General features: G+C 37.7%; 1 protein-coding gene across 3 annotated transcripts; it reads left to right on the plus strand.

Moving 5' to 3' along the window:
* The first annotated feature begins 7,158 nt into the window (after positions 1-7,158).
* LOC127431847 (V-type proton ATPase 116 kDa subunit a 1) lies at positions 7,159-52,747 on the plus strand. 3 transcript variants are annotated; one of them, XM_051682451.1, is made up of 22 exons: positions 7,159-7,221; positions 8,662-8,836; positions 8,932-9,010; positions 14,044-14,141; positions 15,213-15,341; positions 17,473-17,555; positions 18,160-18,286; positions 18,578-18,660; positions 18,762-18,855; positions 20,583-20,795; positions 21,259-21,409; positions 21,587-21,726; positions 23,971-24,134; positions 24,296-24,386; positions 25,948-26,066; positions 26,589-26,805; positions 28,128-28,235; positions 30,016-30,210; positions 35,410-35,427; positions 39,442-39,559; positions 41,440-41,611; positions 51,398-52,747. In XM_051682451.1, the coding sequence occupies exons 2-22, from the start codon at positions 8,720-8,722 to the stop codon at positions 51,489-51,491; spliced, it is 2,610 nt and encodes an 869-aa protein (XP_051538411.1). In that variant the 5' UTR covers positions 7,159-7,221; positions 8,662-8,719; the 3' UTR covers positions 51,492-52,747. The 3 variants fall into 3 exon arrangements, with proteins under 3 accessions (XP_051538411.1, XP_051538413.1, XP_051538412.1); XM_051682453.1 differs by having other exon boundaries at positions 30,103-30,210; XM_051682452.1 differs by lacking the exon at positions 7,159-7,221 and adding an exon at positions 8,445-8,497.
* The last annotated feature ends 19,342 nt before the right edge of the window (positions 52,748-72,089 follow it).

Consider the following 72,089-nt stretch of genomic DNA (forward strand, 5'->3'; position numbering starts at 1 on the left):
ATATTCAGTGTAGGGATGCCACGGTGTGAGTTTTTGACGATTAGATAACCGTCTGAGAAAAAAGTTGCGGTTAACCGGTTTTACAATTATTTGCACATTTTCTTATTATGCAACAGCACTGGGCAAAAAATGCATTTCATATAACAACTGTCTAAACGTCTAATTAGACGTATTTCTGGAGGATATGCATACACTAAGGGAAGCCCTATAATAAAAAAAATGATAAATGCACACACACAAAATAAAAAGGAGGTAATAAGAGACACTCCAATCTAGGGCACAACACTGATTATGTGCACAGTGATGTGCTTAAGTGTAAACAGAGTGCTTTAAAATGTGTAAATAAGGTTCATGTGGGTGCACAACATGTAGTTCATTGCATTAAACAGTTTTTTCTTCTGCAACAGTTTATTAAAGCAATCCGTTGTTCTGTCAGACACCCCAACTTAAAGAATCAGCAACAGACGATACATTAGAAAAATACTGTCCACAACACCTTACAAATAAACCTTTGGACTATTCATAATAACTGGAATGGGAACATTGCTTACAGCAGTCAATTTAAAGTCCGATCATGACAAAAATGGACATTTATTGTTGAATATGGTGTATTTGTACAGAAGCAATATTTTAAATATTGAGGATGATTGGGGGCCTGGGTAGCTCAGTGGTAAAAGACGCTGGCTACCACCCCTGGAGTTCGCTAGTTCGCTAGATTGAATCCCAGGGCATGCTGAGTGACTCCAGCCAGGTCTCCTAAGCAACCAAACTGGCCCGGTTGCTAGGGAGGGTAGAGTCACATGGGGTAACCTCCTCGTGGTCACTATAATGTGGTTCGTTCTCGATGGGGCACGGAGTGAGTTGAGCGTGGATGCCGTGGTGGGTGGCGTGAAGCCTCCACATGCGCTGTCTCCGTGGCGACGTGCTCAACAAGCCACATGATAAGATACAGGTTGACGGTCTCAGATGCGGAGGCAGCTGGGATTCGTCCTCCACCACCTGGATTGAAGCGAATCACTACGCCACTACGAGGACTTAAAAAAGCACAGTGGGTATTGGGCATTCCAAATTGGGTGAAAATGGGAAAAAATCCCCCAAAAAATAAAAAATAAAAATTAATAAATAAATAATGAGGATTATTTAAGACACAACTTTTCAAAGTTCTTTCGCTGATAGTAACTACACGCAATGCACCAAGCGCTGTCATCGGGCTGATTCAGTATCAGAATGAGCTTTATCGCCAAATATGCTTACACATACAAGGAATTTGTCATGGTGACAAAAGCTTCCAGTGCACCGGCAATTTCACAACAAGATATAGATAATAAAAAAATTGAATAAAAAGCGAATAGAAAATGTAAGTATACTGTATACAGAAATACACGATAATAAAAAAAAAATATATATATATATATATATATATATATATATATATATATATATATATATATATATATACACACACATATGTACAAATACAAATCTGTTATATACAGATGCAAGGGAATGTAATGGCAGAAGAGGTATTGTATTACACATAATTATTGCTCAATGGGCAGATTTAACTGTTCATGAGATGGATAGCCTGAGGGAAAAAACTGTTCTTGTGCCTGACGGTTCTGGTGCTCAGTGCTCTGTAGTGCTGGCCAGAAGGCAACAGTCCAAAAAGGGAGTGTGCTGGGTGAGTGGGGTCCAGAGTGATTTTTCCAGCCCTTTTCCTTACTCTGGAAGTGTACAGTTCTTGAAGGGAGGGCAGGGGGCAACCAATAATCCTCTCAGCACTCCGAATTGTCCTTTGTAGTCTTCTGATGTCTGATTTCGTAGCTGAACCAAACCAGACAGTTATTGAAGTGCAGAGGACAGACTTAATGACCGCTGAGTAGAACTGTATCAGCAGCGCCTGTGGCAGATTGAACGTCCTCAACTGGAAGTACAACCTCTGCTGGGCCTTTTTCATATTGGAGTCAATGTGGGTCTCTCACTTCAGGTCCTGTGAGATGGTTGTGCCCAGGAACCTGAATGACTCTGTATTCTGACTGTTTAGAATGGTGAGCGGGGTCAATGTGGGGGTGTTCCTCCTAAAGTCCACTATCATCTCCACTGTTTTGAGCATGTTCAGCTCCAGGTTGTTTTGACTGCACCAGACAGCCAGCTGTTCAACCTCCCTTCTGTATGCAGACTCATCGCCATCCTGGATGAGGCCGATGACATTAGTGTCGTCTGCAAACTTCAGGAGCTTCACAGAGGGGTCCTTGGCGGTGCAGTTGTTGGTATACAGGGAGAAGAGTAGTGGGGACGGCACACATCCCTGGGGGGCACCAGTGCTGATCGTACATGTGCTGGAAGTGAATTTCCCCTGTCTCACTAACTGCTGCCTGTCCATCAGAAAGCTGGTGATCCACTGATAGATAGACGTGGGAACAGAGAGTTGGCTTAATTTAGTCCAGAGAATAGATGGGATGATGATGTTGAAAGCCGAACTGAAGTCCACAAAAAGGATCCTTGCATATGTCCCTGGTCTGTCCAGATGTTGCAGGATATGATGCAATTCATCACTTTAAAATCACCACAGCTAAAAATATGAAACTTACTAGTTTGTTGTTGGATGACTAGTGGAGCATCCTGTCCCATTTGTAGAATGTTTATCTTTCTATGACTTCTGTCTGCTTGTTTTACCTCCGTCATCTTCAGCGAGTCATTTAAATGCTGCCAATTTAAGTCACTTTTTGATGGATATGAGTTTGGTAGTTTGAATTCCTGTTATATTTTGGAATTTGTGTGTTTAAGCTTCAGTTTCACGTGAATTGAAAGTTCACATTCAGTTCGCGACACCTGGCCATTAAAGCACTTCGTAACCATAGCACCAGCTACAGTACCCACACAGGCACAATAGTTTCTACACACATACGACTTCTCTAAATTTGGTTAATTTGTATGATATCATACGACTGCACTCGTATGAATTTGTACGACTTTCACTACAACCAATGACGTCGCTGGACATCATCTCCATCTAATACGCGACAGTTACTTGCTTCTGTCCCATACAACAGCTTCCTATCATGTTTACACACTCTACTGATCGGTTAGGTTTAGATAAGGGGTTTGGGTAAGGTCATAATATTAATAAGCATGTCCTTAACGCCTCGTGCGCGACACTTGCGCTTACTTCCGCGTTACACATCCAGGCATTTGCACATGATGAAATCGTACAAATTCATACGAACGAACTCGTACGAAATCATACGAAATAACTCGTAAAATATGTATGAATTTTCATGAGACTGGGTTGAGAGTTTTCACATTTAGGCTTACAAAATCTCACGAAATCGCTTTTATATTATACTGTATATTTATACATTATATATAATATTTTTGCCACATGTAAACAAAGCAAATTCTAAATTCTAACTGTGATATTTTTAATCACGGTTAATAGTAATAATCGCTTCATCACTAATTCAATGCATGCTCTTAAATATTTTTACACAGTATCATATCAAACATTCAGAAAAAGCATTAGGGTTAATGTTTCATAAAAAATTTACCCTTTCAGAAAATTACAATCCTTACCTGTACATCTGAAATGCCTGTCTGTTTTCCTAACCATGAAAAACAACTGATCATTTCTGTGGATGCCTTTAACATCTTCATTGACACCACAAATGACTCATGTGATATATTTCATGTTTTCTAAATTCATGCAGAGGTTTTGTGTGGGTAACAGACTTACAGACCGAAATTGCACGTTGTCAGCCACTGACTGTCTTGTGAGTTTTATTCCTGCAGGGGGCGCTTGACGCTCTGAAAACCGAATCCTCCATGCATCCGCATTTAAATCTAAGAAATCTCCACCAATAGCTGGTGTGTGGTGAGCTACTGGCGCACTATGGCTGCCGTCGCATCATCCAGGTGGATGCTGCACACTGGTGGTGGTTGAGGAGTCCCCTGTTCACTGTGTAAAGCACTTTGAGTGTAGTGTCAGAAAAGCGCTATATAAATGTAACGTTCATTCATTCATTCATTCATTCAAGAATGCTTTATATCCATTTGGAGACATTTTACACTGGACAGTTATTAATATTCATACCTGTGAATGAAAATCCGACTCAGTATTATCTATAAAAGCATTTTTAAAAATCCTCATCCAGTAATAATAAACAACTGCAAGTTCATGCATCCTGGCCAGTGCTGAGAAAAGTAACATGCACCACGTGACACCACTGTCTAGTTGGGCGATACCAACTCATACAACGGAGGGGGGACTTCAGTTTTTGTCTCAATATGACAGACTCACAGCCACGCAATTGCAAGGTATCTCATACAAAATATTTTTTTTAGCGTTGATAAAAATATATAAACAAGGACAGATGCATGATTGGGGGTGGGGAGGGGGGACAAATCACCACCTTCACAGCATTGGGGGGGACATGTGCCCCCCGTCTCCCTCAATTCTACACCAGTGCGCACAGGAGATCAATGGTCACTGAACATTTTCACTAAATAATACATTAGATTTTAGTTTGTTTCTCACCAAACCTTATCGTATAACCATCATGAGTCTCATGGAATCATTTATTAAACTTCTGAATTATACTTTTGTGTACTTTTGAAGCTTGAAGAGGTGGTCACCATAAACTATCACTGTATGCCATCACTGAGAACAACATTTTTTCACAATTTCTCCCTTTGTGTTAAGAAAGAGAAAAAAAGTCATATAGGGTTATAACAACATAGGGCTGAGAAAACAATGACTGAATTTTCCTTTTTGGGTGAACTAATCCTTTAACTAAGATTAATAACTGCTGTAAAAATATTGTTCATTGTTAGTTAATGTTAACTAATGACGTTAACAAATGTTTACAAATACAACCTTATTGTACCGTTTTCACTCTTTTCTATAACCTGTCAGTGGCGGGCCGTGCATTTACAGTCTAGGCCAGTGTGATTCATGCCATTAAGAAAACACAGTTTCACAATGAATAAGACACCCTATGCCTTTGGGCATCATACATTATGCCGCAGCTAACAAATAATACCAATTGACATTTTAAAAACACGTCCACGCATGAAAGCCAAAACTTGAAACGACACTTAATGCTCAAGCAAGCCTAATTTTAACTGCAGCATGACTGTTTATGAAATGAACGTCTCCCAAACAGACATTCAAAAATCATAATTTTTCATATGAATCTACCAAGGAGGTCTATAATACCTGGAAAAATCTATCTAATAATATTTGCGATTTAAATGTTGCATGCAATAAATTTCGTTTCGTCAGGGTACACAGTTATGCTGCGTTCCATTCAAGTTGGATGTGGGATATTCCTACTTTATATCTCCGACCATAAATGCATTCCATTCCCCGATATTCAGAAGATGACGTGTAAGGAAACAAAACTGCAATGCTCCCGTTAGCTTAGCATGGGTTTGACTCTCATTAGAGATGTCTCCTAGCAACCCAACTGATAAACAATGCTGCAGCACTAGCATTTGTGCTTCAGGTGTACGATTATCAAAAGAGATTATAATGTTTTATACACCTGTTTCTGCAGGCATTTGTTAAACAAGCTTTAATTAATTAATTAATTAATTTAATATCATGTAATGTGGAAACAAACTCATTTATCAATATTACTTAATAAAGTGAATGTTTATCACTTACTTTGTATATCTCCCTGAGTGTCGACATGTTTGTGTGACATCATGCCCCTGCATCTCAGTGAAATCGGAGTTAAGAATTTCTGCACGAGCCTACAAGTTGTAATTCTGACTTCAAGATGCATTCCATTGCACTATTCCTAGTAGGAAGTTGCAGCACTACTTTACAGAACTTGATCTGACACTGAAAGCTCAAGCAGCCTAATTTACATTTGGAAAACTCCTGATGTTGCTATAACAATGCAAAAAGCACTTACCAATTTACTTGAAATGAAAATCAGTCCTCCTTTCCTGTTTAATAAATTAAGCAATCACACGGTCATGCAAAACATCTTGTGTTTTTAAATCCATAAGGATCTCTTTCTCAACGGCAATACCAGCAGTGATGACAACCAACTCGTCAGCAAGATCTCACGCTCTTCGCTTTCAAATTACATCACTTAAAGCGTGATTGCGTCACTCAAGGCCAGCTAGAAGGCCTCGACCAGGACATATCCTAAAGATCACACCACCAAGAACAAGTAAATAAATCTGATTGGCTGATGAATCTGACAATCTGACTTTAGATGCCTGTTCACTTACACTGTTGAGGGATTCTGAAGAAATTCTGAAGGCCTGACGGGATGGAGCTCAAACTTTTGTGCTGCTTCGGGCATGTGATTTGTGAAACAGTTGTCACACTTTTCTTGTAAGCATCAGGGAATAAATTCTGACTGGATAAACTTTACGTTTTTCTCTATTTGTTTGTAGATTAATTAAGAGTGGAAGGCGATTAAAAATACATAGGCAAAAAGGTGACTGAGAATGATAGGATGAAAAATATTTATTTATTTGGCATGTTAGGCCAGCAGAGAAGGCTTTGCTGGCCCTGAGGATTCACCACTGTAACCTGTTAAAATGTATGGCTGAGTTAGGAATAGCATACTACTATGTAGTATGGTAGTAGCCTATGCCATTCCGTACACGGCCTATGTCAACCATCAATAATAAAGAAATTCATAGAAGAGGAACTTTTTTTCCTTGTGTAAGATATCAAATAATGTTCCTAAATAATTTCTGTAACTTTGAAATGATTGAAACCCACTTATTTGACACATATAATTTACTACAGAATTAAGTGAAAAAAAAAAAAAAAATCATTAAAAACTCACAGTCTCACCATGTTAAATTGCAGACAAAACAAGAACAGCCTAGATCATACAGTATGTACAGACAGTAAATCGTATTCATCTGAATATCTTTCACATATATAAAACTTGATTAATGTCAAATCAGCTAATTTACAAACAACAAATTGGCCTAAACATGTTTTAAACAAAAAACATTATTATAAATATAATATTATCCATTTAAATATTGTATGGAATCAAAAATAACAATACATAAATAAATGAACATTTTCACATACAGTAACGTATGTCATACACAACAAAGACACTTTAACAATCTATTTAAGCAGTTTTGATGTTTGACTCTGGGTCAATCTCGTCACGTGACCATGAAGCTGCCGCAACAGTGACGTCACAGCAGATCTGTTCTATTACTGAAGACATCGAGGCGGTGAGAACATTTAATATTTTCCTATTCAGTTTTTGTCTACACATCTTTAACACTAAACTATTTGAATGGCGGTATAAATGAGCGGATGAATCATTTCATTTGTGGATGCTATGATAATGCGGTGTAGATACAGGTTTTTCCAGTCTGTTTCCGGCATTAGCGTTTTATATATATATATATATATATATATATATATATATATATATATATATATATATATATATATACCTGCTTTAATGATGACTTGAATATTATGTTGTGTTTCAAAGTAAGTGAATGAGAAATCTGCGTATATCAGTCGAGCTCATTCACAGTTTCGATCATTTATTCAGTCATACTTTAATTTATTAATTTAATGATGCTCTGCAGCCATATTAAAACAAATTAATATCGCATACATTAATAGGTTAGATGTTTCACAAAGAGGAGCGCGTAATGGCGTCCTTTAGAGCTGAAGGACAGTGCGTCAGGGATGCGTGGGATGCAGAGCTCAAAAGCCAATCAGCTCTGAGAGATGCGGGGCTGTTGAGTTCATCAGCCAATCAGCTCTCAGAGATGCGGGGCTGTTGAGTTCATCAGCCAATCAGTTCTCAGGGCTGTGAGAGATGCTGAGTTCATTGGCCAATCCGCAATCAGAGATGCGAGGGTTGCTGATGCTGCCTTCAAGTGGACCGAGTTGGGCATTTGTCACAACGACATACTGTATCACGCATTCAAGTGGGAAACAAAATACGTAAGAAAGGAAATACTCAATGAATGATGGCAAAAGATATTTTTCTGTTTTACCAGTGAATAAGCATACATAAATACAGTTGCATCACTTATTCACGACATATATGATTTATAAATGCATAGGATCTAACAGATTATTTATTAATATGCTTAAAACAAACCGTGAAAGGTGATTCAATAGTTGGCAGTCATATATAACAAATTAATATTATTAAAATAACGTACAGAAGTTGAATTATTTTGCAAAATCATTCGTTTGCATCATCTTTGCTGTCGACACGCCCCTTCCAACATCCCATCTCGGCAACTCGTGTATCATCTATAATTCCGAGTTTTCCACTTGTAAGTACGACTTCGCTTGATCGTTCATGTGCTCGGAACTCATAAGTACGATATTTCCGACTCCACTTGCAGGGCACGAGTCCACCCTGTTAACACGAGTCCAACAGCTGTCGGTGCGTCAGCGGGATCATAGAAGCAAATAACAGTTGGACTTTTAGAGAAAATATTCAATTCAGTCTGTTGAAGTCTACTTTTGTACAATGTAAATATCTTATATTAAATACATAAACTTTTATTTTATGGACCATGGTGGAAGAACACTTCATCTATCTATGTTATGAGTTTAAGAAAGCATATATATATATATATATATATATATATATATATATATATATATATATACATACATCTTTCTTACCCCTTCAGGCTGATCCTCTGAGACTGAGTTTTGATCTGTGGGTGAGTAACTGTGCTCGGCAGTATCATGGGGGAGTTGTTTCGAAGTGAGGAGATGACTCTGGCCCAGCTTTTCCTCCAGTCTGAAGCAGCCTACTGCTGTGTCAGTGAACTGGGGGAGCTGGGAATGGTCCAGTTCAGAGATGTGAGTAGAGATAACTTGCTTTCGCATATTAACTTATCAACAAAGATATAATAGAGGATATAATGAGTACTAATCTCTCTCTCTCTCTCTTGCAGCTCAACCCTGATGTGAACGTGTTTCAGAGGAAGTTTGTGAATGAAGTGAGACGCTGTGAGGAGATGGACAGGAAGCTCAGTGAGTGGATAATCAACATGCACACACAAGTTTGTTTTTTTATCACTTTCCATTGCTTTATACTGATGTTTTCAATTACAATAAAAAATGTTTTATAATTATAACATTATTTTCTGTTTACGACACTTAAAAAAATAGGATTTGTACTGCTTGTTCAATTAATTAAAATGAACTAAAGCCAGGGTTTCCACACATCCTGGAAAATCTGGAATTTTACAATGCAGTTTTCCAGTCATGAAAAAGTAATGGAAAATAAGAAAAATACCTAAATGTCCTGGAAAATAATTATTTGTCCTGGAAAATATTTCAGTAGAATAAAACGGTTTGACTGTGTTGCTAGCAAGGTTAAATGTACGAAAACATGGTAACGATCTGGAATAAGAGTCAAATACACAAATTCGTATCGTTTTGTCTCTGCCAGCGGCTGTGCATTGTGAAACAACATTAACAGTTAAGGGCACTTACACTCTCGTGATTGATTACAACAGCGGCCAATCGTGTGCTTGGCCATTGCGGTCCAACCGAGGCAGATCGCTTGATTGGTTACAGCAGCGCGTGCACAGTGAGAAGCGGCACTTTTGAAACTTTTCATTCATAAACAAACTGAGTGACCTGGTACATGTACCGACCAACTGAATGAGAGGGGAATGTTGTTTTCAACGTTTATTGTGCACATCTCCCGCTTTCTTGTGTGGCAAGCTTGAAATTCGCCCCTCTGTGACGCTTTCTGCAATGCTTGTCATGTAGAAGGGCAAAGTGCCGCTTGACACTGGCTTTGAACAGAGCATTGACGCCTCGACTCAACTCATGTGAAATGCGCTTTACAATGACAAAAGGACATTATTGAAACTCAAAATTATTATTATTAGGCTATTATTGTTGTCTTTTCTTTTTTGTGAACAATTGTTTTTGAGTGCTCAATTCAGTACAAATACAAACAGTACAAAATAGAATTTACTATTATAAACCAGCCTATTACTAAACTATTACTGAACCAGCCCAGCCAGGTAGACTATTACAATAATAAGTAGTTGTAGAGCATTGCAAAGGCAGAGAGAGAGAGAGAGAGAGAGAGAGAGAGAGAGGGAGAGAAAAAAAAACATGGAATCAACAAGAGGAAACATGATTTGACATTTTCAAAAGCAACACCCCAAGTTTCTAATGTCTTTGGTGTTGCTCCATGTATACGAGCTGTAGATAGCTCCAATTAAATTATATCTAGCAGAGATAGGGCTCATATGTGTCTGCTCATTGTGTGTGGAGGGTTCCAATGACTAACTAAAAATTTTTTTTGCCGCTGTAAAAGCCGCTAACAATAATTTCTTCTGGTGTGACAACAGTTCCAGTTCAGAAAAATTATATATAAATAAAAAAGAAAGCTCTGGAGTCAAAACTATGTCTCTGTCTAATAGGTGAGATATGTCCTGAGCAAATTGAGACCAGAAGGAAAAGAGTGAAGGGCATTCCCAAAAGAAATGTAGATATGTGCCAAGGGCTCCTTGCGGACATAAATTTCAATTTGGGGAGTGCGACACACGCATATGAAACCGTTTTTAGGGAGTCAAATAAATCCTGTGAAGTAATTTCCAATGGATCATCTGATTGTTTGGATTTTTGAATCCTGTTTGGTCATGATGAATCAGCTTAGTCATAAAGCCTTCTAAACGTTGGGCTAAAACTTTTGCATATATATTCACATCTGTGCCTATCAAAGAAAGTGGTCGATAGCTAGAACATGATGTAGGGTCCTTGTCGTTTTTTAAGAGTAGGGATAAAATAGTATCACAGTGTTTGTCTAATATAGAGATGTTTAAATTTCTCTGTATTATTATGAAAACACCTTTAGTTTTGTTATCTGCAGCAGCATAAGTAATCACCTCATAAAACGTATTGTTGCATCTGTGGCATCTTCTTTCCGCAAATGGGATTCCTGGATTAACTTTCCTCCTTCTTAGTAACTCCATAAAACTTGTACATTTATGGGGGCCATTTAAACCATTTATATTGCAACTTAATATGTTCAATTCAGTCATTGGTGTCAAACGAATAAATAACTTCAGTAAAAGAGTCAAAGTAATACCCCTGCAAATGTTTTGTCATAAGTCTACCATTAAGCCACCCCTCGCCCTCAGAACAACCCCATAACAGCCAACAGACCCACTCTACTGACTTTATGCAGGCTGGGGTAAGAACAAGCCCCAGTCTGCCAACCTCCCCTATCATAATCTATGACGTCAGCATCAGTCTGTACAACATTAATGCAATAAGTGACTTAACCTTAAATCACATCAGTGTTAAAACGGGGATAAAGAAAATATAAATTAAACCTGTTGATCTCCTTGTAGTGAGAGAACAAATACAGTAAATTGTATATTAATCCTATAAATCTTCAGGTTAGTATGAGGTTGGGCAGTCGAATTTAGGAATTTCTGCGCTTCCTCCAGCTTGGGCTCGCCGCGTTTCGTGACAACCTTCAGCGTGGCTGGGTATAGGAGAAAGTTCTGCATCCCTGCTCTCTCATTTCTTTCCTTATCAAAGCAAAGGAGCTCCATTTCTTTGCCGTCACCGGAGAGAAGTCGGGCCGTGCTGTCTTGCTTCTTATAGAATAACATCTCTTTTATCTCTTTGCTCGTTAAATCTCGGAATCAAAATGGGCAATGATCTCTTTATGAAGCCGATTGAATCATCTTTCACGACCCTTTCAGGTAGCCCTATCAGCCAAAGTTTGCTGCGCCTGCTGCAGTCTTGTAGATCTACCATCTGTTGTTCGAGCGCGTCTATACGTCTAGCGTATTCGTTGATCACTTATTTCTGCTCCCTCTGTTGCCCGGTAAGAAAGTCAGTTTTGGAGCACATGGTTTGGATTGCGTTCATGTGCAAGGAAAATACCAGTTCTGTTGTATTTTACCAGGTATTCCAAACAATTTCTTCTAATAATCCCAGATGCAGACGAGCTACTTCTCCAATTCTACGTTCTTCTGATATTTCCTACTATTGCAATTATGTGAAATTAAACAGTAAGCTGGCCAATTTCAATAAATTGTCTCAATACTCTCTACATTTTACACAAATGTGGGGACATCTGGGACACGAAAGGTCAGCTACAGTTTGCGATATACACAAAATTCTGTATGGAAATGGCTCAAGGGCAGATTTATTTTGCGCTAAACCAAAACTCATGCGACAAAGTGGTTTTTTTTAGAATGACGTCATGACGCACACCATTTTATCATTAAAAGGCCATTTAAATGGAAACGAGCAGGAGGCAGCAATTTTCACAAACTTTTTTTTTTCACTTTGCATTTTCACTTTGTCGGTAACAGAACAGCGCAAAAAATGGATGGAAACTTAGTTAGTGACTCACACAAAGTCATTGCACATAAGGGGCTCATTTGTCGCCACCTAGTGGCAGAAGTTGTCACTAAACTAATCAATTAATGAAACGGAACAAATTTGTGAAACAGAAGCCAGCCACACCAAAGTACCCTTTATTTTTGCAGCTAATTCTGCACAATAGTGCAGATCATTTTCTATACTTGAATCATTAAAATAGCTTAAGTTGGCACTTTTAGCTTATTCTTTAAAAAAAAATAACCCCGGAAAATATGTTCGTGGATCATGATTGTCTCAAATTTTTCAACCCTCATGAGTTTGCATCCCTTGGAGTCATAAACTTAGATAGCGATGACAGTTGGACCACTGATTTAAAAAAAAATAATTATTCACACTGGGTTGGTACCGTGGTGATTCAGCCTTAATACCTCGGGATGTAAATTCATTTCCAATAACTGAACGATCGGAGTCATCTTATACCATGGTTACCACATGTAGTATGTGGAAAACACAAAATCTAGTCATAAAAATGGCATTAGCAATAAAACGCAGAATGTCGTGGAATATGACATATTTGGATGAAAATTAATGTTTGAATGTACAATTAATCAAATTAAAATTGTGATATGTCCTAGTGTGATAATTAAACTTAAAATGTATTTGATTTAACTGAATAAATAAATAATCTGCAAGTGATGCGCACTTCAAAATGAATGTGTAGAGATGGCTGCTCATACAATAAAAACACCTCATCTTGATCGTCACGCACATGCTTGTGTGTGAGATGACAGAGACAGAGAGCACTCTGCAGTGCAAAGCACATACAGACTATGTAGTTATTTAATTAAATAGCAGCTTTACAGGGATTAATAATCACACTGGGCCATGGAGCAAACTGCTTATCTGGAGGTGAGAAACTACCGTCAAAAACTCACAGAAACGGCAAAATAAAAGCTCTATTTAAATGGACGCATGTATTTTTGCTTAAATATTACACTTGTTGGGTGCATAAAATGTCCTGGAAATTTGTGCCTTGAAAAGAGTGGGAACCCTGAAAGCAGTACCATTCTAGAACATTTTGTCACAATTTGATTTGATTGCGTTCTATCCATTTAAATTTGTAAAATGGAAGTTTAATTAATCCATTTGAGTTGAGACTACATGAATACTTTTTGTGGTGTTAATGTAGCATTGATGAAACTGAGCAGATTTCTATTTCCTAGCATGCTTTGCATGGGACTCGAAAGGGAGTGTAAATTTTAAAATTAAGTGTTATTTTATGTGTTTTTGTGTTAGTCATAGTTACTAAACTACACTCCATAGTGCTTCCAACCAGCATGTATTTTGCATGTTAGCATTAACTTTTGCTAGTTAGTACATAAAGAAATAAGAGATTTATTTGAGTTACATTGACACTTCTAATTTTGTTGGGTTTACCCAATTCAACTAGGTTCTTTCTACACAAATTATTGAGATTACATAGTCATTTTAAGTTAAGAAAACTCTTTACTAACAAGTGGAACCACTGTTTTCCTAGTGGGGACCATTGACTGGTACCCACAACATAGGCAAAACGTTATAGGTTTTATAGACACAATTTCTAACAGGGAAGTATGAGCTTTTGAGTCGTGATGTGTTTATCACAGAGAATAAATCATTGATTGTTATATTCAAGTTGCTGCTGGTGTCATGTTCTACAGAGTTTGTAGAGAAGGAGATTAAGAAAGCTAACATTCCACCTATGGACACTGGTGAGAATCCTGAAGTCCCATTCCCACGAGACATGATTGACCTTGAGGTAATTTCACTCTCTGGTGCTATGTCGATCTTATATGAGCTTTACTATGCTACCTTTTCTTAAACCGAAGTGTGTAATCATTTCTGTGCCACTAGCATGACCAAACGTAAATGAAAGTATAACTGAGTTTTCAAACATTTCAGTTCTATTAAAACCAGGGCTTGACATTAACTTTTTGGCTCACTAACCACTGTGGCTAGTGGTATTCTAAAGTCACTAGCCCCTCAGCATTTTCACTAGCCAAAATCCCCCATCCCACAAAAAGTGATGAAACTAATTAGAGACTGTAACCGCATGCATTTGTTTTGGACATTTTATTTGAACAAGAATTATATGAGTTAAGCAGGACGCAAGCCTAATGATTTAAGTCATCTCTTAGAATATCTGAAGGAAAACAGGGCCAGTTATAACAGGAGTAGAATAGAACAGGAGGAATACTTTGTCAATAATTTGTAAAGCAGATAGAACCTCCCCAAACTCACATCATTGGTTGAGCCATTGTTGGGCCACTTAAACAGCCATGCATATTTAGCTGGTATAGCTTTTAAGACACTTCACATTAGGTGTCTTTAACTACTATGTTCTAACATTAAAATACATACAATACAATACAATGTACTTATTGTGTAACTACATGTTGTTCTGCAAAATTCTCACAAGATTCACATTCGCTGCTACTGAGGTTGAGATACAGGTAGGTTTAGGAGTAGGGTTAGGGTTTATGGTAAGGATTGGGGTAGGGATAGGTTAAGGTTTAAAGTGTAACTACAGATGTAATTAATGATGCAGGTACTTTAAATGTAAGTACAATGCAACAACACGTATGTACAAAATAAGTACACTGTAGCTTAAGTACATAGTAGCTAAAGACACCTAATATAAATTGGGTATGAAAGTATTTACATTATATTAAAAAAATTATACACTAAAGCCATTAGATCAGTTGTAGATCTTTGCTTTTGTCGTCTTCAGTGAGTAGTAAGGTGTCACCATTTTCTAGCCTCAAAACTCTTGGTTTCATTAGTCTGAAACCCATTTTCATCTTTTTTTTTCTTCATCTCTGATTGGAAGGCAACTTTTGAGAAACTGGAGAATGAACTGAAGGAGATCAACACAAACCAGGAAGCCCTGAAGAAGAACTTTCTGGAGTTGACAGAACTCAAGCATATCCTCAGACGGACACAGCAGTTCTTTGATGAGGTCTGAGCATCCTCTTTAGTCACGTGAAAGCAAAACACTGAGAGTTTCAACTAAAGAACCTTAGATTTTACCTATTAAAAAGGTCTTATTAAATTCAACATTCTGTTATAATGGGTGTTTTGATTATAGTAAGTCATATTTCTGTATTTTTGTCTTCAGTCATTATGTGCTATGTACTGTTGGGCTTTACTGGTTGTTTAGATCAGTGTTACTATCAGAAATAATTAATTATTTCTGTAGTTATTAATTAATTTTTTTTGAGGAAATTTAAATTAATTAATTGGATCTAACTCATTAAAACCTCATATGGGGCTCCAGTAAATGTAGTATGCTATGTTTAGGAGCAAGTTTGGTTATTAGCAATAATTAATAATTATCAAAGATAGTTAATTAATTATTAAAATCAACAGAACATTGAGAATCAATGTTAGCTTTTTTAAATCCTTTAAATCAACAATTATCAAAGATAATCATTAATTCTTAACATCGATGAAACATTAATTAAAATTAACACTAGCTTATTGATCATTCAAATTCAATCATCAAAGATAATTAGCAATTATCAAAAATCAATAGAATATTAATAAGGATTAACATTGACGGGGCACCACCCTGAAATCAGGGACTAATAACCGAATAGTAAAACAGTCTCAATATTAGATTGTTTTCTTAGGAAAAACGACATCCGAAGAATATCGATTTTCGGGGGAAAAACAATGAATGAAGGTTTGAATCCGAGCACTGACATCCCGTCAGCATGACACAGGCGTATGCAAAACAAACCAAAACACTTCTCTTTGTAATATAAACAAAGTTTATTTATGCAGTAATATCAATTAATAATTAATACAATGCAGTCAATAAACTTCCGACTTACAACTACAAACTAAACAGTGACATGATTAGATATGGAAATAAAAATAATCCTATAACACATAAGGTGTGTGTGTGTGACAGTGTGTGTGTGTGTGTCAGTGTGGTTAGTGAGTGAGAGAGAGAGAGAGAGAGAGAGAGATGATTAAGTGACAGCCCGAAAGCTGATTTCGCGATAGCTGGAGAGAAAGCAGCTGTGTTCATCACTCAGAGACGCGGTTTTACGAGCGGGGCTCGTAAAAGTCCTGCGTTATTTGACTCTTTAATGGATGAACTCAGTTTCTGTCTCACCCGCGATGGCAAAAATGCACAACAATCCAATCTGGTTGGACCACAATACAGCAAAACAAATTTGTGATAATTAATACCCTGAGTATTAATAATGAGCGGACATGGCGGTCCGTAAACTGTACAAGCAAAAACCTTGAAACACAAGAATAACACGCTATAATATTCTATCTCTGCCCAGACGTAACCTCTTACTTGAATCGCATGAGGACACAGGTAGAATGTGTTTTCCTCCGTCCTTTAGCTTTGACACGGTTCCTTGAGGCTCGGGTGATGACGGGAGGCCGTTTCCTCGCGCTGTCGGCGGGCGGTACGGCTGTTGATTGTCAGCGGGCGGTACGGCTGTTGATTCTCGGCGGGCTGGCGGAGAACTCAGAAATGTCGACTTGATTGAAGATGGAAGAGAAATCTTTAATCTCTTCACTTCTATAGTCAAACGGGTGAAGATGCAGATTGCTCGGCGGTCTCCTTCGGATCCGTTAGAGTGTTCGGTTGAACACAGAGTAATCTCAACTCGTCCAGTGAGATGGAGATTGTATGGCTACAGTTTCAAGTTGGACATGACTTCCTTATGCCACGAGGTTGCACCGGAGAGCAGCAAAAAGCTACGTCCGTATTCGGTGAACGAAGTCGCTGGAAGCAACTCTGGAAGCATTTCAGAATTATTTGAACTCCTGATGATGTCATGTTTGAGGGACGTTCTGTTGTGTGCCTCATCTAATAGGAGTTGAGAGATCGATCCTTTAGTGAGCAAGGCTTCATGGATTTGTATTCTGTTTTGGACTCTCTTTGTTTGATTTTGGCGCGATTTTTATCAGTAAAATTTATGACATGGAATGTGTGGGGGCTGACTTAGGTTTTACGACTGTTAGGCCTGCCTTTGTCTTCTATCTGAATACATGAGGCCCAACAGTACTTAGTATAAAATGTATGGTTAATGTGCAAACTCAGGCATGTTCTCTATATGCAGATGGAGGATCCGAACCTGTTGGAGGAATCTTCATCTCTGTTAGACCCAAGTGAGGCTGGCCGTGGAGCTCCACTTCGACTGGGGTGAGAAGAGTTTCTGGGGGGCACAACATAAAATGTAAAAAAAAAAAAAAAAAAAAAAGAATTTGTGCTTATCCAAATTTTTGAGACAACATCAAACCATGCATGGCTTTTAGGCATAGACTTCCAAAATACTAAAGTATTTCAAATGAATATACTCAATTGTAAATAAGTGCTGCACTATTGCAGCAATGCGAGAATTTACAGTCAACACTAAAAACAGTGAAATTGCAAAATAAAAATACATCCCTTAAAATAAGCATTCAGCGAAGATTTCTAGGTTATGTGTTTGTTTGTTTTTTAATTTTTTACATAAATTTTCAGAGGATTTTAAGAGAATTACAATGTATATGGCCATCATATGAGTTGACTATATTACTGTTCTGAACACAACTCTGTCCTGTTGATTTGTTCATCTAAACCTGTTTCTATACACCAAGATCATGCTATATAGACATTAAGCCAATGCAACAGCCATTGTATTAATTCTTTTTGTTACTAAGAAGAGGAAATTCAGGATCATGGTAAATAATTCTGTTGCACTGACTTTGGTCAGTGGTGAGCACATGTGTACTTAGGTAATGATACCTTTTTATTTACCCTCTAGGTTTGTTGCTGGGGTTATTAACCGCGAGAGAATCCCCACGTTTGAGAGGATGCTGTGGAGAGTGTGCCGTGGAAATGTCTTTTTACGACAGGCAGAGATTGAAGACCCTCTTGAAGACCCCACAACAGTCTGTGTCACTTTTTATTTCACATTCTTTGAATTATTCTATTATTAAATCAATTAAGTTTAATGTATTTGGCTAGTTAATAATTATACAAGAATGAACAAAATGCGGTTAGAAATAGTTCTAGTTGGAGTAACACTGCAGGACATGTCAGCTTTCTTCCCTTTTTCTTTTTTTAATTTATACTGAAAAACATTTTTTTTAATTCTATGTATTGACCATTTTATATACCAAAGATTACACCAACCTGATAAATCACTGATGCTAATGAAGGTCTGGTTCTTCATTTGACAGGGAGATCAGGTACACAAATCTGTGTTTATCATCTTCTTCCAAGGAGACCAGCTGAAGAACAGAGTGAAGAAGATCTGTGAAGGGTATGCACATGATATATAAAACTGAAGTTGATCTTGTTTTACCCTTGATAATTCTTATATTTTTATCCAGTGGCAATCTATAACTTGAAACTGCTGTCCAGGTTTCGTGCATCTCTGTACCCATGCCCTGAAACCCCTCAGGAGAGGAAGGAAATGGCAGCGGGCGTCAACACCCGAATTGATGACCTCCAGATGGTACATTATGTCCTAATACTGTCTCATTAAAGTTTTAATAATAGTCTGCAGGACTTGACAATAAGGAAACAGCTTTGGGCTAGGCGCCACTTGCCCAATTGGGTTGCATTTATGCTGTCAATTCAGTTGGTGTGTGTTTAAAGCTATTATTGGGCGAGCATTCAACAACTGAATAAGCAGAGGTGAAAAAGAGTGAGGGGGCATTCACACAGGATGTATTGTTGGGTTAAAAATCAGCTACAGCGTGCAATGGAATGGAACTAAATACATAATTATGATTTATATAAAACTGTTTTTAACTTGACATGCCATTTTAAAAACGAAACACTTATGAGATACAAAGTGAAAAGCACCACAAAGACATCGGTCTGACTCATGGTCAACATAGACTAACAGTTAAAAAATTGCATAGAAATGCAGGAGTGAATCCTGTATGCCATTGTCTGACAACCAGTGCACGTTTTTTTCTGTCATCCGTTTCAGTTTGCAGCTATTACTGCAATTTGTCTTGTTAAGAAATGGTAATGTTTAATAAAACATATTCTTCTAAAACTTTATTTTAATATATGTTGCCAAAAACAGTCCCGGTCTGTTGTTTTTCTTTATAGGACCATGATATTTGGTTGAGTGGCTGCTCAACCCTTTAAGCTTGGATGGAGAAACATCAAACTCATCAAATAGCCATGTGTCATATGTCGTTGGAAAGCTCTCAAAGAAAAGAATACAACCTATTTGTTTTACTCACAGACAGAAATATAGCAAGTAATAAATAAGTATATGTCTTTGACAATTATGTTGGTGTTGCTTATATGCTGTGCTTTCGCTTATAACTTCACGAAAAAAACATACAGTAAAATATCACATACCATTATTTAGAGGAGATTATCTTTCAAATGAGCCCACACACAAGGTAATCAGATGCACAGATCATTAGATAATCCACACGAAGCACAATGTTACATATGGCCACCAGGAGATGGCGCCAAGCACATGACAAACTCATTGATGCAGACTCATTACTAAAATCATGCCTCCATGCTATGCAAACCTTTAGTCATTGTTGAGTTTTCATGTGTAATTACTTTTTATGTACAATAATTATGTTTTATTTGTTTTGAGAGGCTTTTGGACACATTGAGACATTTTTGGATACTCTGATAAATTATTTTTGTAATGCTATAACTTTTGATTGTTTTGTCGTATCAGCACAAACATTTTCTCAGATACAGTTGACATGATTGGGAACAAAACAAAAGCAAGGCTTTTTTTTAGATTTTTCAGCAGTTTCTTAGCCTGAGAGTCTCAGAGTGTATCATAATCTATATAATAAAAAAAAAAAAAAGGAAACGTTTTCTTTACAATGATACCTTCCTTGTTTTTTTTTTGTCGATAAAGGTTCTAAACCGTTAATTTTGGGTGTGCCACTGAAACAGGAAATCTTTAAAAAAAACACCTTCAGAGCTTAAAGGGTACATAAATGTTTTCTGTTATACAAATGTAATTACATTTTTTATTGATTGATTATCTTTATCTTTTAACTCTACTTGTCTATTTTTATTTAATTATTTTATTTATTTATTTATTTTTTTTGAGGAAAGACATCATAATGCTGTCTGGTTCCATGTCAGACAGGACATCTTGTCTGATTCTAGACTCCAGGGAAAATGCATTTTGAATGCTAATATATTTCAAATGTTATCCAAATATGTTTGCTGTGTTTCGTATAGGTGTTGAATCAAACAGAGGATCACCGACAGAGAGTATTGCAGGCAGCTGCTAAAACCATACGAGTGTGGTTCATTAAAGTGAGGAAGATGAAGGCCATTTATCACACTCTAAACCTCTGCAACATCGATGTTACACAGAAATGTTTGATCGCTGAAGTCTGGTGCCCTGTATCTGACCTCGATTCCATTCAGTTCGCTCTGCGCAGGGGAACGGTGAGGAATATTCATCCATCTTCATTACAGATTGTTTCAGTGACGTGTGATTTGATAGTTATTTACACGAAACAAGGAATTTGCTTTGAAAACTGACATTTTGGAACAGGAAATAATAATGTTACTTGAACTAGCAGTCACTCAAGTTTCAAACTTAAGTTCGGGAGGAGCTTGTTCTTCTAGGCCTGCCAATCATATCCCAAGGATATAATAGCGGCTGCTTCCCTCAGAGCGCATGCCCAGTCCTGTGCCCCTCAGCATTTCTGGCATAATGTTGATTACCACAAAAATTCATTTTGACTCGTAATTTGCTAATCATATTTCTTATATGTGTAATGATTACAAAAGATCCATAATTCAGTGTACCTCAGGGGTGTGTCACAAAAATAAAGTAATATAACATAAAATGTTACTGTCCTCTTACATTTTGTATTTTAAATGTAATCATATTTTATTCGTGTAGGAACGGAGTGGGTCAACAGTTCCCTCCATCCTAAACCGAATGCAAACAAAGCAGACTCCACCTACTTACAACAAAACCAACAAGTTCACGTCAGGATTCCAGAACATTGTGGATGCTTACGGGATTGGAACCTACCGAGAGATCAACCCAGGTACCACAAAAACAAATGTATTTATATAGGAGTTGACAGAGTTTACAAAAACAACATTTAAATATTTAAAAAATTATCGTACTTTACCATTTGGTTCAGCAGTCAACTTTTTCTAACTCAAAACATGATAGATGTGTCTTTTAACACATGTATGATTGAATGTTTTGTTTCTTGTAGCGCCCTACACCATCATTACATTCCCCTTCCTGTTTGCGGTCATGTTTGGTGACATGGGTCACGGCATGTTGATGACTTGTGCAGCGCTTTACCTCGTCATCAGAGAGACTCGCCTGCTCGCTCAGAAAAGTGACAATGAGGTCTCAGCTTATCAACAATTCTTTTATAGTTATTATGCATGCAGATCCTCTTAAAGGCCCCATGAAATCAAAATGAGAGTTTTGTGTGTTAGCTTTGAGGTCATCTTAATACTAGTGTACTCCTAAACATTGACCCAAAAAAGGCAGGTATAGAGATTTACAATTTATAGTCTTATACGGGACCAAAACAATTAATGACATCGTCCTGCACTGAGGGGCGTTTACAAATGTTGTCCTATAAAATGCTCTCTATAATGAGAATATCCCTACCCTTAATTATAAATACTACAGGTAGTCCGATTAATCGGTGCTTATTTTTATCTATATAGATTTTTGCCGATAACCGATAGTTCCAAAAAAAAGCAACTATCGGTTATTTGCAAAAATCTATTCTGATAGTTGCCGATAGTTCTTTCATCTTTTCAAAATAAGAGTTGCTGGTGTGTTTCGGGCTTAATACCTAAAAGTCCCGCGTTATGCACCAAATCTAAATTTTTTCTTGATGTTATTGAGATTTTGGTGGAACAAAAAACTGCATCTGGGATTTTATTCATTTTGGACTCTTTATCTTTGCCTGCCATAGTAAAGACAGAATAAGAATTTTTTTTTTGACATTTTACAAATCGATTTTAAAAACTATCGGCCGATTAATCGGTTATCGGACTTTCCCACCACCTTAGTTATATATAGACCAATAATGAATACCACCTACATCAGCACAGGAAAGAAAATTGCATTCGTCAAACCATTGAATGGGCTTTTTAACTTACAATTACAGTATGTACTACGAGCTCTCTGTTTAATCACAAAGTCAAATTTATAGGTACAGAAATTGTAGGATTGTAGGATTGTTTATTGATTGGCTAATTATGTTGACTTGACAATGCCGACTTACTGTTATTCTTCAAACTTGGTTTAGGCTTTTTTTTTTAAACTAATTCCTCCCACAGCTTTTAAGCTACATCCACCAAACATGATACAGATATTCAGACTGTTCTTGAATAGTGAGCTATGTCTTTTCTAACTGATTGGACTGATTGGATTCTTACAGTCAGTATTTGGGATTGACACCGCATTTACTTACAGGTGTGAGTCTTTAAATGTCCTTTTCATACAGCAGCTTACAGTAGCGGCTTGAATACTGTCTGTATGAACAAACAATTCTGAACCCCGTATTCTGTCTGCTGTAACCATAGTGACAATGACTAATGTAAATATCAAAGATGGCGACGTCCATAACACCGGCATGTCTTATCACAATTGACGGTGCATTATTAAATAAACAAGTCCAAATGAGGTGCAAGTTCATCCATCAGATCATAATTAACCGACGGCGGATTTGAATGCTTTTTAACCGAGTTAAGAGTGAAGCATTTGTCGCACGGCTCGCAATGACGAGCTTCTTCGGTGAAAGACAGTGGTTGGATCTTCAGATGACATACAGCTCATATCTCCATCTCTGTGAGTTAACGAAACCCCTCACGATTAACACGAGACACGTGTGTACAGTTCAGTGTGGCTTTCACATTATATGAGGTGACCGACATCTAGTTGTCCAGTGCGGTTCTGTTCACACAGCACAGGTTTGCCGAGAATGTGGTTGTGAGACCTTAAAATTTGAAGTTGTCAGTTTGGTTATACCATGCCGTCACACTCGTAAATAGGCTAAATATGTGGTCCTGTGTGTGAACACAACTGTATTAAGCACTCAAAACAGGTCTGACAACCGTATTCTGCTGCTGTGTGAACAATGGCCTTACTGTTTTTGCACAGCAGATAATCAAAAATTGGAAAAACCCCATAGACTTACATTAACGGAATGTTCAACTGAGCCAACAGAATGCTCATTTATTCAAACTCCAACTGTCAAAAAATTCAAATGTAAACAAACCCACATAAGGCATTTAATTTGCTTTAAGCCCTCTCTCTCTATCTTTATCTAGTTCTATCTATTTATCTGTCTGTCTATCTGTCTTACTATCTATCTGAGGGTTTATCTGACTTATATGTGACAGTCTGTCTGACTAGCCAGCTAGCTGGTGGTTTGTTTTACTGTAATGTCTGTATAACTATCAAAATTCTAAAACTAGTTTAAACTTTCATGCAAGGCTTTGTCATGCCAACATAAAAGTTTGTATTGACAAACTTTACCCATCTAGTTGTTTATAAAGTTATAAAGCCTTTAGAGGCTAATATACAATAGCATCTCTTTCTCTCCTCTCCCCTCTGTGTATGTATGCGCAGATGTTTAGCATGATATTTGCTGGCCGTTATATCATTCTCCTGATGGGGATCTTCTCCGTCTACACCGGACTGATCTATAATGACTGCTTTTCTAAATCACTCAACATGTTCGGGTCTGGCTGGAGCGTGCGGCCCATGTTCACCATCATGGGTGGAAACTGGACGTAAGTTCAAACCATTAAAATGTCGATCAGTGCAACATTAAAGCAGAATCAAACAACATCAGCGTACAATCTTACTTTCATTGTTAGAATGATAATTGAAAATAGCATGGCATTAATAATCAAATGTTCAAAAAGCAGCATCTGTGTGTGTGTGTGTGTAGGCCCGAGACTCTGGACAGAAACCCTGTTCTTCAGTTGGATCCAGCAGTTCCTGGAGTGTTTGGGGGCCCATATCCTCTGGGCATTGACCCTGTATGTGTCACAAACTATGCACAGACAGAAACTACTACTACTATAAAACACCTCAGAAAGCACATTTAGATTGAATGTTGTATGTTAATTTTCATCTGTAATTGCTCATCTGTTACCAAGATATCCCCATTAGATGTTCAACACCCAGCAGCTGTATTCACAACGTTTATGATTTTTAATATACACTATATTGCCAAAAGTATTCGCTCATCTGCCTTTAGACGCATATGAACTTAAGTGACATCCCATTGTTAATCCATAGGGTTTAATATGACGTCGGCCCACCTTTTGCAGCTATAACAGCTTCAACTCTTCTGGGAAGGCTTTCCACAAGGTTTAGGAGTGTGTTTATGGGAATTTTTGACCATTCTTCCAGAAGCGCATTTGTGAGGTCAGACACTGTTGTTGGACGAGAAGGCCTGGCTCGCAGTCTTCACTCTAATTCATCCCAAAGGTGCTCTATCGGGTTGAGGTCAGGACTCTGTGCAGGCCAGTCAAGTTCTTCCATACCAAACACGCTCATCCATGTCATTATGGACCTTGCTTTTTGCACTGGTGCGCAGTCATGTTGGAACAGGAAGGGGCCATCTCCAAACTGTTCCCACAAAGTTGGGAACATGGAATTGTCCAAAATCTCTTGGTATGCTGAAGCATTCAGAGTTCCTTTCACTGGAACTAAGGGGCCAAGCCCAGCTCCTGAAAAACAACCCCACACCATAATCCCCCTTCCACCAAACTTCACAGTTGGCACAATGCAGTCAGACAAGTACTGTTCTCCTGACAACCGCCAAACCCAGACTCGTCCATCAGATTGCCAGATGGAGAAGCGTGATTAGTCACTCCAGAGAACGCATCTCCACTGCTTTAGAGTCCAGTGGCGGCGTGCTTTACACCACTGCATCCGACGCTTTGCATTGCACTTGGTGATGTATGGCTTGGATGCAGCTGCTCGGCCATGGAAACCCATTCCATGAAGCTCTCTACGCACTGTTCTTGAGCTAATCTGAAGGCCACATGAACTTTGGAGGTCTGTAGCGATTGACTCTGCAGAAAGTTGGCGACCTCTGCACACTATGCGCCTCAGCACCTGCTGACCCCGCTCTGTCATTTTACGTGGCCTACCACTTCGTGGCTGAGTTGCTGTCATTCCCAATCGCTTCCACTTTGTTATAATACCACTGACAGTTGACTGTGGAATATTTAGTAGCGAGGAAATTTCACGACTGGACTTGTTGCACAGGTGGCATCCTATCACAGTACCACGCTGGAATTCACTGAGCTCCTGAGAGCGGCCCATTCTTTCACAAATGTTTGTAGAAGCAGTCTGCATGCCTAGGTGCTTCATTTTATACACCTGTGGCCATGGAAGTGATTGGAACACCTGAATTCAATTATTTGGATGGGTGAGCGAATACTTTTGGCAATATAGTGTATATATGAATCCATTCCATTGTTTATCTAGGATAGATTACATAGCTATCTTTAAAATTCAAGTGTAAAATGATCATATTTCATGTCTGAACTACATCGGTATTGGTTTAATGCTGTTCTCCTCTGTTAGATCTGGAATATTGCGACAAACAAGCTGACGTTCCTCAACTCCTTCAAGATGAAGATGTCAGTAATCTTGGGTGTCATTCACATGCTGTTTGGAGTCACACTCTCCCTCTTCAATCATCTGTAAGTGAGTGTGAAGCAGCTAGTGTAGGAACCAGACTATCATCTGACAAACTGTAATGGCTGTAAATGTGTAACTGTGTTATCAGTAAAGAAAGATCTTGCGCCTTAGTTGAAAATATATGATGTGGTTGCAAATGCTTAAATCTTGCAACAGTGAAAAGATGCAACTCACTTTCATTCTTCCACAAAAAAGGGGATTGTAAGCCGAGATGTTCAATATACTCTTCTTTTATTTTTTTCACAAGTGCAAATCCGTGCAAATAAACTGCTCCATGCAATATATAAAAAGGACAACAGATGATTTGGTCCCACCGGACCTTCTTCAGTGTTTGCCTTACAACCTTCACTTGATACTCTTATATACTAACAATCCAACACACGTGTGATCAATTAGTCTAACACAAAACATTAATGGTCATATGATCTATGTGTCATGTGTCGGCAAAGCCACCGCCATCTGAAAGACCAGAAAAAAAGCTGTGCTCATCTGCTGCTCTAACTGTAGTTCCCTGTGTCTCACAGGTACTTTAAGAAACCTCTGAACATCTTCCTTGGTTTCATCCCAGAGATTGTGTTCATGGCCAGTCTGTTTGGTTATCTGATCCTGCTCATCTTTTATAAGTGGACAGCATATGATGCAGTGACCTCTAAAGATGCTCCCAGTCTGCTGATAGCCTTCATCAATATGTGTATGTTCAACTACAATGACCCTACCAACAAACCCCTGTACAGAGGACAGGTAATACACACACATACAAAGCACAGCAAAACAAAACCAAAAAATAGTTCCAACTCTAACTTACATTTTTGTTTAGTGGGAAAATCATATTCAAATAAATTTCCATAAGTACAACTCCAAATACATTAACACATACGTAGAAATAAATGCACAAACCAAAAAACAGGGAGATGAAAATGTTGTTTATATAATTATTATTATTACAAATAATACAATTTTTTTTTTTTGAGCTGTGACCATTAATTTGTCATATTTTTATTTGTTTATTTTTTATTTTTGTATGCAGCCAATATTATTTTTAATCAATAATTATTAACTGTTAATATTGTATTTCATTATATTAAAGTTCCAACACCAAATATTTTTTTTTTTACATGACCAAGACCCATTCAGGGTCGAAACATGGTCATTAAAAATGAAATTTAACATTTCAGAATGCCAGCTTGTCTCTCTTTTTGTACTTCATATATAATTTTGTGACTGTCCACCTGCATTAATTAAATGTGCAGATACTATTATTAGTTCAAACACGGCTCATTCAATTGGAATTCAGAGATGGAACTATTTGTTTTATAATAGAGTGCAACAGTCTGATTCCAGAAGTAGAAATCTAATTTATTTTTACTTAGGGGTATTGATTTTAACAATAACTTACTGTATATACCTCTAAAGACAGACCTACCATGAGCTCCAATTGATGTTATATGCTTCTATTGAAGCAATAAGTCTGCATTATATCAATATTTGTAAAATTCGTTTTTAACACCAGCATATCTTGGTGGCGAAAGATCCACCAATCGGAGAATCACAGCCAACATAGCGCACCAAAACAGCCTTGCAGCAACCGTCCACTACCATGACAAAGTGTGAATGACGCAATGGAGTCTCTTTACACTCTTAAACTACTAATACTGTATATACAAAGAATATGTTTGTATATATGTGAATATTTAGCAACAAACTTAAAATGTATTGTTTTTTCTACTTATAATCTACAACTTTAAATCAATAGTTTCATATTTTTCAGTTGTTTTTAATTCACTTACGTCATTCTCAATGCTTCATGGGATTGTAGTTCATTCCCTCATTATAGATGTTAAGTACACAGTCTTGTACTTTTGACTTTTCATCTGATTTTCAAATACATTTTATGAAATCCCTATGGAAAAAAAATGAATGGGAAAAATACTTCGGACACTGTTGCGCTCTATTGCTGACATACATACAATTGTATGAATGTGACTGCACATTATTTAAATTATATATATATATATATATATATATATATATATATATATATATACATCTATCTCTGTGTGTAGATGTGGATTCAGTCTCTGTTGGTGTTGATAGCTCTAGCGTGTGTACCATGTATGCTGGTGGTGAAGACAATGGTCCTGCGCCGCCAGTACCTGTGGAAGAAACACCTGGTATGTCTATGAACCCCAATCAAAATATTCCAAACCTGTCTCTTTCATCTGATGTCATTTCCTATTTGTGAGTCAACATTAAACCAGGTGACATGATATTGAAGTTTAATTTAAATGGAATGTTGAAAAGATTGCTTGTTTTATTGCCCATGACAAATATGAAAATATTAGACCATATGGAAAACAAACAGTCCTCTGGTATTGAGAGTCATGTTGTTTCCTCAGATGTTTTTAACAGCATGCCATGGGACAAAGCCAAGTAGAACACATTTATCTTTGTTGCTTTTATGTATTCATAGATATGTATTTCATTAAGCAGGATTGTGCATGCCCAGATTTTTCATCTGATTAGGAAGAATGACCTATGATTTTGAAGGAGAAGCTAGCTTTAGTGTGGCCCAATGGGGCACCTACCATGCTGGAAGTATTTGGAAGAGGTGAAAGATTGTAAGGAATAGATTACTTCCATTCACAGATGCTTTACAGAGAGTGATGTAGTGTTCAACCGAAATGTGTCTTTCAATGGCCAATGCTGATAACTAGAGAGCAGGGTGGCTATTAGGTTTGCGAATTTTCCAAAAAATGTCTAGTCGAGTACTCTAACCCACACAAAATGAGTAATCGATTAATTGTAAATTAAATGTAAGTTAAAAATAACAAGTATGACCCGTTCATGTAATTTATATTTTTTTAACGCACATTCACATTACACACATACTGGTCTAGTAAGCTTCCGAATTTCTCGTACCGCTTCGCAGTTTCTTTCCACCATAAAGCAGATCCTTGTCTGCTGGTTTGCATGACTCAAACAAGAACCGAATATCAATAGAGTAGAATTCAATAAGAATCAAAATATTACAAGTATTGGTAGTGCTACATTAGCCCTGTCAGAGCATGTACTGTATTTGATGAAGGACACACTTTTCGCCCGTTAAAACAGTACGTTCTTTAGGTATGCATACGAGTAGTATGAATAGATTCTGGACATATTTAAGCTGGGGACGTGGGTATATGACGTAATAACAACAGCTGCACCATTTAAGCACAAGTGACAGCTTTCTTAGTATATATATACTAAGATAAATACTGTGGGTTTGGACATAGTACTCCATTGGCATACTGTTTTTTTTTTTTTTTTGATACTATATAGTATGGAAGTATGGATATTTGGACGCAGAAAGGCTTTGCTTTCAAAAGCACAGATGCCATAATATCTTCTTCTCTCATCCAACACCTCGACGACACATCCATAGCGCTCCCCAGTGGACTCAATTGTAACTGCGAGAGAGTGGTTGGAGAGACTTTCAGAGGGAAAGTACAGTATTCAGCATTGCTCACGGCAGGCAAATGCGTGAAGAAAAGTCTATTTGTGATATTTGAGTAGTGTTTTTAATAGTCCACGAGCTGGTACAGTACGAGTACTCAATTAGTTGAGTACTTGATTAAACGAGTGCTCGATTAGTCGATTACTAGTGCACATAATTTATTGGTAGCAGAAAGCATGATCAAATTTGTTATAAATAGTCAAAGCTTTATTGAAAAAGCATTCAAAACTTGTTCAAAATACAGTTATAACAAGTAAAAACAAGTTGCAGGGCTCCTTATGACCTACTGTTTAGTGAAGTGTTGTTATAGATACACCCAGCTACTTTGAAATTGGTGGATAAAGCTCAATCATGTGTGTTTGGTAGGTGCCCCGAGAAGCACAACACACACACACAGCACACACTCAAGCAGCCCATGGCGTGCTGATAGCCACACAGACCTTGTTTGTATTTAGTCCCAGATGAGGGCAGCAAGACCTGCAGAGAATCTAGAAACTTTAGAGCAGACAGGCACCAGCTCACCCACCGGACTCACCCAACAGGGCACACAGAAGTTCGGTGGTGTCCGGATTGGAAACGGGCCAACAGAAGACGAGGCAGAGATCATTGACCACGATCAGCTCTCGCAGCACTCAGAAGATGGAGATGAGGTGGGTGGAGCCTGTCATGTCAGCTGATTATATTACAATAAATGGCAACATCCCTTTATTTATCACAATAAATAGCAGGATTTCAGGTTGGTTTGGCACCCCTCATTGTGTGGCGCCCCTATGCAATGCATATGCTGCATACCCCATTTTTGCACCACTGATTACAGCAAAATTGTTGCATGATATTGGTTTTGGTACCTTAGCATTTAAACCAATATCAGTACATGAACACAGTATCGCCCCTGTTTTGTCTAACAATACCAGTATCATTGCATATCCCTAATTAAATGTCCAGTTTTTCTCATTAATATTTATAACAAACTGCCATTGCTAAAATAATCTTCTTTTTTCTCCCCAATTTGCCTCCACGTCTGAGACCGTCAATCCATGCATCTTATCACGTGGCTTATTGAGTGCATTACCGCAGAGACGTAGCGCGTGTGGAGGCTTCACGCTATTCTCCACGGCATCCACGCACAACTCACCATGCGCCCCACCAAGAGCGAGAAGCACATTATAGCGACCACGAGGAGGTTACCCCATTTGACTCTACCCTCCCTAGCAGCCGGGCCAATTTGGTTGCTTAGGAGACCTGGCTGGAGTCACTCAGCACGCCCTGGATTCGAACTCGCGACTCCAGGGGTGGTAGTCAGCGTCTTTACTCGCTGAGCTACCCAGGCCCCATTGCTAAAATAATCTTGCCTTAATAGGTGCTATAGTTTGATGACAGAAAAGCTTTCAGATCACTATATTGTTTGAAAGAAACTGTAACTTTTAAACTACCAGCTTTTGAGCCAGTGAAGCTGACAAGTTAGAGGCAGAAGAGAGGGTGGATTAAATGCAAGGGAGATAATAGATTTGTCATTCCGCAGTGATTTGAGAAATGTAAACAGAGGAGTAACTTCTCTCTGAGACTCTGAGAGTCCTCTGACTCACCTACTCCAAACATATCCACCACTGGAATGTGCAAAATATTTTCAGCCTCTCTCTTAACATTTGACATTGCCCTCAACAGTGTGTTCCACTGTGCAGTTAAAAGAGAAAAATAATGATAATACACTTAGGCTACGTCCACATAAATCAGGATACATTTTTTAATCACTCTCCGTCCACACTGGCGTTTTCAAGAGTTTTCCAAAAGTTGCTGGCCCACACTAAAACGTATGAAAATTGTTAAATCGCCTTACTGTGCTTACGAAAAATTGCCATTCCATGTACGGTCTGAAACACAATTGTCCTTGTGTTCCGTCGCCAGACAGCAATTCCAAATAAACTTCCTGTCGCCTTTGAAGAAATGCAATTTGAAGGTTGTACAAACTAACATTTATCTTTAACAATGCTATCAAAGAGAATAGCAGGCACAACAATGGTGTTACAACATGGGCCACCATCTTGATTGTTTTGGGTTGAATGGATCACATGACTGCATCACATGACAACAAATATGTCATCATTTTCAGATATCTCAGTTATCCCAGTCTACACTACAACGTGAAGACGACATTATCAAATGTATCCACTTGGCCTACGTCCACATTAATCCGGATACATTTGAAAGCTGCATTTTCGTTTTCAAAACGCTCTCCGTTCACACTGCCGTTTTCAAGTGTTTTCCAAAAGTTGCTCGTCCACACTGAAACGTATACTGCGCATGCAAAACAATTGCTGTTCCATGTATGGTTCGAAGCGCAATTGTCCTTGTGTTCCATTGCCGGACAGCAATTCCGAGTAAACTTTCCTTCGCCTTTGAAGGAATTTAATGTGAAGGTTGTGCAAAGTAACATTTATCTTTAACAACTATATCAAAGTCAATAGCAGGTACAACAACTTCGCTACAGCATGGGCCGCCATCTTGGTTGTTTTGGGTTGAATGGATCACATGACTGCATCACGTGACAACAAATACGTCATCATTTTCAGACCACACTACAAGTGTGGGATTTTCAAATGTATCCATTTGTGTGAGCATTTTCGAAAAGCTCAGTTTTCGCTGTCAAAAAAGCCATCTCAGTGTGGACGGAAGGCCAAAACGTAGTGAAAAAGATGTGTTTTCAAACGAAAACGTATTAAGCCCCATACAAACATGCAGTGACTTTATCGCCTGATGTCACTAGTCTCTGTACTGCCCGTTCCTACTGCTGTCGCTCTAATGTTATTGGAGGACTTTACTTCTGGCCATATCTTTTGAAAATATGATCACAGATGAGATATATTGCCAGTAAAACTAAGATAGCACTCTAATGTGACAAGGAATTAGATTTTGTTGCTAAAAATGAACATTCTTCAGTGGAGATTGTTGTTATATAAACTACAGCAGTGATCAGTGCGTTAAATCATTAACCCGATGATGAACAATCTGTCAATGTATGAAATCTACAAATCAAACTCACTCAGACTGCCAACAATTTCTAAAACGTCCTTCTATTTTGACAAGGAATCAGTTTTCTTGTCCCTAAAATCTAACATTCTGCTGTGGAGGGTGTTTTAATATGAAGTGCATCATATCATTAACTAGATGAACAGTCTATCAATGTATGAATTTATCTCACTCAGACTGCAGACAGTTTCTTTACCATGCATAATTTTATTTTATTATGCATTATATCCATGTAAACTTTTTTTTATAATTTTTTTTTAAAAACGTCCCTTTTTCAGGACACTGTATTTTAAAGATAATTTTGTAAAAATCCAAATAACTTTACAATTCTTTATTGTAAAGGGTTTAAACAATGTTTATGCTTGTTCAATAAACCATAAACAATTAATGAACATGCACCTGTGGAACGGTCATTAAGACACTAACAGCTTACAGACGGTAGGCAATTAAGTTCACAGTTATAAAAACTTAGGACACTAAAGAGACCTTTCTACTGACTCTGAAAAACACCAAAAGAAAGATGCCCAGGGTCCCTGCTCATCTGCATGAACATGCCTTAGGCATTGTGCATGGGGGCATGAGGACTGCAGATGTGGCCAGGGCAATAAATTGCAATGTATGTACTGTGAGACACCTAAGATAGCGCTACAGGGAGACAGGAAGGACAGCTGATCATCCTCGCAGTGGCAGACCACATGTAACAACACCTGCACAGGATCGGTACTTCCGAATATCTGCGGGACAGGTACAGGATGGCAACAACAAGTGCCCGAGTTACACCAGGAATGCACAATCCCTCCATCAGTGCTCAGACTGTCGCAATAGGCTGAGAGAGGCTGGACTGAGGGCTTGTAGGCCTGTTGTAAGGCAGGTCCTTACCAGACATCACCAGCAACAACGTCGCCTATGGGCACAAACCCACCTTCACTGGACCAGACAGGACTGGCAAAAAGTGCTCTTCACTGATGAGTCACGGTTTTGTCTCACCAGGGGTGATGGTCGGACTCGCATTTATCGTTGAAGGAATGAGTGTTACACCGAGGCCTGTACTCTGGAGCGGGATCGATTTGGAGGTGGAGGGTCCGTCATGGTCTGGGGAAGTGTGTCACAGCATCATCGTACCGAGCTTGTTGTAATTGCAGGCAATCTCAATGCTGTGTGTTACAGGGAAGACATCCTCCTCCCTCATGTGGTACCCTTCCTGCAGCTCATTCTTGTCATGACCCTCCAGCATGACAATGCCACCTGCAAGACAGGAATGTCAGTGTACTGCTATGATCAGTGAAGAGCCCGGATCTCAATCCCACTGAGCACGTCTGGGACCTGTTGGATCGGAGGGTGAGGGCTAGGGCCATTCCCCCCAGAAATGTCCGGGAACTTGCAAGTGCCTTGGTGGAAGAGTGGGGTAACATCTCACAGCAAGAACTGGCAAATCTGGTGCAGTCCATGAGGAGGAGATGCACTGCAGTACTTAATGCAGCTGGTGGTCACACCAGATACTGACTGTTACTTTTGATTTTGACCCCCCCTTTATTCAGGCACATTATTCCATTTCTGTTAGTCACATGTCTGTGAAACTTGTTCAGTTTATGTCTTAGTTGTTGAATCTTTTTATGTTCATACAAATATTTACACATGTTAATTTTGCTGAAAATAAAAGCAGTTGAACGTGAGAGGACGTTTCTTTTTTTGCTGAGTTTATATGATTTCAGACAAATCATATAGAACAGTGTAAATGCTCACAGAAACTTTAACTTCTCCTCTGTGTTGCCTGCACTCGACTAGGAGACGGATGACGTGAGCTCCACTGACATGTCTTCTCTCTTATTGGTTGTCACTGCCAAAAGCTATACAAAACCTGTAAAGAACAAGTGTGAGCCCATTTCACATCTAAATCAAAAGAAAAACAAATTTCTTTTTTTTTTTAAATTAAGCCTATTATTAGATCCATGAAATTTAAATTGTATTTATACAACATTGTAGTATTTTTATACTGCATTTATTTAAGGATGACTTGAAAATATATGAAATACATGTCACAAAAAATCTTAATTGACGTCTTTTTTATGTGTAGTATTTAGCCTAGATAATTATACTGTATATTTAATTTGTAAAGTAATTATACATCATGGTAAGATTTTTATTCTGCCATTATTTAAGGATGATTAAAATGGCTTTCATTGTTCATGATGAGATGGTATTGCGCAGATACTCGTCTACATACTGTAGATGGAAAAATGCATCGTGAGTTCAGAGACACGTGGACAGCATACAGCATGCAGATATCAATATATTTTACAATAGCAGTCCATTAAAAAAGAAAGAGTGTTGAAGAGAGTGCTATGCGCATCGTATCCACTTGGGGTGTTATTTACGCCAATAACAATTCAATTTGATTAGGATTCTTTGCTAAATGATACAATGAATCATAGAATCTCAGATTTTGTGAAAATTCAATTAGATTATTTCGATGCATTTCATGATTATTGTCAAAAAATTGGTGAGGACAATCAGTTTGCATTATCAGTTTAGATTTGGCTGATTTTTACGACTGAAAATAGGTTTGGATAAGAAATAAACATAAAATACCTTGGGCGTTATTACAGAAGTAATTCATGATAGTTTCGAATTAAATTCTATAATCAATGCATTGAACAGGTAATGCATTTTTACACAGCTAGGAAACATTGTATTTGCTTACCTGTAACCTTTGACTTGTCTTATGCTTATGTTTTGTACAGTTCATTTTACAGTTATATAATTAGAAAGATGTATACTTTTCTCTCTGCTAATATCTAAAACTTTGCTCTCTGCTTTTCAAGCATTCAGAGGAAGAACCGGTAAGAGCTTTGTGTGTATTATGTTATTTTTGCATGCAGATACAACCTCTAATGAGCTATTTCAACCTTTATAGACTATTATACTTTGATAAATATACTGTAAACCCTAACAAGAATTTGTTTCTCTAAGTAATGATCTCTCTCAAAACTTGTCAAATCAATCAGTGAACTTTACCATTTCAAACTCAGATTTGAGATTACAACATTGTTTCCACTTACTGGTAATAGCTTCAATCAGAAATGATTATGTTGTAGCATATTAATGGGAAGTTATGGCCTTAGTGAGCTATTGAAAATACATATTCTTCCCAAAACTTAACAGGAAATTGGAAATGGTAACCACCATAATGATGACCGCAAGCAAAACTGCCATCTTTACAACAAACAACATCAACAACTCTAAATAGAGAATTGATTCCCACATGATTGTTAGAATTATGTAATATCTTATCTTTGATATTGTGTTATTGAGTCAACACATTTTTCTACACACTTTTAGTCACCCGTTAGCCTTGGCCGTCTTGTTTCTATGACATCCTAACAATACACCTCTGCTGTAAAACAATGAGAGCATTACGTCAAATTTCCATGATGGGGATAAAGTCATACAACACTCTGAACAAAAGAACTGGAAAAGGGAAACCAGACCTTGCCAAGCCAAACCTTATAACACTGACACTGGGAAAACCATTCCTGTGGTTTCCTTCTTGATAAACACATCTGTACATAGTCAAGCATGTATAAGCATGCACACATATAATATTTATACATCACACTTTTGCATACTTAAAAACCCACTCTACATGTATAAACTTATAAATAAACCTTTGTAAAGCTCTTCATGCAACTTGTCAGTATATATACAGTGGGGTCCAATAGATTGTTTTTTTTTTTTTTTTTTACCTGTAAATCAAAAAATATTTTCTCACAAACGTAAAGCAAATATGTGACATGGATAACATGGAGCTGGAGTCCACATCAGCTTGAATGCATTATGTCATTTAAGCAAAAGGGGGATGTACCAAATGCACAGAAATTCTTACATTTATGTCAATTTTTTAATTCCACTTTTTACTTACATTGTTATGCTGATAATATGTGATGATATATAATATTTTTAATGAAAAATGCAAGTAGTTTCACTAGTGGTCCCTTTTGGACCCCATTGTATACTACTCATTTCTGACAGAAAATAGAAAAAAAAAAAAAAGAAAAGAAAAAAGCAAGGTCAGGGTGTGATTGCGCTGGTAAGTTTAAAGACAGGAAAGTGTCATCACAAGCACCAGAGCTCTATTGTTCTCAGCACTAATGACTCCATAGCTTACACAATATAAAAATATTATGATGGAAAGTCAAGTGGAGAATTGCAGAGGTAATGCTTTCTGGAAGAGTGTTGTAGTTTTTTACCGATCATTTAAAGGACAGGATACATTTGATTACAGATGAATGCAACTTGTTAATAAAGGATCCTACAGACAGTGTTCAGAATATCAAACAAACAAACAAAATAAAGGCTTTTTTAAAGGTGAATTCGTTTTTTCGATATTAAAATACTTACTCCTGTCTAGCAGGGTTGGGCAAAATTCAGAATTGGCTCCTTTTCATTTCATGAGTTGAAATTTGAATTGGCCACGCCCCACAGGAAGTTGAATTGAAATTTGAAATGCTGTTATAGGAAGTGGAATTTACTGAATAGCAATTCAAAGAAATTCAACACAGTCACACAAGACAATTTCATTAGTCCAACACAAGACACATTTTGTGACATAAATAGACACATTGTTATATTTAATATATCTTTTTTTATTATTATTAATAAGAGTATTTCTCTAAATTAGCTTAAATTAACACAGCCATCAAAGCTTTTAATATTGCCATGCAGCACCAGAAATGGTCCACCACATTGTTTTCAGATAACTTCATAAAAATAAGTAGATTCAGTTTTGAATCTATTGATTGTGTACAGTATATTGAATGCAATTATGTAAACTAGAGCATTCTGGGAAATTAAGAATTCTTCCACCATGATCCGTAAAATTAAAATGTATGAAACATAGTGAAATAAATGTAAAAAAAGTTTTTATAGGAGGCATTTCAAACAATGTTTACTGTATAATATTTTAATATATTTGTATTATTAATTCTGTAAACAGTAAAGTTTTCATAGAACTTAAAGAAATTAAGGTAAATTTGCTTAAGTTCATTTCAAAGTTTTAGAAATTATGAAATTAAAGCTGAAGTATGTAATATCTGTGACATTAGCGCCACCGAACGGAATTCCAAAAATAAATCCAAATACACCCCTCGTCTTCTGTTGTTCAAACCATCAGATAGTTGCGCCCCCAACACATGCCATTGGTTTAGTAACATGGTTGGGGCAGTCTACTCGGGTCTCTCAAAACAAACACAATTTTTTTTTACAGTGACAGTGATTAAAGTTTTCGAGAAAATGAAAAACTAGGCATGGCTTACTTATACTTGTCTCTGCATATTAAGCTAGGATCAAAGAAAATATTTGAACACTGAAAAGTTACATATGGTACTTCAGCTTTAATTTTTATTTTGAATTAATTGAATTCAACTTAATTTTAAGGAAATTAACTTAAAATATCAAGCTGCCTTGACTTAAAAAAGCAAATGTATTATTAAAAACACAAGTTAAAAACGGTTATGAATTTGTTTGAATTTCATTCCATTGTAATTCTGTTTCCTTAAATTCAAATTCGAATTGCAGTTCAGCATCTGTTTGCTACCTCAATTCAAATTCATTTCAAATTCAAGAATTGAATTGGCATGCTTAATTTAATTCTGAATGGTGCACAACCCTGCTGGCCAGTTTATTGTGCAGAGACAACTTTAAGTAAGCCCATAGATTTTACACTGTGACACTCAAAACATTGCTCTGTTTATTTGAGCATCTCAACCATGGGTGCAATTCCCAAAAGCATTGTTAGACAACTATAGTCACAAGTCCCATCTTTAACATCATTGTTCAATGATTTGGTGTTTCCTAAATCCATAGTTCCAACGAACATTTGAAAACAGCATTGCAAAGTGGTTGTAACAACAGCACTTTACCTGTGGTTAGAAGCAAAGTTTCTTGTTTGTTTATGGTGTTGACATCATTTGACTTCACTGAGGCTTCTGTGTCTTTCATTCCATTTATATCTTTCATTATGTAAGACTTAAGACCCTGTTTATATGCACTTAAAAAAAAAACAGCTTATTCTGGGGTTTTTGCAGAAAGCTACATTCTGAAACGTCATGCAAGCATGGCTGTTTTCCATGAACCAATTATTCACCCAATAGTTCACCCAAAAGATTATAGTTCTATTATCATTTACTCACACTTATGTCGTCTGAAACTCATTTAACTTAACCCCTTTTAAGAGTTTAAGAGAAGGGATTTAACACGCCTAGGTTTCTGTTGGAGAACCCGGATTAGGTGGACATGTAAATGCATCTTTATAGGTTTTTGAAGAGTGCTTATACTTGTTATACGGTGCTCAAATGCTCCGGGGGAACCCTGCAGAATGAAGTAAGAGGGGAAACTTACCGAGCCGCATGTACTGTATATGGGGGTAAAGAGAACCCTGATTACACAGTGCATACAAACGGAGACACCGCTTTAGTGTCTTACACAGCTTTCATGCAATAAACAGCTTTTCTGGTGTCCATGTAAACAAGCTAATATAATTTTACATTTATTCATTCTCAGCAGAAATTATTCGAACGAAGAATGTGCAACATAGCTACTACAGTTTTGGGGAACAGTCATGACTAGCTAGATAATTTCTCCAATGATGCATCATACTGTGGTGGTTAAGCAGTGAGTTAAAAAAAACAATTTGTGCGAGTTTAGGGCAGGTGTTTGGAAAATCTTGACGGTGACGCTTTTGCCTTAGAACACTTCACCTTTAAGTTTGGCCTTTTTCTATCCTTCAGTCAAAGATCATTTTTGATGTTATTGATAATTACTCTTTTAACCCATGTTCTTTAATTCACTGTCTCTAGTTTAACTTTGGAGATGTGGCCGTTCATCAGGCCATTCACACTATAGAGTACTGCCTGGGCTGTATCTCCAACACAGCCTCGTATCTGCGGCTCTGGGCACTTAGTTTGGCTCATGCTCGTGAGTACACACACACCCTCACACACACCGATGATCCAAAACATTATGACCACTCACAGGTGAAGCAAATAACGTTGATCATCTCCTAACAAGGCCACATGTCAAGGTCTGGGTAGATTAGATGGTAAGCGAACAATCAATTTCTCATAGTAAATGTGTTGAATGCAGGAGAAATGGGCAGGAGTAAAGACTTGAGTGACTTTGACAAGGGTCGAATTGTTATGGCCAGACAACTGGGTGTCACAGTCTGTCTCCCTCATTCTTCTTCAAGGACTCTTATTTTGAAGTCCCCCCCCCACCCCGGACTCTATTTCCCAGGATTCACTGCCCTAATCACTCCTATCAGTTCATCATCATCTGCACCTGCCTTCTATTCCCTCGTTTGTTTCTCAGTGTATAAATACCCTCTAGTTTTGTTAAGTCTTTTTCACTCCTTGAAGTGTTATGTTGTGAAGTGTCATGTTTGTGTATTGTTAGCCTGTTAGCCTTATAGTTTGTTTTCCACTCCAGTGATTGTTCCACTCCAATGTTTATAATTAAAAGTTTAAATGGAATCTACTCCTGCATCTCCTCTGTTCCTCTTCCTCTCCAAGACATCAACGTTACACTGGGTCAGAGCATCTCTGAAATGGCAACGCTTGTGGGGTACTCCCGGTCAGCAGTGGTGAGTACCTACCGACAATAGTTCAAGGAGGGACAAACCACAAACCAGCGACAGGGTGTTGGGCACCCAAGGCTCATCGATGCGTGAGGGCAATGAAGGCTAACCCCTCTCGGGTCGAACCAACAGAAGGTCTACTGTGGCACAAGTCACAGAAAATTGTAATGATGTTTATGGGAGGAATATGTCACAACACACAGTGCATTGCACTCTGCTGCGTATGGGGCTGCATAGCTGCCCATGATGACCCCAGTCCACCATCAAAAGTGCCTACAATGCAAGCATCGCAACTGGACTTTGAAGCAGTGGAAGAATGTCACCTTGTCCGATGAGTCCCATTCTCTTTTACATCACGAGGACAGTCGTGTATGTGTGGGCCATCTACCTGGGGAAGTGATGGCACCAGGATGCACTGTCAGAAGACGACAAACTGGTGGAGGGAGTGTAATGCTCTGTGCAATGCTCTGCTGGGAAGCTCTGGGTCTGGCCATTCGTGTGGATGTCAATTTGATACGTGCCACCTACCTAAACATCATTGCAGACCAGGTACACCCCTTCATGGCAATGGTATTCCCTGATGGCTGTGGCCTCTTTCCCCTGCAGAAAAGATCAGCAAGGTTTAGCTGGTGATTAGCACGACTATGCTGGTCAACCAGCTGAACCTTGCTCGTGAAGCTTGTTGTCCAGCATGGTCTTTCTGATGAAGCTGGTTAAGCTAGTTTTAATGCCTGGTGGGGACACCAGCACATCAGCATCCCACACTGGCGGACCAGCACCCAAAACACAAAATAAACTGGTGACCAGCAATGCTGGTCTTTTCAGCAGGGTCAGCAGGATAATGTGCCCTGCCACACTGCACGCATTGTTCGGGAATGGTTTGAGGAACATGATGAAGAGTTCAAAGTGTTGCCCTGGCCTCCAAATTCCCAAGATCTCAGTCTGATTGAGTATCTGTGGGATATGCTGGACTAACAAGTCCAATCCACTGCGACTCCGCCTTGCAACGTACAGAACTTGGTGCCAGATACACAGGACACCTTCAGGGGTCTTGTAGAGTTCATGCCTCAGCGGGTCGGTGCTGTTTTGGCGGCACGCATAGGACCTACAGCAAATTAGGCAGGTGGTCATAATGTTTTGGCTCATCAGTGTAAATTGCTGCAGAAAATACACAGTCATGTTTAAATATAACAGTCTTTCTTTCTGTCTGTCTGTGTATCAGAGTTGTCTGAGGTGCTGTGGGGTATGGTGATGCATCTCGGGCTGTCCTCCAGGAGTGGGGGCGGATTCTTCGGTCTGTCAATTATTTTCTCTGCCTTTGCCACATTAACAGTGTGCATCCTGCTCATCATGGAGGGACTGTCTGCGTTTCTTCATGCTCTGCGATTGCATTGGTGAGATGCACACAAACACAGCAAATGTTTTCATATACTTTTTGATTTATCATTCACAGCTAAAGGCAATTTTACTGCCAAATCAAATTATTACATGAAGTTTTAAGACTATGGCCCTGATTTACTAAAGGTTTGTGTGTGAATATGCAATTTAGAGGCGTGCCTCCAGATGTGCAAAATAACGGACGTATCGATGCAAATAAATTAATTTGCACCCACAAAGTGATTTATCAGGTCTGAAAGTCACTTCAGAAACAGAAACTGCTAGAGCAAATTAATATGAATGAAAGGCAGGTATTAATCTGATTCACGCTCAGAAATCATAACTGACAACATAGGCCTACTGTACATACTATGTTGTATTTCAAAGTTGTAAACATTGCTTTTATCTGGCATTGTTTTTAACTGTGTCCAAAATATTTGCATGTGTAGTTATTTGCGCGATTTTTCTTAGTAAATCACCTGCAAAACGCACACGCAATTTGGTAGATTGCACAAGCAAATTAGTACTCCTTATTTTGGATCTAAGTAAATCAGGGCCGACATGTAATTTAAAACACTTCTGAGTGCAACGTATTGTTTTTAGTGAAAAAGTAGTGTAACAAATTACATTTAAAATTCAGGTAATCAGATAACAGCACTGACTTTCAGTTACATTACTTGGGTTACAAAAATTACTGTCGAATTGAAAAATAAAAACCTTTCTTTGAAAAGTGTTAGTAGGGGTTTTAGAAAAAAAAAAAGTAATGACTTTTACCATGATATGTATTATAATCTGATTATAATTTTAGAGAATTAGTCATTTGTAATAGGTTGTTGTTGTTACTTAACACTGATTAAAAATAAGCTCTGATGTTTACCATCAATTTTACCACTGATGTAAAATTGTTTTGTGCAAAAAATAAGTTATTTTCACAAAATGGCAACTTATCCACAATATCAAAACTATGTGAATGTATCCTAATGTATTTCTTCCTGTCAAATCCTGAGATTTCTCTTAAGAGCCAATGTTTGAATTGAAGCTTTGAGAGAATCCTCTTCTATATTTAACCTAAATAGGCTTTTGGGTTTGAGCTCTTTGTACAAGTATTTATTTACACATACATCTAGAGAGAATGATTGTTGTCTTCTGTTGAAATGTCATGTTGTCTGATAACCTTAATAGCACTTTCTGCAGGCAAACACACATAACAAAGGCATGACTCATCTTGGAAAACCCTGGCAGCCAAATGTTTTAAAGTGTGTTAAAGATAGATGCAAACAAACAGGGGTCCAAAATGTGAACTTTTTGCTACACCTATTAATTGAATTGAGAAAATTTACCGGTTATAAATATTTCTGTAACGTTGGCTAGCAACAAGGTAAACGAAGAGACAAAGATGAAGTGTGATGATCCCAAGTGCAGTTTATTAACAAGGTGTATTCCAAAACATGAATCCAAATGTGAACACAAAACATAAACATGAACTAGACTTGACTAAACTTAACATGACTTGGCTTGACTATGAAACAAAACATAAACATGACTTGACTTGACTTGATCATGGAACCAACATTACACGAACAATACTCGACAATGGCAAACATGAGGGTTAAATACTAGGACTTGGGAGAACACATGACAATGATAACCAATGAACACTTAGGACTCTAAACAAGATAACAAGACTGCTAACAACCTAATGAACCAATGGGGACAAGACACAAGAACATGGGAAACATATGACAAGATCACATGACAAGGAAACAGGAACAAACATGGCATGGAACTAATTTAAAGACATGAACAAAAACGCATACAATCCTGACATATCCACCCCCCCCCCCCCCCACCCCAGGTCGCCATGTCACCCACAGCATCATATATGAGATGAGTCAGTCTCCATCTCTAGATATAACTAAAGTCACTTCATGATTTTGTTCCATATGTTTTTGTTATGGTGGTTTTATGTGAGGAATATTGTTGCTACATGGTTTCCTGGAGAAGAAATCATTGATAAACCTCTAATGGTTAAAGGAATAGTTCACCCAAAAATTACAATTCTCTCGTTATTCACTTACCCTGATGCCATCCCAGATAAGTATATCTAGCGTTCTTCAGCAGTACACAAATGAAGAATTTTAGAAGATAGAGCTCTGTCAGGACCTTATAATGCAAGTACATGGGTGCCAGCACTTTGATGGTCCAAAAGTCACATTTAGGCAGCATAAAAGTAATCCATGCGACTCCAGTCTTCTGAAGCGAATCGATAGGTTTGTGTAAGAAACAAGTCGAAAATTAAAATGTTTTTAACTTTAAATCAGCACTTCTATCCAGGGCTCTGTTGTTTGAACTGGCCGAACTCTCCCATGTCTTTCATTCTTCGCTTGTAAATAAGCGCCTCTTCCAAATTCTCACATGAACTCGCCAATGCACTTAAGTCACGCGACAGCGGCGTGGCGCATCAGCTGCTGGCAGGAAGCGTTTTTTAAAAGTTAATAACGTTTTAATTATCAATACATTTTTTACACAAACATTGATTTGCTTCAGGAGACATTCATTTATCGACTGGAGTTGAGGGTATTACTTTTATGCTGCCTAAATATGACTTAATGAGTTTGCATGTCCACCTAGCTCTAGAAGTGAAAATGGTATGCAGATTGTTAAGAGTAAACAGATTTTGGCTTGCTAAGGGAGGGGTTCGAGCATGAAGGGCTTGAGCATGCAGCTCAAAAGTCATTGTTTTGGTCGATGCTCGCTCGCGTCCCTATGGAGTGTGTGCGTGAGCACGAGCAACAGGTAGCTGGCTGCAGTTCACTTAATGGCCACAGGTGTCATTAATAACAATGGTTTCTGAATCTTACATACTGCACCTTTAAGGGTAAACAAATTTAGGTTTTCTGTCCATAAAGGAGGAGCACAAGCATGAGGGGTTTGATCATGTGGCTTGGCTCAAACTCTAAGTTCCCCCCCAAAAATTATGAAATCTTGCTTGAGGACAGCAAGCCTTGTATATGACCTACCAACCAGTACACATGCATAGTTGTTTTTTTGACAAGTGTGTACAGAATTTGAAGGAAAGGAAAGGGGGTAATGTTTTTAGTTATGATAGACCCCTCAAAAAGTGCATATAAGCAGAGCAAAAAGAGAAATATATTGCATTTGTTAACCTCAGGAAGGAAGGAAGCACTGTTGCTGTGGTGGCAATGGTTATGAGGGAGCTAGGAGTGAAAGAGCTGCTGCAGCAGAGTAGTTGAGATGATATTAAAGGTGTTCCTGTGGAAGCAGAATGAATGTACTGCTGTGTCAGTGGATTAGTTGAAACAATAGTAATATGTATTTCTGCTGGAGCACCGCTGCGACAGTGGAATAGTTGAGCTGATATTAAAGGTGTTCCAGTGGGAGCAGAATGAAAGTGCAGCTGCTGTAGTAGATCAGAAACAATAGTAAAAGGAGATCCTGTGGGAGCAGAATGAATGTACTGCTGCTGCAGTAGATTAGTGGAAACGATAGTAAGATGTGCTCCTGTGGGAGCACTACTGCAACAGTGGAGTAGTTGAGCTGATAAATAAAGGAGCTCCTGTGGGAGCAGAGTGAAAGTGCTGCTGTGGCAGTGGAGTAAAAAAGGGCCTCCTGCGGGAGGCGGAGTTAACTTACTGCTCCGGAAGCAGAGTAGTTGAGACGGAATAGCAAAAGGTGCTACTGTGGGAGCAAAGTTAAAGCACTGCTGTGACAGTGTATTAATTTAAAGCTGATTTTAAAACTGTTGTGTGACTTTTATGGAGGAAGTGATACAGAATCAGAAGACACAGTTGTGTAGGAACATCACAAGTTCACAGACACCTGCAAAGAAATGGTAAAGGCCCCAACATGCACCTGAAAAGAGTCTGGGGGTAAAAGGAATCTTCTAATATATCAGGTAAGTTGATGAAAACACCTGTAGATTCAATTCTATGAAAATTGTCAAACTCAAACTGTGAGCACCTGTAGAGGGAATAGAAATGTTTATGTGAACACTCCTGTAAGGGAGACAAAAGGATAGGAAGCACAGTTTGCTTGGAAGTCCATCCTGAATTAACTGCGGAAGTGCACACAGATGCATTGTCCTTTGTTATTTGGCTGATGAAGGCTTTAGTTGGCAGTTTATTAATTGTCTATGTATTTCATTTAAGAGTGTAGTCCATTCTTTGGCCAATGTGATGCAGGCAGAGATCAGTGAGGTGCATCGCACTTCAACTGGAAGCTTGTGGCAGTTCATTTTGGTGAAGTCCATCCTAAGTCCAAGTTTCAGGCAGTGGCCAGTGAAGTATCCCATGTCTTACATGTCATTCTGCTTGATAAGACCTCCCAAAAACGCACAGAACATCGCATGATGACTATTTGATTTGCATGATGTTGAACTGTATGTTAGAGAGAGTGGTGTACAGCCATCATATTTCATGAATTATGATAACAGATCTCTACAAAAAACATGGTAAGAGTTGGTCATATTGTCTAATGCACTGTAAATTTGAGTTTCCAAGCTTTTAAACAATCTCATTTGGATGCTTCTGAGGCAGCAAGCTCACACTAAAAGGTTTGCACTGGTTAAAAAGGATGGAAAGACGTGATTGTAATAGAGTGCCAGGCGAAATAACCGCAGAATATAGAAATTGAGCATGCTGTGGTGGCAGTTTTGATTGAGCAGAAAAAAGCTTTGGTCTGAGAAGAGGACCATGCCGTCTGCTGTGGGTAAGTGGGCGGGGCCAAATGCCAGAAGAATCATCACAGGAGTGAAGTAATCGGCTGCTTATTTGTGCATGCATTGTGATTGAAAGGACTAGCTTGACAAGCTCCTCCCAAACCTTAGAGCTCCATTTTTGGACCGTCAAAGTGCTGGCACCTGTGTACTTGCATTATAAGGACCTGACAGAGCTCTGTCTTCTTAATCTTAATTCGTGTTCTGCTGAAGAAAGACAGTCATACACATCTGGGATGGCATTAAGGTAAGTGAATAATGAGTGTTTTCATTTTTGGGTGGACTATTCCTTTAAGTTGCTAGAGGACATGCAAGTCATGACAGATGTTTATTTGGTCGACATTGATTTGTATCACTCTCGTCACTTCAGCGAGGGGCAGACAATTAGATTTAAACCATGTATTGTTGCAGTCCCTAAAAGAGTTACTGGGTAACTAGTATTTTTACTTGGATTCTGTGAGCATAAATTTTGGACCTACTTATTGTACAACCTAGTCTCTTAGAATGAACATTACTATATAACAAACACAACACTTTCACACAAATCATGAGTACAGCAGATGAATATGACTTTGTAAACACTTATTTTTCACACTATTACTCACACACTGCAATGTTATGATATTGAAACACTTTTAATATAACACATCATTAGAAAAACTACACATTTTAACACCTGTATTAGAGACCCACCTACATTTACACACTTATTCTAGTGTAATTCATTTCGGCGGTAGCTCACCTGATCGAGTGTTGGACTTTGGATTCGGAAGACCGCGTTTTGAGCCCAGCCAAACACGTAATCTGACATGTGAGATGAAAATGTAATAGAAGCGAACACAACATGATGTGGTTGCTTCAGAAAATGTGCTTTTTATGTCGTATTTGCTTTTAGGACACTATCAGTTAGGTTTAGGTGTTTGTTTAGGGTAAGGATGTTTCGTTTACCTCTCATATGCTTTAAGAACCCTATTGCTTGAGTTTAGTTTAAAGTTTAAGGTTAGGGAGGTACGTTTTGCTCATTGAAACTGCTTATCTAATATTCACCTGAAAAACCTTGTCTGATTACGATACCTTTTCACTCACTTGTGGCACCCCTTGCTGGACATTTCACTAGGAAACTGCAGCAAAACTTGTAATGAAGTAAGTTCATTTGGCAAAAAATGTTGCTACGGTCACAGTTCATGAGATCGGATTGTTAGTGTATGATAAAGCAATATTACACAAGCCAGTTTTTTAGACCAACAGCATGATTGTGAGTGTGCTTTAATACAACATTTCTACAAACAAGTTCTCACATTTCAGACAAAAGTTGGTCAGTAAGTTTGTGTATTTCCTAAAGTATCAAGATTTGCATGTCACCAAACCATACACAGACATAAAACCGGTCTGGAACTGCATATGTAAGTGGAATGTAACCCTAACTACTCAGACAGTGAAATTTCTTGATGAAAATAATCTAATAACTAAGCTCAAAACTGTTTTTGCAACAAAATAGGCAAAATATCTTATTATAAAAGCCGAAATAAATGTGTTATGTCAGACTGCAAATAACTTCTTGTGTATCTCCGGACTGCCAAATACTTTGCACTCAACAGTAGCGCTTTTACATTTCATACGCTGTCAAACACGTTCATCACCACTTCAATTATTGGTGCTTTGTTGTGAAGTCCCTCCATTTGACCTATCATCATATAGAGAAGCTGGGCTTCTAGTCAGCACAAAAATACACTGATTGAAAACCAAATGTCCAATAGGCAATCACATGCAGATCCAATGCAAATAGGGCTCATGAAGCTCCCATAGACTCTCAGAGAAGCATGAATCCAGACTGGACACAAAATTATGCTTTTAGAGCCTCTCATCCAATGAACATAGATCTTTTGCACCTTGATTTGAATGGTACTGGTCTCTAACATAGACTCCCATTGAAGCATGGCTTCAATAGCACTCTATGGGCCATGCATCTACTGACTTCAATGGACATATTCATGTGGAAATAAAACTGGATTGAGTTACTTAAACAAACTTCGTGATAGTGATGTGGGGTATGTAACACTTTTATTTGCAAAAATATTTAAATGCACAGAGTAATATGCCATTTTTCTTTTCTTTTGTAGTATTTGTTTTTTGTTGCAAATAGTTGTTTCGTGGGATGCCACCATTAGGGTGATCTGTGTCCCCTTTGGTCAGTTTGGACCCTGTTAACAGCCTCAGTTATCTTATTATCTGCATGTGCAACTGAAATACAGGTATATATCATTTGTGAAATGTGAAATACATTTCTGTGGAAGATGATTGACCTAAAATCAGTTATAATCTTTATTTAAGCTCTGTTATTGTATAACCTAAATTTGAGTCCATTCAGTTAAAATTATAGTAGAAACAACATTTAATCAGCAAATCTGAGTTAATTCTACTTCAAATAAGTTACCTTCACTTAAATAGTTAAGTTCATTCTACAGTTCTAAGTTAAGTGAATTTAATTACACAAGTTTTGGAGACGCCATTGCTCAATTCAATTGATAGTCAACTTTTAGGGTTTTCAGTGTACTAAATATCAGCACTCTTGAAATACGGCTTGGCCAATAACATTTTAGGGCCGGAACTAACTGTTGGGAGGCCACATCCATATTAATTCGTTTTCAGTTTCCTAACGTCACCGATTTCCAAAGAATTCAGTAATGGGGGCATTTCGAGTGGAGATGAGAAGCGTAATAGTAGCTAAATTAATGCATTTTCAAACTAAAACGTATTAGTGTGAATGTGGACTAAAGCTGTAACTGTTCCTGAGCTTTTTTTATTTTTCAGTCACTCTCTCCTTTCCACTCTTTACCAGCTTAATGAGTGGATTAAACCCTCCTTTAAATGTGCCAAAGAGCGAATGAGACACGGAGAGAGAGAGAGAGAGGAAGACTCACAAATATAACTTGATGTCTTCATTGATATTTTTGTTTCAAGTAACACATTCAGAAAAGAGAAGTGTGCCTTTGTTAAACTCAAACAGAAATGACAGATGGGTATCCTATGGAAAAATACACATTAGGACATTAGGAGATAAAGAAGGTACTGTGCTCTTGGTGACTATTTGTTCAACAGCAAGATGGAAGAGCCTTTTCTCTCTTAACTTAAATATTTACCTAAGCAGTGAGACATTTTTCTCAGTTTCCTTCTCTTATGCATTTTCAAACTCACTCAGAGTATGTACACACATGATAACTTACTCACAGCTGTGTCTGTTTGATTTCAAATGGCCATGCCTTGACATTAGCGTGCTCATATTCTTAACCTTAAAAACCTTTAAAATATTCTCAAAACAGCAAATCTAAACACTTTTATCTATGGGTCTGGAAAGAGCTGTTGATAGTGATGGAATGTGTGAGAGACTTTTTCACCCCTGGCAACATAACAGCTTTAGATAAATCAGGACAAATTGAAAAATGTGCTCACCGTACATTAGATTAAAAGAGGAATATCCCAAATAATAGTTGAACCACAAAGTTTACAGGTATGAAAGATTCAGGAACCAGTGCAAGAAGGTCGAACCATATTTGGCCCAGGCCCTCCCTTAAAATCTATGAAAAGCGGCCTACCTATCAGTTATGTGTTCAGATTGTATGTTTAAGTATGTTCAAGTGTTAAGACTGAGAGGCGTTATTGGCTTGTTAACATGGCATTTGTTTAAATTGCGTAATATTTTACAACAAACAAAGTTCTGGTCCTAGAATCTTATTGGACGAGAGGCGTTCCAAGGGGTGCTTCACAAGACAAAAGACTGTCTTGTGTGCGTTATGAGTGAGTTAAGCTTACGTTGACTGTGTATTGTCTGTCAGTGCTCGAATTTATTTGAAATAATCCAGAATTGTCTCACTCCATTTTCGCTCTGATTACAACAACAATATAGCGGAGAAATGGAGTTAAACTAACAGCTTCAGCATTTCTGCCAATCACAGCTGAGAGACATAACAGACGGAGTAATAAAACATGCTCAGGGCACCTACCTGATACTAGTTTCCAAGTTGTGAGGAGAGTTAAACTTTCAACATGGCAGAGGAGAGTATGATTTCTGTGTCAGTGTCAAAATAAGAGTTCCCCAAGAAAAATACAAGAATGAAACTGGCATTCTCCATGTTTTTTCTCCAACAACAAAACACTTGAACTTGAGTGAATTACTCGTAGGATAATTCCGATAGCACGCATGGCAGCATCACTCCACTATCGAAGCGGATTACTACCACACTACAGCTGAGGAATAGTTAAACTATCAGCTGCAGCATTACTGTTCATCTATGAAACAGATGCAGGTAATCACACGCTCAGTCGCTCTCGCTCTCTCACACATACATCCTTGTTTCTCCAGTAACTTGTTAGAAACAACCCAAGCTGCTGTTACTAGTTCCAAAGTGTGGTTTTCAAATTAGTAATGGAGGCTTGGGTGCATCTTTCGAACGAGCAACGGCAGATCCTGAATTATCAAGCGTAAGAAAGTAGTTCCACACGGGAACTTTTTCCCCACACACAATCTTCCTATTACCTGACAGAAACTGTTGTCCTCTGATCTGTAAAGTGCTGGAAAGTATGGTGCGTGTTAGCCAATCAGAAAACTTGGAGGTGACTGTCTAACAACCTCAGCCAATGGCATGAGTTTAGGGTGGGACTACCCATTTGCCCAAACAAAGGAGGATGGGGCAGGGCGGAAGGGTTGGTAGGAGTTTTTGGGAAACCTGTTTGGAAACAATTATTTTGCCATTCCCTGCTATGCCGCTAGTAGTGCAGAAATCACTTAGAGCAGCTAGGATACTGATAAGAATATAGAAGAATAAGACCTCCACTGCGGTACTCTTTTTATTTGAAGGTTGTATGCTCCAATATGTGTTGAATATTGTAATTATTCCTACCCATCCACTTTGACACACTTTGTGCTTTTGAGGAAACAAACAAACACAAGATAAGTTAATGAGGATGCAAGTATTTTGTCAACGGGAAACCACAGGTGTTTTTGATATTACACGTCCCTCATCACCTCTCTGACATTGCATTCTTTTGTCCTGTCTTTCCTGTCATGTAGGGTGGAGTTCCAGAACAAATTCTACACAGGACAGGGCTTCAAGTTTGTCCCCTTCTCCTTCGAAAGTATCTCGGAGGGGCGATTTGATGAATGAGGTACTACAATCCCATCTAATATCATCCATTCCCAGTCCTGCATGGAACCCCTTCTTTGACAAGAGCAGTGCTGTTCGCTGAAGTGTTTGTAAGATGCGTATGTGACCTTTTGACCTTTTAAATGCCTATTAGGAGCACTTTTTCCATTTGTGTTTTTGAGATGTGTAATGTGCTGTAACTCTTTCTCCTCATATGGATTTATGGTAAGGCCCAACTTCATGTAAACGCTTAAAACAGTGTATTCACTGCTTCTAATTAATGTAGCATTTATTATATGGATATAAATCAACCAATGCGTAAAAGTATTTTGCCCGTGTTCCTGATTGTAATGAGCATCAATTCATTAAACTGTTCAATCATTAAAAATGTGATATGTGAAGTGCTTACTCTAACTCAGTGTTATCTAAAGCAGTGGTTCACAATTGGTTTTACTTCAGGACATCAAGTGGTGACCAGTACACTCATATGATGCATTCATGTTATGAAGTCCATCGTAAATTCAGTAAGCATTTATGGTTAAAATAAAATAAAAATATGGCTAAGCAGATAAACACTATAAAGAATGAGGGTGTTCCCCTATTATATTTAATATGGAAAATGGTGATGTTCCCTCGGTCTCTTGTTGTTTTTTTTCCACAAATAACTTTCTTGTATTTGTGTTGTTTTTAAGGGACAGATGATGCAGATGTTTTCAATGATATCACCTTGTTAAACTCAGACTTGAATAATTCTTAAGGTGAAATACTAAGTTGAATTGACTCTTAACTGGTTCTACAGATTGACAAAAAAGATGAAATTGTCATAGCCAAAAAACAACAATCTTTGCAGCCTAATATCCTGCCACTTCAACTGCCATGGATTGGCCATATCATGTGTATCACGAGGCAGCTATAGTAAAAGTCATCGATGTATCTCGAGAAATTTCTAGAATCATGAAGATAAGGAAGATGATTAGTCATTTATATTGCACTGCTGTGTTGTGCTCAGAGGAGAAACATATCAACAAATACATTTTACACAAGACTTGGTCATCTATTTATTTATTTATTTGTAGCTGTATTTTTCTGTATTTGTGATGTGGCAATTGTTTTAGATGCATAAGTGTGATTATGCATGAACACATTTCAAGAGAGGATTACACAATCAGAAGAGTCAAAGATGTTTGTTTGTTGTAATCTGTTGTTCAGTGTAAACCCTGTTCCTCCTAAATCTAACAATTAAACTGGGAAAATAAAATCAAATGTCAAAGCTTCAATGAGATCTAAGGCTCTTTGTTCTTATCAGATACACCTTTGATTGCTAGTCTTGTAGAGATACAGACTAGCATATTTATTATTAAAGCATTGGATTTGGTTTAGTTTGATTTCATTTCACTTTAAAGCAATATTAAAATATTTTTATAGGTATTTTAAAAATACATACTGTATGTTTTGAAATTTAAACATACAATAGGGTAAAAAAAGTCTTGGATAAATTTAATACAAATGTGTTCATAACAAATTATACCGGCAGCATAAAAATTATGGAGCTAGAACTATGACTAAAGCATTTTAATCTGGATTTTGTTTATTTTAATTCTAAATGGGACATTTAAAGGGATAGTTATACTCAAATGAAAATCTCATCATTTACTCACCCTCATGCCATCCCAAATGTGTATGACTTTCTTTCTTCTGCTGAACACAAACGAAGATTTTTAGAAGAATATTTCAGCACTGTACGTCTTCATAATGCAAGTGAATAGTGGCCAGAACTTTGAAAGTCAGAAAAGCACATAAAGGCATCATAAAAGTAATCCATAAGACTCCAGTGGTTTAATCCATATCTTCAGAAGCGATATGATAGGTGTGGGTGAGAAGCAAATAAATTAAGTCCTTTTTTACTATAAATTCTCCTCCCTGCCCAGTAGGTGGCGATGTGCACCAAGAATGCGAATTGCCAAAAACAGAAGAAGAATGAGAAAGTGAGAAGTATAGAAGATTTAGAGTAAAAAGGACTTAAATATTGATCTGTCCCTCACCCACACCTATCATATCGCTTCTGAAGATATGGATTAAACCACTGGAGTCTTATGGATTACTTTTATGCTGCCTTTATGTGCTTTTATGACCTTCAAAGTTCTGGTCACCATTCACTTGCATGAACACAGACCTACAGAGCTGAAATATTCTTCTAAAAATCTTCATTTGTGTTCTGCTGAAGAGAGGAAGTTATTCACATCTGAGATGGCATGAGGGTGAGTAAATGATGAGAATTTTAATTTTTGGGCAAACTATTCCTTTAACAAAATTTACATATTTAGGATTTTTTTTTTTTTAAAACAGCAGATTATTATTATTAATAATATTTATTTATTTTATTTTGAGGTGATTAGCTATTTATTTTTCAGAATTAGAGGTTCAAACATTCAGATTAACAAGAAATTCAAACTTCAAATACACATCTCTCAAATTCCGATCTCAGAAATTCAGATTGGTAACAAACTAGGCCAAAGGTGAAGCTTCCGTGTTCCACTGGGGAAGAAAATCATTCATAATCGCAATATTTACAGCTAAAAAAATCTAAACAAAACTATCTGCTGTTCAGAAATACATGTTGTTAAATGTCATGTCTAGAATTCAAATGAGCAAAATTCAGATTCCAATTCAGACTTCAGTCATTGTTGTAGGTCTATAGTAAATTAAGTAAAAAGTTGAATTGAAAAATGTTCATGAATTTGAGAATGTCTTAGTAATTGGTATGAGGCTTTTCTAAAGAGAATTTGTGTGCTTCAATGAAAGCATGGAAATCTGGCCTTTTGTACAAAGGAGTTCACATATTCAGTGACACAATTTTGCTTACCTTGTAATGAAAATAGTGCAGAAAGTAAAATATTTCTAATTCTTTTTATATCATAATGTTTCTTTGTTTTATTTCCTGGTTAAAATTAGACTTTGAATCTCAGATTTTGTATGTGCTTTTAGACTTTTAGACCCCACAGTAAAATGAACAGCATGCAAAATAAAAAGCAAAAGCATCTCTCACAGACCCTTTGAGTTTCTTAAACCTGCCTGTGGCCATGAAGTGAGTAGAAACACCTCATGAGAATACAATGAACAGCTTAATGAATGCAGCAGCCTTTACAGCTCCAGCAGCTCCACACTTCCTCCATGTTTGTGTCCAACTTCCTGTTCAAGCAGCAGGAGGAAGAGGGTTGAGCGTGGATGGAAAAATTGAAACTTATTTGAACCCTCTCTATTATTATTTTATTGTCTTATTATGAAGCTATTATTCTTGTGAACTCAAAGAGACTCTTTGCTACAGCATGCAACCAGGCTTCATTTTAATATGTTTTACATAAAGAGATTCCCGTTAGTGTACTCTTCAAATACAAGCCAGATGCTTCAAACCAAATAAGCATTCCAATTTAGTCTTCAATTGTTTTCTTTTCAGGCAAGAAGCAAGGGCTTTACGTTAAGACTTCAAAATATACAAAAACATACAGTAAATACAAATTAATGCAATTCATTTAATTCATGCTTTTTTGCACTGGCCGACATGGCAGTCATCATGAAATAGGTGTATACTGACACAAAGTGGCGTTTATTCAGAATCCTGCTAAAGTAACAGTTTTAAATGGCGTTGTAGAAATGCGCTAATCACTGTCTGTCAGCAAATGTGTCCGAAAACAGTTGGGTGAATGAGATAAAATGAGTAGTATTTGGCTGGTCATGTGATTTCAGCATGAGGCAGTTAAGCTCAGGTAAAATGAAACCACTTTTATTAGTCTGATACGTATGTCTGGAGATCATAATATGAGTGTACATGATTTTAAACAGATTTCTCTAAAGCACTGCCCATTTCTTTAGATGTAAAACTTTTAACGAAGAAAAAATGACTGAGTGCACCTTTACATTTTCAAAAGATACAGATATAGGCATAACAGCACCAGTGAAGGCCTGATCTTACTGTAAACAGAATTTCAGATTCCTGTGCAATTCAGTACCCATCCCCATCTCCCCATCTGTGTTTAACACAGAAGGTTTTACTCCACCAGATTCTAATGACAATCTTATCAAGTCTTCACAATGAAACATTTGCCAATTCCCAAATTTCCTGCACTGGGAATGCTATATGAGTTAAGGGGGAGAACATGTTTAGTTCTGTGAGCTTTATATAAGGTCAAGATACACTATATTGCCAAAAGTATTCGCTCATCTGCCTTTAGACGCATATGAACTTAAGTGACATCCCATTCTTAATCCATAGGGTTTAATATGACGTCGGCCCACCCTTTGCAGCTATAACAGCTTCAACTCTTCTGGGAAGGCTTTCCACAAGGTTTAGGAGTGTGTTTATGGGAATTTTTGACCATTCTTCCAGAAGCACATTTGTGAGGTCAGACACTGATGTTGGATGAGAAGGCCTGGCTCACAGTCTTCACTCTAATTCATCCCAAAGGTGCTCTATCGGGTTGAGGTCAGGACTCTGTGCAGGCCAGTCAAGTTCTTCCACACCAAACTCGCTCATCCATGTCTTTATGGACCTTGCTTTGTGCACTGGTGCGCAGTCATGTTGGAACAGGAAGGGCCATCCCCAAACTGTTCCCACAAAGTTGGGAGCATGGAATTGTCCAAAATCTCTTGGTATGCTGAAGCATTCAGAGTTCCTTTCACTGGAACTAAGGGGCCAAGCCCAGCTCCTGAAAAACAACCCCACACCATAATCCCCCTCCACCAAACTTCACAGTTGGCACAATGCAGTCAGACAAGTACCGTTCTCCTGGCAACCGCCAAACCCAGACTCATCCATCAGATTGCCAGATGGAGAAGCATGATTCGTCACTCCAGAGAACGCGTCTCCACTGCTCTAGAGTCCAGTGGCGGCGTGCTTTACACCACTGCATCCGACGCTTTGCATTGCACTTGGTGATGTATGGCTTGGATGCAGCTGCTCGGCCATGGAAACCCATTCCATGAAGCTCTCTATGCACTGTTCTTGAGCTAATCTGAAGGCCACATGACTGTAGCGATTGACTCTGCAGAAAGTTGATGACCTCTGCGCACTATGCGCCTCAGCATCCGCTGACCCCGCTCTGTCATTTTATGTGGCCTACCACTTCGTGGCTGAGTTGCTGTCATTCCCAATCGCTTCCACTTTGTTATAATACCACTGACAGTTGACTGTGGAATATTTAGTAGCGAGGAAATTTCACGACTGGGCTTGTTGCACAGGTGGCATCCTATCACAGTACCACGCTGGAATTCACTGAGCTCCTGAGAGCGGCCCATTCTTTCACAAATGTTTGTAGAAGCAGTCTGCATGCCTAGGTGCTTCATTTTATACACCTGTGACCATGGAAGTGATTGGAACACCTGAATTCAATTATTTGGATGGGTGAGCGAATACTTTTGGCAATATAGTGTATCTGCAAGATGTAAATATTTACATGATCAATGTGTGGTTTTCTAAAGACAGATTCTTAACATTTTACATTCTGTTACCCCCATTAAATTTTGACCCTTTCCTTTAGAAAAATATTTTCTTATCTTCAATACCCAATACCAATGTTGCTATATCACAGCTACAATTTACAAAGACGATGAATTATTCTGTTATTCAAACTCACTGTGACACATAAAATACTTAATTTCCCATTGTAATTTTCCCCCATGTAACTATGTTATGAGTAACATGTGTTCTCTTATCAGGGTTAATAAGTATTTTCTCAAGTAAATGTATCTTGTTTTAAGGATTTTTAGATATTTTTACACAAAAACAATATTTTAAGAATATTAAGAATAATATTTTTGCAGAATATCTTTGCTCTAATATCAAAGGTCTTACTAGAGAAAAAAGAGTGTCGTGAATTTTCTTTATAGAATTCATTATAAAATATATTCACGTCTGGTGACAAATCTATGTAAAGTCAAGAAATAGCATTTTAGCTTAGCATAAAGCTAAATATTCACATGACTCTTTACACAAGGTAGACTATTTTTGCTGCTCCAAACTTTAAAACCCCACATAGTGTACACAACAACATCCTTCTCTGTTCGTATGTGGATTCTGTTCATATAATAAGGCAGAAAATATATTATTTGCAGCTTTCTATACAATGTTAAAGGCTACACTGGTTAGCATTTCTTGTAAAAACCACATAAAAAAACATTGACAAGGCATGTAATCGTGTATGTATTGCATTTATCTGTCAAAGCGTTTCGAACAGTTTTTTGTTAAGCTATAGAAACATTATGCAGCTCCTCTATTAAAAGCTCCCAAGGGAAAGTTCCTCAATGACGTCATATCCACCTTTTCCCTCACAATAGTATGAACTTATGAATGTAACACATTCATAACGATATTAAATGAAACAAATGACAATAACAAGTAATCTCTTCAGTAATAAAAATACTTTTTGAATGTAACTATATTCTGATTAACAATGATTTAAAGTTTTACTAATATTTAGTATTTTAAATATGTAATCCTGTTACATGTATTCCCTTACTCCCAAACCATGTCTCTTACACATGAAAGGAATATTTCAGGTTCCGTACAAGTTAAGCTCATTTAAGCATTTGTGGCATAATGTTGATTACCCAAAAAATTATTTCTTAAAAAAAAAGAAGCAAAAATTGAGGTTACAGTGAGGCACTTACAATGGAAGTGAATGGGACCAATTATTTGGGAGTTTAAAGGCAGAAATATGACACATAATTTTATCACTGACATTAATTCTTTGTTAAAACACTGTATATTATTTAAGCTGTTAAGTTGCTTAAATCATTGTTTTTACAGCCGTTGTAGGGTTGTAGGGTTTATGGCATTACATCGTGGCAACAAAGTTGTAAAATTGGATATAACTTTACAGAAAAGTTTAGTGAGTTTTTTCACACTAAAATCATGTTAACACATGTATACGTTTACGTCTTGTGTCTATACTTTTTGAAACAGTGAGTATTTTAATGTTTACAGATTGGCCCCATTCAGTTCCATTGTAAGTGCCTCACTGTAACCCTGATTTTTGCTCTCTTTTTTTTTTTTTAAGAAGGAATGAGTCAAAATTTATATTTGTGGTAATCAACATTATGCCACAAATGCTGTCAATTGAGCTTGCATTAAACCTAGAATATTTCAATATTAAACCTAGAAGGTGTGCACAGTAGGTTTGGTGAATATGCAATGAGCCATTAATGTAGTGACCTCTGCTGGACAGTCAGAGTGGATCAGTCTTTTTTTGGGAGATCTCATTTACCTTGAAATGCAGTGTTAGTACTGAGTCAATGACTAAAGTATTTGAATCTAAATGTTGAACTCTAGACATATGACAAAAGTTACAAAATGGAAGATTTGTGGTGTATTTTGTAAATTTGTATTTTTAAACAACAAACACCAGACAGTTTTTTGTTTTGAATTTTTTAGAGGTGAAATTAACATTCAGATTATAAAATTAAAGGTTTAATTTTCAGATTATAAGGAATTCAGAACTCCAAATACAAATCTCACATTCAGATCTCAGAAATTCAGACTGTAAACAAACTAGATCAAAGTTAAAGCTTCCATGTTCCACAGGGAATGTAGAGGTTATCAGAATGGTCGAATTTATAATTTTGGCCAATCACAGAATTAAAGTTCGACTATTCAGATAAACTCTTAAATACTTTTCCTTGAAAAAAGTTCACCTTAAAATGAGAATTTGAACCTGTCATTTTATAATCTGAATTTTAACAGCTAATTCCTCTCTCTAAGAATTTCAAAACATAAAATCTGGTGTTAAAACAAATACAAATTTATAAAATTTGGCACAAAAAACTTCAATTTTGTTTAATGTCACATGTATAGAATTCAGATGGACAAAATGCACATTCAAATACTTTAGTCATAGTTCGGGCTCCATACATAAGTGACCAAATTTCATGCTGTGCGACTAAAAATGTCTGTGATTAGCCACGGGCTGGTAAATCTTCAGATTTCACTTTCCAGTGATTATAGTGGGGAAGTGGTTCAGCATCCTTTCACTGTGTGTTGAAATTTAAAGTTTGGTTTGACGCGTTCCATTTAATATGTGTTCAAAGACGAGATCCACACAATCCAGTGTCATTGAATAATGTCTTTTTTAATATCCTTTCTGTTCTTTACAGTCAGTTGTTGATCAAAAACAACAAAAATAATACATTTAATAATTAATAAACATTTAATTTCAATCTCATATAGCATGGAAGCTGTAATGAAGTTTAACGAGAGAGTATTTCCAACTGATGTGTAAGAATTAATACATACAGTATGCAAGCATCATATACTGTATATTTTATAAACTATCACAGAGTATAAAATGTGTCAGTATACTGTATTTTACTTAAGTTAGGCCTAATGCCTTTTTTAACATATTAGTTTATTAAAACAAACACACACCAGAATGATGTTTGTAAGTCTAAACAATGTCTCAAACCAAAAAAAAAGAGAGCTCAAACATGTACTTACTGCTCCAAAATATTTTTTTATAAACAACCATGTTTTATCCACACAAGAGTCTTCTAGAGTTGGGGTACTCGAGTTTGGATAATTGATTAAGTCCAATTTTAATGGACTTGTCACAGACTCCGATGCATTTTTACTCGGACTTGACTCGGACTCGAGCCTTTAGGACTTGGGATTTTTTTCAGAGTCCAGCCAAGTCCATGGCATTTGTGATGCAATGACAAACAAACAAGCAAACAAATAACGTAACATAGGGTGAACATACGTCCTCTTTTTTCAGACCTGAAAAAAGTGTCCGGCCGGGATTTCAAAACTGCCACTAAATGTCCGGGATTTGGCTTTGTCTTCATATTGATGTGCTCTCTACAGTTAGTACTATCATACATTCTGTGCATTTGACTGCACATCAGTTTTCACACGTATGTATCCTTACATGTGATTATTCTGTCTGAGAGTGGCAGCGCGCTCTCTTTCAAAGTACTTTCTCTTTCTCTCTCGTCCACGTGTATGTGTGTGCAGGAAAGAGTCTGCCACACGTGCTCTGCCACTCTCATCCAGAAATATCAATAACGTAAGTACACTTTTAAAAGTATGTTCCCCAACTCTGCAAATTATTAAATAGAACACGTTTTATCAGACTCACGTTACTACGCAAGCCATTTCTAACTGAAAATTTTGACTATATTGAGACAAAATCAAATATGCTACGTATTAGGTATATTTAAACTAATATGACGGATGAAATAGACCATGATGGAAATTGAACATATTTGCATCACATATTTGTAGCGCAGCCTCTGTGTGTTAAAGCTGGCACTTGCGTTTCAATGGCAAAAAAGACAGAAAATACAATGAAGAACACAAGTGAGGGGAGAAGTCTCTATTCACCTATTATCCACTAATGGTATCTGATCTTTTCTGTTTTTATTTTCTGTTTAATTTTATGAGCATTATTAAATGTTTTAATATTACCATTTATTAAATGTATTAAACACATTAAATGTATTTAATTAATCACATTACATGTATTTCACCCATATTTAGATAAAACTCAATTAAATTGAATGGACAAATTGAAAATTAAGTAGAAAAAAAAAACTAAATTAAAATTTGAAATAATAATAACTCTGGTTGTAATGACTAACTCAGCTTTCACTTTCTTTAGTCTATGTTTGAGTGGAGGGGAAAAATCAACAAATAATTAAAATGTCAACAGAATGCAATAAGAAGTGTGTTGAAGGACAGTTTTGTCTTCATACACCTAAAACATATGCTTTCATTCTGAAAACTCTTTGAAGTTTGTTCAGCAGGATACTAATCATAAAATGTGAATATGAAATGCAACAGAGGTGTTTTTGTTGCATTTATATTGACAAATAGTTTTTCTTAGTTGTGAAGGTTAAAATAAGCTTAAAATATTGATGTTGAGTTTATGGTTACAATTTTAATTCAGATTCATGAACAGATTCATTCGAACTCGGACTCAACTCTGACTGCCTGTTATGACTCGGTCTTGAGTCCGACTTGGCCCCTTTTTGACTCAGACTCGACTCGAACTCTGCCTGTTATGGACTCAGTCTTGAGTTAGACTCGGCCCCTTTTCAACTTGGATGCAATTGTTTAAAGATTCGGACTTGACTCGGACTTGAACCCAACACTAGAGTCTTCTTTAGAACGACATCACAAACTTTGCAATATTGTTCTGAAGAAAACTCTTGTGTGGGTCGAAACTTTAACCACATGGTTATTTATTAAAAGATCTTTTGGAGCAGTAAGTAAGTGTGTGAGCTCTCCATTATTTAACATATTAAAAGCAAGTGTTAGGCCTACAACTGTCCCAGGGTTGTGCTACAACTGTACCTGGCATGGGGACAGTATAGGAACAAATGTGCTTCTTGTCTTCACACACTAATTGTGGAAATTAGGAACAATTGTATGCAGGTTTTGACACCTCGTGTAAACAAATGGTATGTTAATTGTGGTCAGTATTTGTGCAGTATAGCAAAAAGTGTTCCAACTTTACTCAGTCTGACACTGTAGTTTAAATGTTTTTTAGGTAACCTAAATGACATTTAACCCTCCTATGGGATTCATAAATGAGCCCTACCTTTGGTCCTTCCAGTCATTTTTGATAATTATTATTTTTTAAATATTTTTTTTTTTTTTTTTTTTTTTTTGATGATGATGATGATAATGATACCATTTCTTTTTCTCTGAAGTAATAATAAAATTAGGCACTTCTTTTGGGATTTTATGCTATTTTGATCTTATTTACATGTAAATCTCTCTATTTTACCATTAATTTGCATTTTTAAATAAGCAAATGTATTCAGCTTTAGTACAGTAAAAACCTACACTTCTATGAGTTGAAACAAGAAGAAAATATGAGAACGTGAGATAAATTGGAGGCAGATTGCTGCCATCTGGTGAACAAAATATAAATAACATGACTTGAAAACCATGTCATGACAATAATAGCCTCAGTATTCTATGCCACCTAATGTGTAGTCTGATGGCTTGTTGTAAGCTAATTTTATATTTGTATATATATTTAGACATTATCAGACTTATTTGTCAAAGTTTAGCAATTTAAAATTGATTTGAAGTGTCAGTTTTTGCAGTTAACAAATGAACTGCACATTTAAAAAAAAATTCAATTAGAGTATAAAACAGAAGAATCAGAGTAAACATTTAGCAATTTCAAACTTTCTATAGTAAAAATTCATTTTGCAAAGATTTTCAAGTCAGTAAGGTGACAGCAATAAAGAACACCAATAAATGCATAAAAAATAAAGAACAGTAAACAATTCAAACAGTAAGAACAGTAAAGAATGATGCAATGCCTTTATGCATTCATGCATCCGTTGCAGTGTGTAGTTTTGATGGCATGTACCTTGCAGATGGATTTTTTGCCATGCTGGTTTTAATGTCCCTTGGGAGACAGCCCTCACACCTTTATTTCTGTGTGTGTGTGTGTGTGTGTGTGTGTGTGTGTGAAGCATTGTGGCTGAATTATTGGTTTAATTTGACAAATGTAAAAAAAATAAAAAAATAAAATAAAATAAAATAAAATGCTCTGTTAGTTTCACCAATTCATTTGTGTGTGTGTGTGTGTGTGTGTGTGTGTGTGTGTGTGAGAGAGAGAGAGAGAGGGGGGGGGGGGTGTTTTGCACTCTGGATGTTTTATAGTCTCACCCTTTAATTTCTGTGTGTTTTTTCTGCATTGTGGCTGATTTATTGATTGTATTTGACAGATAAACAAAATGCTTTGTGATCTATATGCTCTTTTTCAAACTCAATAAAAATATTGATCACAATAACTTTCCCATTCATTTTCAATGGTCTGTGTTGCTTTATTTACGCCCAATCAGACTTATCAATTCATGCCCAATTTTATTTTATTTTATTATGTTCAGTTGGCAAGTGGATGACAAGTCACCAAGTCTTGTACCACTCAGATAAAAGAAACAATGTTTATAAAATCAGCAAAAGTGATTCCTGTAACAAATGACCAAAGACCAGAGAAGGATTAAATTAACTGGTTTTATTCAAGTCAAAAACGTCTAAATGTAAATTTAATCTGACTAAATTTACCTGATAATTTAGGTGACACCAAAAAAAAAAGTACTTTTTTATGGGTTAAATCAAGTAGTGATCCTTGAGGTAACAGTTGCAGGTTAAAACTTTTTACAGTGTTTGTATTATTAATTCCCTTAATTATTTAATTTTGACAATGGTTTTAATGCAGTAACAATAGTTTAACCATGGTATTTGTAGTAAAAATATGGTGCCCACAAAATTAACCATGATTACAGCAGCCATGGTTACTGCAATATTAGTATAGTAAAACCAGGGCTCATTTTCATAAGGAAAAGTGACCGTCAGTGTGGTTTAAGCAGCGTGTGTGCTGGGGTGAAAATCTCTATTGACAGCGGTATCTTCTAGTTTGCATCAGGTGTTGTTCTGAATACAAAAAGCAACAAATAAAACAAGAGAATGTACAGTAGGCTGTCATCTGCTCAGTCGTGCAGTGCGATTGGCGCAAAGTGGACCTGTTTACTTGAACAATTTTCAGAAAGAAGAAGAATATATTTCTGTGTTGTTTCTTGACTTGGCCATACTATGGCTGTATTTCATCTAGATGTAATGTCAGATCAGTGCCAGTTCTGTGGCATACAAGATGACAACAAACTTAAATGAAAGAGCAAGGCCAGACTTAGGGTGGCGGGGGCCTCTGGGCTATATTCATTGTTGGGGAAAATGTAAGGTATTTTAGAGAGAACCATATAAGCGTAGCACTGAGTGCTTCAGCCTGTAGCTACAAACACAGAGAGAACAGAAGCATTGTATGCGAGTGACATCAAGAAACATTCTGTAATCACTCTGCTTGAACTCCACAGGTTTTTCATATCCCGCACCTCACTACTTTATTAAATGTACATACATAAATGGAACAGCATACATCAATATAGTTATAAATAAATAAAAATAGACATAACAATGGATAAAAATATACCATGGCTGGGTTTCCCAAAGCACTAAGTAGCATGTAAGCAGCTGTCTCTACGGCATGTTTCCCAAAATAATTGTTATCTCAACAGCACGTAAAAACCATTATGTGCACCTATCTTTCTCGCATCTTTTAGTTTTTAAAAGACAAAGTGACAATTAATAAATTGTATTGATAATTTTTGATCCTTGAAAAGATAAACCTAGCCTCTGAAATCCTGTCTTACAAAAACTATCATTATTTATTTTATGAAGTTCATTAATATTTAACACCTTTTGGCACCCTGATAAGATTACATAATATTTCTATTTATGACAGTGTTTCAGTGCAATTTTTCTGTTGAGAAAACAAACTGGACATATTGATGAAAGTTTCGGCCTGTTAGTTCAGCACCTTTGGACTGGACAGCTCACACAATAAAGAACTTGGCGAATAGCGAGGGATATACGTGCAATTTCAGGCAAAAACGTATGATGGTATGACCTTAAAAGTTTGTTGCAATGTTATTGGGAACTCAGCCCATGATATAAATTTTACAACTCAAGTCCGTCTGAGTGACGGATAATAATTATTTGTAGCTCAATAATATCCCGCATGTCATTCGCCCACACTCCCCATTTAATTAAAAAAAAAAATTATGTAAAATGGTAAGCATATAGGAAACATTTTCTTTCAAATTAGCTGATAAAACTGGAAACAAATATAGAAATATATCCTGCATATTAGCCGCATACAGTCACTGACTGGTGAACTAACTTCATAAGAGCGTGTGGGCGATGACAGAATTCAGGCAACAGCCAGAGGTAATGATGGAAATTCTTTTGTCTTTGGTTTGATGAAAAAAAAAAAGGTTGTTCCAGTCTTTATTATGTTCAGCAAAAATATTCATTTGTTATCATTTTTTTTCCTTATGTGCACAAAACATTTTGTCATATTTTTGCCCACATGTCTTTGTAAATTCTACAATTTATCTTTGCTTGTGGTAATTACCACCACACACTCGGTTACATCCTGACCATCTTTCATTTTCAGTGAGCATCGGTCTCTTTCTTACAATATTTGACAATCCATCTTTCTTTCTGACCATTTAATTAGATGACATACTGTATGTTATATTCGGGTAAAGGCGGGGCCCCCTACTGGGCAGGGCCCATGGGCTGGAGCCCAGTCTATCTCAACAGTAAGTCTGTCCTTGTGAAAGACAGGGATGCTATGCGGATTTTAAGATAAAATTTAAGACTTTTTAAGACCTTTTTTAAGACTTGAACAAATAAAATTAGTACGGTATTTCCATACCAGATCATATAAAAATAGTTTTATGTACCAATATATCAACACATACGAATTAGAAGTTGACTGATATTGGATTTTGTTGGAAGAAAGGCGATAACTGATAAACCAGCTGATAGTTTTTTAATTTATATATTGTATGTGTTAAAAAACGTTCTTAGCATTTTCTTACTCTGATGGGCACAGACAAAGAGGCAACAAGAAAACAAATTTCCAATAATAACAAGAAAACACATGAAGATTTGTTGCATAATGCAGGAATTTTAACTATAAACAAGCTGAAAATACATTGAGGACTCTTATTTTGAAATGTCTGTACTCCCAGTTGTTCACACAAACAGATAAGGGAAAATATCCATAAAATATGCACTCTTACAATCATCTACACCTTTTTACATAAACATTGTCATAAAAAAAAATAAGCAGTAATTAACTGATTTTGGACTGCTCTGAAACCACTGGAAACACTGTATCATGAGCTCCCTGTGTGCTTGGAGAATGTGCAACAGTGTCGCGTCTTCACTTTAAAGCGTGGAGCGCATACAGACTATAGTATGGGGTTAGAATTGTTTCTAATTAACACACAAATTGAATGAGATCCACAAATAAATGTTTGGCATTTCACAAAAATAAAGTGAATTCACAAATAAATAAAATGAGATTTGTAAATAAAAATATTTACAAATAATTTTTTTTACTCACAAACACAACACTGCCCAGCATTCATGTATGAATTGTGCGCATTTATTTGTGGATCTTTTCCTGTGCATTTGTGGATAGCAGCACGCATTTGTGGATTCTGAAACATTTCTAGCTGCGAGATGTTCACACAAATCCACAAATAGGTGGACTCCACCCACTGTCTACTCAAGCCAATCAGATAACGGCCACATTACTCTGACCAATCATAGCACATTCTAGCTTCAACTAATCGTGTTTTGTTTGGGAATCAGGGTGAGATCAAGCTCTCTTTTCTGGTCTCGACAAGTAAAGAACTTCAAAAGACGCAATCAGTGGAATAAATCACACTGCGACTTAAGGTTTGTATAATTTTCTCTCATTTCTTAACATGAGTGGTGTCATGTTAAATGTTGAAAGTTGCAAATAGCTCATTTTTATTGTGAAAGCTTTCTAGATAGGTGTGTTGTGTTGTTTGGTGTTCCAGGGGATCAGTTATTAGAGTCTGCTATTTTAATCTTTACTAAGTTTCTAGACTAAAACTCCTGGTTGGATAAACTTGTAACGATGCTGGAAACAGGCAGACGAAGAGACGATGGTGAAGTGATGAACCCAAGTGCAGTTTATTTCCAAACGTGATATCCAAAAACCCTGACTACAAACAGTACAAAACATAAACATGAACGACTTGACTAGACTTGACATGACTTGACTGTAGACTTGACCTAAACAAAATATGACTTGGCTTAAACGTGACACAATACCTGACACTAGACAATGGCAAACATGAGGGCTTAAATACAAGGACGTGGGTAACAGGTAAACAAACAACCAATAACAAGACTAAAAGAACTTAAACCAATGAAAAGAAGAGACTAATAACAAAGTAATCAAACAATGAACCAATGAAAACAAGATACATGAACAGGGGAAACACATGACAAGGTCACATGAGGGAACAGGAAATCACATGACATAACAGGAACAGGAACTAAACTTGAAAATAAAACACATGAAAACAAGAACAAAACACATAAACATGACATACCCCCCCCCCCCAGGGGCGGCTCCTGATGCCGCAAAACATAATAACAAAGTTAATTAGGGAGCTTGTGGGGGGGGGTCCTTGAGACGTGGCCTGGCGAGACAGGGCGTGGCCTGGCGAGACAGGGCGTGGGGCATGGGCACAGGGAAAAGCCAATGGAAAGTGGGGCCCTGAGAGGCTCGAGGGGCGGAGCCGATGGGGATGAGGACCAAGGTGGAGCCGCAGGGATGGAGGTGGGCCTGGACTGTGGAGCAGGAGTGGGCCTGGACCGTGGAGCAGAGGTGTATAATTGTGTATAATTTTGGCTGAAACATGGCATGGAGCAGTCTGGGGCTTGGCTGAGACATGGCATGGAGCAGATTGAGGTTCGGCTGTGACATGTCAGGGAGCAGTCTGGGGCTTGGCTGTAACATGGCATGGAGCAGACTGAAGCTTGACTGAAGCTTGGCTGAGACATGGCATGGAGCAGGCTGAGGTTCGGATGTGACATGGCATGGAGCAGTCTGGGGCTTGGCTGAGACATGGCATGGAGCAGGCTGAGATGCGGCTGTGACATGGCATGGAGCAGACCGAGGCTTGGCTTTGACATGGCATGGAGCAGATTGAGGTTCGGCTGTGACATGGCATGGAGCAGACTGAGGTTCGGCTGTGACATGGCATGGAGCAGACTGAGGTTTGGCTGTGACATGGCAGGGAGCAGGCTGAGGTGCGGCTGTGACATGGCATGGAGCAGACTGAAGCTTGGCTGAGACATGGCATGGAGCAGGCTGAGGTTCGGCTGAGACATGGCATGGAGCAGGCTGAGGTGCGGCTGTGACATGGCATGGAGCAGGCTGAGGCGTGGCTGTGACATGGCATGGAGCAGATTGAGGTTCGGCTGTGACATGGCATGGAGCAGACTGAGGTTCGGCTGTGACATGGCAGGGAGCAGTCTGGGGCTTGGCTGTGACTTGGCATGGAGCAGACTGAAGCTTGGCTGAGACATGGCATGGAGCAGGCTGAGGTTTACCTCTCTTACCAAGGCCCTTCTACCCCAATTGCTCAGTTTGGCCAGATGACCAGCTCTAGGAAGTGTCCTGGTTTTTCCAAACTTCTTCCATTTAAGAATTATGGAGGCCACTGTGCTCTTGGGAACCTTCAATGCAGTCAGAAAAATTTTGTGGCCTTCCCCAGATCTGTGCCTCAACACAATCTTGTCTCTGAGCTTTGCAAGCAGTTCCTTTGACCTCATGGCTTGGTTTGTGCTCTGATATGCATTTTCAGCTGTGAGACCTTATATAGACAGGTGTGTGCCTTTCCAAATCATGTCCAATCAGTTCAATTTGCCACAGGTGGACTCCAGTCAAAGTGTAGAAACATCTCAAAGATGATTCAGAGAAATGGGATGCACCTGAACTAAATTTCAAGTGTCATAGCAAAGGGTTTGAATACTTATGTCGATGTGATATTTCAGTTTTTTAATACATTTGCAAAGTTATCAAAAATCTGGTTTTTGCTTAGTCATCATGGGGTATGGAGTGTAGAATGATTTCGTTAGCATTTTAGCGTTAGGCTGCAACATAACAAAATGTTAAAAATATGAAGGAGTCTGAATACTTTCTGAATGCACTGTACAAGGTCGATGGTTTATTTTCTGTGAAACAGGTTCATTTCTATTTAAGACTGGCATGGAAAAAGAGAAACTGGAGTAAAGATTTCCATATCTTTGAGAAGGATACATTTGGATGTTTGTAGTCAATGACTTGGCATATTCACTTGTCCAAGTAAATAAGTTACTTGTTTGGAGAGAAAAAGGACATGTTTTCAAAAATGTGAGCAGAGTTTATTGAATAATCTTAGATGTGGTGTAAATATGATTGTTTCAGAAGCAATATTCTCTTCAGTGTTCTATCAATAATGTGTCAACATGTAACCGAGGAATGTAGCTAGCTAGCTGCCACAATTTCGATATGATTAATGATGTTAGCTACAGTGAACGTCTTATTTTTATCTCAATCATCAGTTTTATTTTCCAAGTTGAGACCCAGTGTTATTTTTTACAGTTTTAGTCGTAAGTTGTCATTTGACAAAAATTGGTCAAATTAGTCCATTTCAACATCATATTCATTCATTTTAGTCATTTTATATTCATTCATTTTAGTCATTTAATCTGACTAAAATGGCACATTAAGTCAATGAATATAATCTTTTAGTAGGTGATAATGAGCAAAATGACAAAATTTGTGTCAATATGTAACAGACCAAACTTTAATTAAATTTTCAATCATTTAGAAAATAATTATTAACATTTTCTGAATTTAAACATACAAAACATAGATACAAGATAGGTTACATACAAAATACTGCACAACTGTCCTTGTTGTGAAAACCTGATCTCCTGAAATAATAGCATATCATAAATATACTGAAGTATTAGCTACTTTTTAGAAGATATCCGACTGTATTCTGGATTCTTCATGCTTTAGAGGCTTTAGAGACTTTAGCGAAATTCCAAGGATGGAATATATTCATCTCAATGGGAATCAGCGCAAAGAATTTCCCCTGGCGGATTTCAGGTAGAGTTCCAGTTTGGTGAACTTTGACAGGCAAATTTGCCACATTTACCAATAGAAGTTGCTTGGTTTGGCAGTGACATCTGTGTGGGTGGTGCTTCATACACAGCTACACTGAATATTCACAATGGAGTAGGATATAATTTACCTAACAAAAAAATCTAGAGTTCTGACCAATTGGCCGCAAACTTGCCACAAATTTGCCACTCATTATTTTCACATGCAAATGAGCTTGTGATTCGCTGCAAATGTTTGCCAGAAGTTTGCAGCTCTTTACCAGTAGGGGTGAACCTGCAGCAATTGCCGCAAAGCTAATTTACATGTGAAAATGATCAGTGGCAAATTTGCGGCAAGTTTGCTGCAAACTTCCCATGAATGCTTGATTTTTTTAAGGGTTTAGCTGTGTTAATTATGAAAACAGCATGAAACTTTAAGTTCACCTGTTCATTCACTTCATTGTCTGTGCAGATATAAGTTCTAATATTACATATACTGTATTTTGTGGATATTCTGATTAATCTAATGTATAAATAGGATGCGTTTTTTGTGAGGTAATTAACCCGTTTAAAAGTGGTTAATTTTGCTGGTGTTCAGCACGTTAAACTCATGAAGCCCAAGCGGGGAAATGCCAAACATACTGGATCATTGAATTCATATTTATTATCTTCTTCTATAAACGTATAATTCTCTAGATGTTTCTTCTTATGTTTATATCTTGCACTGTATATATCCTGCAGTGTTTAATTTTTCTCATCATATTTTCTTCAACAGTATTCTTTAATAAAAATAATTTAATTATCGTCATGATGCACTCCACTCAGCAGCCTACGTGCTCTAGATTATTTTTAACAGCAGAATAAGATGATAAACTTTGTAATAAGTGACAAAGCCCTAGGCTATATCACAAATATAGCCAGTTATTTTTCTGTTATTGATGTTTTAATCAGGTTGTTTGTCCAAAAGTAAAATTCTCTTTTACTTGCCCCTTCGAAAATCCACTTGTTCCAAACAAGCATTAATGTCAAACCCTGCATCATTCAAACTAGTAATGGCAGCTTTGGCTGTTTCTAAGCAAGATCCTGTATGTGGTGCAAGATTCTGAATGTGGTGTAAAAAAGAAGTTCCACATACAAAAGGGTTTTTGGGATGCTACTTGTTTTCTTACTTTTGTATTTACTTGTCCGTTGAACTGTGGTATAAAAGCAACATCATTGTGGAGGCGAGGGCGTGGTCGAGCGTTCGTTTGGGGAGAGAGGAAGCGGTAAGTGTTTTCACCTGAGATTAATTGCTGCTAATTGCTGTTTATATGTTCGCAGTGAGAGAAAGGTAAATAAAAAGGTGCCCAGTCCATAGAGTGCTCGAGATAGAAACAAATGCTGCAAAGCTGTGTGTGTGCGTGTGACTGGGAGAGACACCTGAAGCTATTTGTGGGTTGGCCATTGCTGTATTTGTTTTATCCTTTGAAGCTTCACCATTACGCCTGATGCAAACGTGTTCATGTTGATGAGAATAAAGAGTGACATACCTGAGTTGGATCGCTGTCTCCCGCTTCCTCATTCATTGAAATTCATTACACTGGTGCCGAAACCCAGGAAAAGAGGAAGAAGGATACACTGTCATGGAGTCATTGCCGCTGGAGGAAGTCTTCCGGTCCCTCGCAGCATCCACCAGGGCCAAAACCAGGTCCTCATGGATCTTCGGAGAGAGTAGCAACAGCGTTTTGAGGTGCTCCTTTGGGCTCAGGAGGAGGAATGGCGGGTGCTGAGGAGCTTAGTACCCCAGCAGGGGGTGGCTGCCACATCACTGGCAGCAGTGCACCCCCACGGGTTACTCACCAAGATGGGGCCTCAAGATGATCCAGAGGACCGCTGAAGCTCTGAAGTGGCTGCCGGAACAGTGGGCGGTGCATCTTCTGCTGCTGCTGACTGTGGAAGCCCAGATCGCAGCGCAACAGCTTCCGGTCGCCAACCTCATGGATTTCTCGGGGCTGAAAAAGTAGAACACCGCCACCTTGACGCTGAGCGAGGTCTGCCACCCGTTTGCCTTTGCCCAGCAGCTCCTT

This window comes from Myxocyprinus asiaticus, chromosome 41 (genome assembly GCF_019703515.2).
Source record: "Myxocyprinus asiaticus isolate MX2 ecotype Aquarium Trade chromosome 41, UBuf_Myxa_2, whole genome shotgun sequence".
In the NCBI taxonomy this organism is placed as follows: domain Eukaryota; kingdom Metazoa; phylum Chordata; class Actinopteri; order Cypriniformes; family Catostomidae; genus Myxocyprinus; species Myxocyprinus asiaticus.

Bases quoted from the DNA above. Each gene is read 5' to 3' on its own strand.
- LOC127431847 (XM_051682451.1), top strand. From the start codon at position 8,720: ATGGGGGAGTTGTTTCGAAGTGAGGAGATGACTCTGGCCCAGCTTTTC. The intron at 18,856-20,582 runs GTACATTATGTC...TGTTTCGTATAG, and splicing joins GAATTGATGACCTCCAGATG to GTGTTGAATCAAACAGAGGA. The intron at 39,560-41,439 runs GTGAGTACACAC...TCTGTGTATCAG, and splicing joins ACTTAGTTTGGCTCATGCTC to AGTTGTCTGAGGTGCTGTGG.